This window comes from Aphis gossypii, chromosome X (genome assembly GCF_020184175.1).
Source record: "Aphis gossypii isolate Hap1 chromosome X, ASM2018417v2, whole genome shotgun sequence".
Classification (NCBI taxonomy): Eukaryota; Metazoa; Arthropoda; class Insecta; order Hemiptera; family Aphididae; genus Aphis; species Aphis gossypii.
Window position 1 is genome coordinate 62,245,609 of NC_065533.1, and position 72,089 is coordinate 62,317,697.

General features: G+C 26.5%; 4 protein-coding genes and 3 long non-coding RNA genes across 12 annotated transcripts; 3 read left to right on the top strand and 4 right to left on the bottom strand.

Moving 5' to 3' along the window:
* Positions 1 to 13,087: 13,087 nt before the first annotated feature.
* LOC114119009 (eukaryotic initiation factor 4A-III-like) lies at positions 13,088 to 17,373 on the top strand. Its single transcript, XM_027980462.2, has 10 exons — positions 13,088 to 13,491; positions 13,579 to 13,781; positions 14,981 to 15,113; positions 15,204 to 15,337; positions 15,397 to 15,485; positions 15,549 to 15,687; positions 15,757 to 15,872; positions 16,691 to 16,798; positions 17,003 to 17,130; positions 17,231 to 17,373. Exons 1-10 carry the CDS (start codon positions 13,362 to 13,364, stop codon positions 17,245 to 17,247), a joined length of 1,197 nt encoding a protein of 398 aa, XP_027836263.1. The 5' UTR covers positions 13,088 to 13,361; the 3' UTR covers positions 17,248 to 17,373.
* A 471-nt stretch (positions 17,374 to 17,844) lies between these two features.
* LOC114119011 (vacuolar protein sorting-associated protein 26C) lies at positions 17,845 to 21,736 on the bottom strand. Of its 2 annotated transcripts, XM_027980464.2 has the most exons (7): positions 21,502 to 21,736; positions 21,295 to 21,438; positions 21,006 to 21,236; positions 20,778 to 20,933; positions 20,614 to 20,710; positions 19,794 to 19,919; positions 17,845 to 17,987 (listed from the first exon to the last, which is right to left on the bottom strand). In XM_027980464.2, exons 1-7 carry the CDS (start codon positions 21,556 to 21,558, stop codon positions 17,908 to 17,910), a joined length of 891 nt encoding a protein of 296 aa, XP_027836265.1. In that variant the 5' UTR covers positions 21,559 to 21,736; the 3' UTR covers positions 17,845 to 17,907. The 2 variants fall into 2 exon arrangements, with proteins under 2 accessions (XP_027836265.1, XP_050062403.1); XM_050206446.1 differs by lacking the exon at positions 19,794 to 19,919.
* Positions 21,737 to 21,898: 162 nt separating this feature from the next.
* Positions 21,899 to 23,178, top strand: LOC126552001 (uncharacterized). The gene is made up of 2 exons (XR_007605859.1): positions 21,899 to 22,148; positions 22,992 to 23,178. It is a non-coding gene; the product is annotated as an uncharacterized LOC126552001 (long non-coding RNA).
* A 746-nt stretch (positions 23,179 to 23,924) lies between these two features.
* On the bottom strand, positions 23,925 to 25,438 carry LOC126552000 (uncharacterized). Its single transcript, XR_007605858.1, has 4 exons — positions 25,112 to 25,438; positions 24,772 to 24,893; positions 24,322 to 24,375; positions 23,925 to 24,243 (listed from the first exon to the last, which is right to left on the bottom strand). It is a non-coding gene; the product is annotated as an uncharacterized LOC126552000 (long non-coding RNA).
* Positions 25,439 to 28,027: 2,589 nt separating this feature from the next.
* LOC126552797 (uncharacterized) lies at positions 28,028 to 40,398 on the top strand. 3 transcript variants are annotated; one of them, XR_007606242.1, is made up of 4 exons: positions 28,028 to 28,424; positions 28,547 to 28,740; positions 38,222 to 38,347; positions 40,151 to 40,378. It is a non-coding gene; the product is annotated as an uncharacterized LOC126552797 (long non-coding RNA). The 3 variants fall into 3 exon arrangements; XR_007606241.1 differs by having other exon boundaries at positions 28,028 to 28,740; positions 40,151 to 40,398; XR_007606243.1 differs by having other exon boundaries at positions 28,028 to 28,740; positions 39,719 to 40,396.
* A 2,442-nt stretch (positions 40,399 to 42,840) lies between these two features.
* LOC114128057 (probable protein phosphatase CG10417) lies at positions 42,841 to 47,439 on the bottom strand. 2 transcript variants are annotated; one of them, XM_027992466.2, is made up of 8 exons: positions 47,199 to 47,439; positions 46,699 to 47,115; positions 46,316 to 46,574; positions 46,096 to 46,131; positions 45,019 to 45,062; positions 44,359 to 44,593; positions 44,075 to 44,295; positions 42,841 to 43,176 (listed from the first exon to the last, which is right to left on the bottom strand). In XM_027992466.2, exons 2-8 carry the CDS (start codon positions 46,807 to 46,809, stop codon positions 42,985 to 42,987), a joined length of 1,098 nt encoding a protein of 365 aa, XP_027848267.2. In that variant the 5' UTR covers positions 46,810 to 47,115; positions 47,199 to 47,439; the 3' UTR covers positions 42,841 to 42,984. The 2 variants fall into 2 exon arrangements, with proteins under 2 accessions (XP_027848267.2, XP_027848268.2); XM_027992467.2 differs by lacking the exon at positions 46,096 to 46,131 and having other exon boundaries at positions 47,199 to 47,437.
* An 8,179-nt stretch (positions 47,440 to 55,618) lies between these two features.
* Positions 55,619 to 68,513, bottom strand: LOC114128056 (zinc finger protein chinmo). Of its 2 annotated transcripts, none has more exons than XM_050205630.1 (7): positions 67,898 to 68,513; positions 66,975 to 67,054; positions 62,636 to 62,799; positions 61,846 to 62,063; positions 60,838 to 61,315; positions 60,507 to 60,689; positions 55,619 to 60,131 (listed from the first exon to the last, which is right to left on the bottom strand). In XM_050205630.1, the coding sequence occupies exons 3-7, from the start codon at positions 62,751 to 62,753 to the stop codon at positions 59,905 to 59,907; spliced, it is 1,224 nt and encodes a 407-aa protein (XP_050061587.1). In that variant the 5' UTR covers positions 62,754 to 62,799; positions 66,975 to 67,054; positions 67,898 to 68,513; the 3' UTR covers positions 55,619 to 59,904. The 2 variants fall into 2 exon arrangements, with proteins under 2 accessions (XP_050061587.1, XP_027848266.1); XM_027992465.2 differs by having other exon boundaries at positions 67,144 to 68,513.
* Between the last annotated feature and the right edge of the window lie 3,576 nt (positions 68,514 to 72,089).

Consider the following 72,089-nt stretch of genomic DNA (forward strand, 5'->3'; position numbering starts at 1 on the left):
TGGTGTGGAGAGAAGGGAAGCGCAGATATAGTATAGCAGTTAGCTGCTGTATAGGTGGAGGGAAAGGACGGGAACCGTAGTATTGGTCGGGGGAATGGAGTGGTAGCCGCGCTTGATGACTCGTTGGGTTTGTTTGAAGTGGCTGGATAGGGGTCCCAGATCCGGCTGTGTTGTACTACTCGTACACTAGTGTATTACGTCGTACTGGTAAAAATTGCAGAATGATTTAAAATTTTAAACTTTATAACATATAAAGAGATTCAATTATCCTACGACTAGTACGACTTATACTTTTTGAATAATAAAAAATATTTAAAATCGTTTAAGGATAAATCATGTTATGGTTATAACTTACAGGATTTCGTAAGAAATTCAAATTCAAACGCTCATAACATTTTTTTTTTCATTAATGACTCTCGAGTTTTCTTTAAAGTTATTTAAAGGAAAACTTATGGAAAACTCTGTGTTGAATTTTATAATCTTTGATATAAATATTAAACATTTTATGAATTTTCAATTATAAAATTACTTGCAAATTTAGGTGACACCTATAATTGACATATTTCATAAAAAAAACTTGTGACTAATGATTTTTTATTTTATTTTTTTTTTTTAACTACAATAAAAATAACTTATGTAGGTACTGATAATTGATATTACAACATAATATAATTAATAAAAGAATAAGTAAAACTAAATAATAGATATAGGTAAGCATAACCAAATCCTATTCTAAAAATGTTTTCAATAACTGTTAACCCTTTGGCATTAATAACTAGCATTATACTACTATATTCAAAGGACGCAACACTCGCATGTGTTGTTTTCGTCTTACAAGTACGTAACATAGCAAATTTACGCTCAGTAGATCACTTTTAGCTCGGTTAGTTTAAGAATTAGAGTAAATCGACCTATTATGAAACTTTATAGTTTGAACATTATTTGTGTTTGTATGTTGGTTTTTCACGATTATTCAGCTTTTTAAGCGAGTTATGAGCATTTTTAATTTACGCTTCATCATACACGCATAACTTGCTAAAAAATTGTACTATCGTAAAAAAACCAACATACAAATACAGTAATGTTCTAATTATCAAGTTTCTAAGTATCTGCTGAGCATAAATTTGTTGTGTTACGCACTTGTAAGACGGAGACAACATACGCGGGTGTTGCGTCCTCTTAATTAGTAATTATTAATAAAATGATGTTTGTAATATTAAATTAAATTTTATATAGATAATTGAGAATTATTTGTAATCTACTCGATTAATATAGCAAAAAGCGATTAAATGAATAGTCAATATTATAACAAAAACCAGATTTTCCTCTGTCTGACCTTTCTAGCCGTATTTTCGGTAGATATCGAATACAAATACGCGTTATTGTGTAATTACTATATACATTTATACATGATGGGTGTAATTAATTACTATTTACTAAGAATTATAAAACCAATTAAATTGACTATCGATAGTATACTATGCATTTCTATATGTAGTGTCGTAAACGCATAGCACACACAAATATAATATAAATATAGGTACATTATATTAATAATTGAGAGTTAAATTTAAAACCGTGTGCGCATGACGTGCAGTGCTCTGTATCGAATATAATATATTATATTCACTGACATAAAATATTCTAGTAAACTATATTTATTTAAAATAACGACAGATGAGAATAGTTTACCTGCTTTTATTTATAAAATGTATGTTATAATAATTAATAATTAATAGAGGTATATGTGACATAAGTTTTGAGAACATGAAAAAAGTTATAATAATCATTTATCACATAGATATAGTTATAACTTTTAAGTTTACAACGTATGCGTATGCTTGCATGCCTAATAAGTAATAACATTTAAGAAAACTAATAGGTTTAGGTACTGATATATAATATTATTATACTCAAATATAATATATTTGTAAGTCTTAACAGATTATATTATATGGCTCAGTGTACCGCGTGATATATACATTATACCATATATTATATGAGTAAGAATATAGGTAACTATTTGATATAATTTCTTTAATACCAAGTGGCATTTTATAATTGTGTCGAACTGTCGACGCTCTTTTTCTGTAGAATTCTATGGGACAAAAACGATCACTCACACCGGACCGCAATCGCACACACACACACACACGCGCAGACATACATATTACATATTATACACACACGTACATGGGTACAGTATGTCAGTATATAAAAACATATTACAAACGCATCAACGATAATTTTATTGTAATATATAGGTATATAATATGTTATAATAGTTTATAATCATTTGTCGTTTTTTTTTATCATTTAATCCTTCAATTACAGCTGGAAATGTATTTACCTAATCTATACAACTCAATATAGATATATTGTATCTCTATTAGGATGTTTGAGAAATATATGTAATCTACTCGATTAATAAAGCAAAAAGCGATTAAATGAACATTCAATATTATAACAAAAACCGATTTATCCTCTGTCTGACCTTTCTAGCCGTATTTTCGGTAGATATCGAATACAAATACGCGTTATTGTGTAATTACTATATATACATTTATACATGATGGGTATAATTAATTACTATTTACTAAGAATTATCAAACCAATTAAATTGACTATCGATAGTATACTATGCATTTCTATATGTAGTGTCGTAAACGCATAGCACACACAAATATAATACAAATATAGGTACATAATTATACTAATTGAGAGTTAAATTTAAAATCGTGTGCGCATGACGTGTGCTATGCATCGAATATAATATAATATGATGATGAAAATTCTCCCGACGTTGTTTTTCCGGAGAATTCAATATTTCTATGGGACAAATAACGACTATAGAATATGATAGATACACCCACACACACACACACACACACACACAACACACACACACACACACACACACACACACACATACACACATACAAACAAACATTCAGTATATGAACATTGAACATATATTATTAGTAAATTACAAAGACAAACGCATCAACAATTTAGTTTTTTATTGTAATACCTATATATTATAACATAATCATTTGAAATTCATTTTGATAAATTAATCCTTTAATGACTGCAATTCGATTGCGCACATCTATTTTAGCTACACGTGACGAAAATTCTTAGTATCAAAAATTTAGAACTCGTTTGCGTACACATTTTCCTTCTTACTTTGACAGACTTAGGACTGCCTGTCTGCTTACTTCAAATAGCCGTCAGAACTTTCTACGTCCATATTAAAGAGTTTAAGTCGTCAACACACTGTGACACTAGACACCACTGTACTGAACCATAGCTACTAAAACTTTACTAAAAGTACCTATAGTTAAATAAAATGTTTAGTTCAATGCATAGGGTGCTATTGTATACATTATTATATAAAATCATTTAAATTCTAGTTGCACTAATGCACTTAATCGTATAAACAGTCGTAACAATATATTATGATGTTACATTTCAAATAGGAATATGGTATGCCAATAATGCGGTCAATATTATGATATTCATAAATAATCATAATACATCTTGATGATATAAAATGGGTGTATCTATGTATACAATGATAAATTAGCTTAAATGAGTATTAACGAAAAGCCCGAAAACCGTAAGTATTTTTAGATTTATATACTGCAGCACAGTGCACAACCATATATTTTAAAGTATTTCGTTGAATTTAGAATATCGTGAAAATATTCAAAACAGATTTATTTTACTGTGGCGATTTCTTTTTTTTTCTCGGAGACATTCAATTCTACATTTTACAGTGTATTTTTTTTTACATTATTCTGTGTGTGTCGGCAGCTGGTGCCAATAAGGACACGTACCCGTTTATAACATAAAAGAATAAATAAGCCAAGTACTCGATAGAATGCACATTATTTTCAAAACCATCATTCGGCATTTTAGCCCGTTATCCTCGTGTCTAATCTTAACAAAAAATCCCTTTTGAATTTCAAGGATTTTCATTGTGTCAAGTGCAGCTGAAACGACAGTATATTAGAACAAAACCGGTCCTATTTGACACTGTACTGTATTATGCGTTAAGATTGTGTTAGAATGTTTTTCGTATAGGTACCTACGCTCCACTACCGATCGTTTTTACAATATTCGTATAATATAGTAGTGTTATGTTAAAAGTAGTCAATAATAATATAAATTATTAAATACCTTTAGAATTAAGTATGTATTGTAGATATTCGTATAGTTGAATTCAATTTTAGACGTCTTATAAATCGAATATAAACGCTAAATTAATTAAGGTATTTAATAATTTGTTAACAACGCTATCGCGTGCAGGGAATAAAATAAACTCTATAGAAAATATGTATTTCTAAGCGTAATTTAAATTTCTATTAATTTCCATATTACTCCTACGGTTTGTAATTTAAAAGCGATTGCATTGAGAGTATGTGAATAATCTTTTACTTTAAATGTTATAGTTCCTGCTTTGGTATAAGTAGGTATTAATATTTTTAAAATTGAACAATATAATACAATTTCTTGTCATGATTTTAAATCATAATATGGTACATACTATATAATGATTCGATTGGATATACATGCAGGTCACAAGACACCTATAAATTATGGAACTACAACCTGTAACCAGCCTATCTATTCTATATTAATATACATAACACATAAATCTACAAGTGTATACATTCTTTTTATAGACTTATTTTTATACATATTATAAAATATAAAGGTACATGCATATTTTATAAAAGTAAAAAAATATATTTATTAATATACTTATTTAGTTCGTTTAATACTTTTTGTGTGAAATATTTACCTACGTATTATGGATTTAAATAACTTAAATTATTTAAAGTAAAATGCTATATGTAACGAGTACGATGTATAGTTAATAATTTTAATATTCTATTACATAAGTGTAATACATTTTTATATAGCAGTATTTTTTATTAAATTACAAAAACTATTTATATATGAATATAAAGTATACGAACGTTTTTTTTTTTTTTTTTTACTTTTAGATAGATGTCACAAAAATAACAGGTACTAAAATCAATTACAACTAATGTTGTATCATGCATAATATTTAAACATAAACATTATTGATATAAAAACTACTTATTAACTAGGTTAAGTAAATATTAAAATATGTATGAAATATTAAGGCTTAGTCATTAAGTTTTTGTAGATGTAGCATAATTTAAACTAAGTTAAATAATAATATTATATAAGTTATAGGAATAGACAAATTATATTGTGGTTCTTGATTCGGTCACCTGTGACGCTGTTGTACAAAACAGTGAATAAAGTGTTAACCTTTAATTATTATTGTTTGTTTTAAGTAGTTTATACTTAATACGTTTGAAGCGATCGGCGTATTCAACACTATATAATATAGATATATTTTCAATGCAATTTCACTAAAAAACATTTATTATTAAATTCGGAAAGTACCGTTTTGGATATTTGATTTTATTTTGACCACATTTAAATAATTCAACCACTTCAGCTACTTGAAAATTTAATGTCATTTATCATGATTCATTATTAACCAATTGTTTCGAATTACTGAATATTTATTTTAATTTTCAAAGCATTCAATAACTATCCAATAAATAATAATAAATAATTTTATTGAATTTTAATTCGTGATTATTAATATATTTTATTCAAATGCGAAGAAACAAAAAATATTATTTAAATCAGCGTATTTCCGACTGACCTGACTTATATGTTTGATACCCGAAGTTGGATCTAAAAATGTTTTTCATTGATCACTGTTTGTTATAAACTAATAATAATAAGATAAATTAAAACAAATTTAAATTTAAAAATAATCTTGTTTAACGTAATTAAGTAATTATTTGTATCATTATTCAGTAGATATTATATATTATATAAAAAATGAATGATAAAATTGATTATTTATTACTGTCGGTACTGTATTATATTGTAGCATACTTAATTTTTTTTTTGATTGTCGTCTACCTAACAAAATAAATTTGTGGAGCACTGGTTGAGAAACAGTATTTTAAATTACATGTAATACCTGCCTGACTGATATCTGAATGATTATTTTTAAGTCTTTTATTAGAGTTATAGTAATGAAATGTTTATCATAATATATTGTCAATACACGGAGTAGCAGAGTCGGTGGGCGACTATATATATTTAATATCTCCATAGTTAATGATCATTATTTATTACTCATGAGCCATTTGAATATTCAATATTTTCGTTATTACATATTCATTGTTTAAAATCGTACCCCTCAAATATAGCTGTCGTTATTATTATTTTTTATATATATATTGAAGACTAAAGGATTATATTAAAAAAAAGCGGGTAAGTGGATAACGCTCTGCTAGCTGTACATTACAGGTGCTGAGTAAATCACTATTATATGTATATTATAAGAGTGTTAAATTTGAATCCAATGATAGTTATAATTGTATACGAAAAATGATTCTGAACGAAGATGATTTGTTAGCCTAGGGTATAATTTCCAGTGGTTGGTGAAAAAGGTGGTTTATGTTTAATGGCCTGAATACACCAAAATTTAAGTTTTTTTATAATTATTGTAAGCTAAACTTATGAAAAATCTTGTATTAAATTTTCAACCTTTAGCTACTTATGCAAACATTTTTATGAATTATACTTACAAAATAATTTGCAAACATTTATGATTTTGATGAATTTTTTTAAAAAAAAAATTAATAAAAAATAATAAAAAAAAATTGTGCCTATGTATTCTTATAATTTTATAATCACTATAAGAGTAACTTATGAGAAACTTTGTATTAAATTTTCAAGTATTTTTATTTGGCCAAAAAAATTTTATCGACCCTTCAAAAAAAATTTTTCAGAAAAATTGAAAATTTCAGTTGTCTATAAAAAGCTCAAAAAAGTCAAAGTATATCGAAAATTATAAATCATGTTTAGAAAATACAAATCTAAATAACTGGTGAAATTTTCAAGTATCTATGACTTATACTTTTTGAATAATAACAAATATTTAAAATCATTTGAGGATAAATCGTTATCGTTACGATATTTCGTAAAAAATTTTAATTCAAACGCACTTAACATTTTTTCTATAATGATGCTTCGAGTTTTCTCTATAAATACTTGAAGGAAAATTTATGAAAAACTTAATGTTGTATTTTTAATCCTTAGTTATTAATTAACACAACAAATTTTATGATTTTTCAACTTCAAAATTAGTTACAAATTTTCGAGATTTCGTAAAAATTTGAACTATAAACGCTTATAAAAAAAAATTGTGACTAACGATTTTTAATTTTTTTTTAGTTACAATAAAAACAACTTGTAAGGAACCTTGTATTAAATTTTCAAGTTTTTTTGGTCATCCACGATTTTTTTATACTTACAAAATAATTTGCAAACATTCATAATTTTGACGAATTTTTGTCAAAATTTGAACTTCAAATGCTAATAAAAAAAAATTGTGCCTATGTTTTCTTATAATGTTTTAATCACTATACGAATAACATATGAAAAACTTTGTATACAATTTTCAAGTATTTTGATTGGGCCAAAAAATTTTATCGACACTTCAAAAAAATTTTTTTAGAAAAATTGAAAATTTCAGTTTCTATAAATAGCTCAAAAAAACTCAAAATATTTTGAAAATTAAATCATGTAAAGAAAATGCCAATCTAAATAGCTGGTAAAAATTTTAAGTATCTACGACTTATACTTTTTGAATAATAACAAATATTTAAAATTGTTTGAGGATAAATCGTTATTTAACGTATGGTTTTGTAAAAATTTAAATTTCAAACACTCATAAAATTTTTTTGTCTGAATCCGGTAGAGTTTTTTTTTACAGATATTTGAAGAAAAATTTATGGAGAACCTTGTACCAAATTTTCAAAACTTAGTTATAAAAGAAAAAAATTTTATGATTTTCCAACCACAAAATTACTTGCAAATTTTCGCAATTTTGACATATTTCGTATAAATTCGAACTTAAAGAACTTATAAAAAAAAATTATGACTAACGATTTCGGATTTTTTTTTATCACTTTAAGAACAACTTATAAGAAACCTGGTATTAAATTTTCAAAATTTTTTGGTCAGCCAAAAAATTGTTATCGTTATTTAAAAAAAAAATACTTAGAAAAATTGAAAATTTCAATTGTCTATAAATAGTTCAAAAAAAGTCAAAATTCTTTGAAAATTTAACTGTGTACGGAGAGCGCTAATATAAACATTTGGTGAAAATTTCAAGTATTTACATTGATTAGTTTTTGAGTTATAGCAAAATAAAAAATTCGATTTTGACGTAAACTGGTTTTGCGTAAAAAATCCCGTTTTTCCCTCATTTTTTTTGGGTGTTTCTCGATTCATTTCAAAAATATTGAAAATTTTTAACTTTTGACCCCCCAAAGTACCAACTAGATTCAATTTCTTTTTCAAAGAAGGGCTGAATAACTCAAAAAAAGTCAAAATTTTTTTAAAATTTTACTGTATATAGATAACATTAACACAAACATTTGGTGAAAATTTCAAGTATAGTGATTAGTTTTTGAATTATAACCGTATAAAAAAATCGGTTTGGTCGAAAACTAGTTTTGCGTTAAAATTCCCGTTTTTCTGTCACTTTTTTTTGTTTTCTCGAGTTTTTTGAAAACTGTTGGAAAATGTTTGCTTTTGACCTCTATAATGCAATAATGATATTCACTTTTCCATCGGAAACCCTCCCCCCCACCCCCGAAGTTTGAAATTGAAGCATTATTTCGACTAGTTATGTTGTACACAGACACAAAAAAAAAAGCATATATCATCGTAAAATCAATACATTCATCACTTCGTTCAGAATATAAAAAAAGTGACACGTATTATATTTATTTATATTTTTTTTATTATAAGAAAGATATTGTGATTGTTATATTATACGGCATTTGTACGCAATGATTGAAAAGAGACTTCGTCTTGGAAATACAATTCATTATGAGAGTATGACACACTTAAAACTATTATACCATTAGTTTTAAAATGTAATTCCTTCTTACTATAATATTACTAAATGCATGAATGCATGATAAGTTTATTCGAGATTTAAAAAAATTATATAACCTTATTGTATAATATAATAACAGTGAATAAAACAATTTATTTTTATTATTTGGCTAATGAAACACTCAATATTATTGATCTCACACACTTATAAGTTATAAGTATTTATAACTATTACCATCATACGTTTTAAAATTTAATTCTCCCTTATTATATTATTACTTGATACATGATAAGTTTATTTGATATAATTATACTAAATATTAAATTATTATATATATATATGTATACACGTAGACACTAGGTGGTCACTGGTCAGCTTTAACATCTGGCTTCTGGCTTTGCAATTCGCAGAGATTGCAATAAATTCCGATCTCCGTTTCTATAACGATTTCATACTTAAATATTTAATCATTATATGCCAAAATTGTTAATACCTTGCAGCACACAGGTATATAACCGTATATAAGTAAAATACATGTGCTCGAAATGGAAAATTTTACGAACTGGAACGCTTATAAAATTATTATGCGGATTATAATATTAATTTTTAATTTATGTTTACTTTACAGTACAATATAATTAGTTAAATAGATAATAATAATATAAAATATAATAATAATAAATAATATAAGTAATCTTAAGCTTAAAAAATTTACAATTTTTAGCAAAACACATACTAAATATATTGTAACATTGTCACTTGTCAAGTATTGTCAAATTACAACTAAAATATAATTAGGTAGGTATACACAATGCATACATATATACAGTTTACAGAAAGACGATTAATAGAGTTCGTTACAATTTGTGACAGAATACGTTATCGATAGTAAATTGGGTATTTTTACTTTTTATTGCCTTTTATTGCGATCACGGCTTTAACTGTAGCGTAGCCTGTGGGATAACTTTTTGATCATTAAATCGTTTTAATTAAATTATTGCGAATAATTGCGATAATACAAAAAACGATACGCGTGATGTCAAGTGAAGCCTCTTGGAGTTCTATAAAAATTGAAGTTCTCTCTATATTAAGTATATTATATTAATATTATATTTTGTCAAAAGGAAATTTTATAATTTTAATCTTCTAAATTGTGATACTGTCGATTTTTACGAAACGGAACTCTTAAATTTTAATTTTAACCAACCGGAACGGACGCAAAGTTTATATTACGAACCGGAACGCCGTTCCGGTGCGTTCCGGTCCATTTCGAGCAATGAATACATTATTTAATATAAGAATATTATATATTATACATAAATATATTGTAAACTCAATAAAAATGTATGAATATTTTCAATATTTTGTAAATCTTCTAACTTTGAGTCTTGAACGCTATATACTGCTCTACATCAGTGGTCTCCAAAGTCCAAAGTCAAAACTACGACTCACAGGTCGTGCTCGGTCCGTCAACAGCTCTTAACCGATACTCCAAAGCCCCAAAGGACAATGACAAATGTATTTAAACATAATATGTATGTATATCACAAATCGCGCTATCGTTCGCACCTATACCTATATACCTATCAATATAATATGCGTACGTATGTATACATTATACAATATACATATTAATATTTAATATTCTTATATTATAAAATATTATGTACAGATAACTACTACAAGGTATTAATAATTTGGTAGTACAATGTTAAACGGACCATTTGAAATCGTTGTAAAACATGTGTCAGTTTAACATTGTAGGTACTGTCAAATAATTTATATCTTGCGGTAGTTATCTGTACATATAATATCATAATATTTTATAATATAAGAATATTAAATATTAATATATATAATTACGTAAATATATATATATATATAAAATAAATAAATATAAAAATAAATTTTTATTTATATATATATATATAGAAGAGAGAGAGAGAGAGAGAGAGAAAGGGAGAACTTAGTTAGCACTAAAACTTACCGTATATTTACTTCCAAATAACACGGAATAAATTATTATATATCTATTTGATAATATACTGTGTAAGTAACTATGTAAGACATAAACCTATAAAAAAACTTATGCTTGTTTATTTTATTTTTGTCTAATTATAATTATTTTGTTGTTGTGAGTAATATAATATGTTAATTACGTAACGACGCGATTTCATCAGTGGTCTGTATAATATGATTATTATTATAATTTAAGTTTTTTTTTATACGTCTGAACAATCTCAACGTCGTTATATTAGCATAATATTGTTTCGGCATAAATAGTAAAGACACAATTTAACAATAGATAATAAGGACTAATAAAACTAGCGAACCTAACCTACGGACTATACAGTACCTACCGAGTTTAAAAGTAGCTGCGTACGGTATACATGACGTGTTCGTATTTGCAGATATTATATATTGTGTTGTACACGCGTATGGCACAAAACGCTATGGCAATACAATATCTGTTAAAACGATGTTGTAATGTCGATAATTATAAATTTAGTGATGAATATCGTGTTTAAAAAATTATAATTTCGAAGTTTAAATGTACTAGTAAAAAATGTATTTTTCAAACGAGTTCAAATACAAGGAATTATTGTCACAGGTAGCTAAATAATGTGTGGGCAAACGAATTTTTGCATTAAGCAAAATGTTTGTTATTAAGATAATAAGATATCTTTCTTATGAAGGCATTAAATAGAAGAAACATAAACATTAGAGAAAGGAATTAATAGAGACAAGCTTGACAGTAACTACCTATCTAATAACGACTGTGTATTAATAAAATACAGAGTATAAATCTTATGACTCGTGAGATGTAAAAATAAACCATGTAATATTTACTATTTAGGTATACTAAAAACCTATTTGAAATAATTTTCCAACTCTCTCCTCCCCCCTTCAAAGTAAAATATTATCGTGTATTTATTTTCACAAAAAAAAAAAAAAAAATTAAAATTAAAAACTTTCTTAACAAAACGGTCTACCTACACCTTTATACTTATATTTATACGACTCAGAGTGTAAGCAAATTTTTATATGTGGGCAAAGATAAAAATTGTCGCCTACTGCGGCCTAATCTTGTTTTATAATTTTTTTCTTATAGATATGCCGCGATTTATATATATAGATATAAATTTTGCCGCCGTAGGCTTGGGCCTCCGTCGCCTACGCCTATAACCGGCCCTGAATTACGATTTACCGGAGCACTTCAGTGTGCAATTGTTACAAAAATTTGTAATTTTTATAAGTAATTTTGGCTATTTTGAATTATTTCCATCCGCCATTGAGTCTGATTCTAGTATTGTACACAACTAAAAGATTGAAATGCTAATTTAATCAAACAATATAATAAATCGAATTCGACGATTCACGATCACCAAGAGACATAGAGTACCGTGTTAATATTCTATAAATACATAGGTTATGATATTATTGAGTCTTTGAAATTGGCCAACATTACACCTGAGATTTTGTACTTACAGCGCAAAAATTTCGAATCGAACTGTTCGATATCTTCGTTTAATAATAGGTTTTTTAAATTCAGTTTTTATTTTATTAATTATTACTACCCTTAAACTCTATGAATGTTCATCTATGTGACTATGTATATTTATAAAACATGTAAAAGTATTTTATTAAAAATTAAAATGTATAAATCAGTGGCGGTTTTGAGGGTGAGGAAAGTGAGGCAGTGCCTCACCTAAAATTTTGTAGTAAATAATACCCTAAAAGTATCATTCATAGCTCACCGATAGCACACATTTCGCTAACAATTTTTGACGTATTTATGGTTTTGTTTGAAAAAAATAATCTTGTTTACGATGTTTAATAATATGTAATTATCATTTATTTTACTATTGTATAATATTATTCCGCGTTTATTACCAAAAATAGTGATAAATCGATAAGAAATGTACGAAATAATTAAGTATGAAATGAATGAGAGAGACAGAGAGTCAACTAGCGGAAGCGTGAGCGTCGACACTCCACACGTATTTCATTCTCCTTGGTAAACCACCGTCGTTTTTTTCTCCATGTCCACGACCAGATTAGGTGCATTGGTACTGTGCACGGTTAAAGATTTTATCGTAGACAATTCGTAGTACGGTGTAAATCGGTTATCGCTGTTTGCCGTGTGCTGTCTAGGTTTCGAATTTCCGATATTAATTAATTCAAACCAGGTTTAAGAATAATAAAAACAAGTATTAAGAAATATTAAAATATTTGAAATCGCATTATCATAATCATTTGTTAGTCGTGTGTTGTGACGCCACGGGCATAATCGTCCCCGTCATTGCTCGTTTATGAGAAATTGATTTATCGTACGGTTTTCGTTTAATATCGTCGTATTCACATAATACATACCGCTCGCACAATGGCCGTTCAATGTCAAGTAGTCGATTTATCACATGTAGATTTTAATACCAGTGATGGTGTTGAGGTACTGTCTTCATTTGAAGACATGAACCTCCGGGAAGATCTCATTCGCGGCATGTACGCATACGGTAAGTCTCATTGAACACCGCTGTCATGGGTCCAGACGGTCCAGTTAGGATGCACCACACATACATATCTGTATTTTTTTTATTTAGGCTTTGAACAGCCTTCGGCCATCCAACAGCGTGCCATAATGCCAATGATCAAAGGACGCGACGTTATAGCCCAAGCCCAGTCGGGTACTGGCAAGACGGCCACAATTTCAATTGCTATGTTACAATCCATTGACTTTGAGCTTAGAGACACGCAAGTGTTATGTCTTTCGCCAACTCGAGAGCTAGCCATACAAATTCAAAAGGTATGTAATTTTTAAATGTATAATGTTTTCCTCCCTAGTCCCTATTGTACTGTATTACCTACAATTATATGAAATGTAATAAAGCTGCTTTGAATCATTTTACAACAATAGGTAATTGAATTGGTTGAGAAATGTTGGTACTACTATGTGTACTGATATGCTGCTTAATAAATTTAGTATTTACTAAAATAAGTAACATATATTAACATAATATATTCTAATAAACTTAAGTATTGTACTCGGTGGTTGATGTTTTTATGCAGAGACATACTATTTATGGTAGACTTGCACATGATTGACTCAATGGTTGGTAATAAATGGGTATTGCTTGATGTTTGCTAGTCTAAGTCACTAGTAAGTATTTTTCTCAAAGTTGAATAGAGTATTAATTAAGTTATAATATAAACATATAAACTTATGTATGACATATGTATGTTCATACATACGTATAAAGTATAAAAGTATAACATATTATTGGTTGCTTGAATTCCTGTTACTGTCTTAAAAATTATAAATTAATATAATTTATATTATAAAACTATTATAACTTTAAGTGTCCCAGTATTGTTATTGATTTTAAATTTAACTATTGAAATTCATATCAAAAAATTTAATAATAAAAAAATAATTCAGTCTTAGAAAGGATAAAATTATGTTATACACATGAATAATATAGAAAGTAAATACTTCTCCATATTTCACACATTGTGATTAAGACTTATTATTATATACTTTGTATATTATTGAAATTAAGTTATCATTATTTACTATCTATCTATTATAACAATAATAACATATCCCACTTGTGGACAGTCATTGTATGTTAAGAAATTGTTTAGTATCTATTGTAAAAAATTAAAGTACCTATTAAAATAGAGTTTTAATAATAATTTATTGGAATAGTATAAATATTTATAAGTTTGCTACGAAAAAAACTGATGGATTACACAAATGATCACCAAATGCTTAGAAATTAATGGTAACATTTCTACTAGGTATAATGTTTTCTTATGTTTAAAAATTATTATTATTATTAATAACATCCAAATATGTTATAGGTACTTAGTTTTTAAATAATTAAAACCAATTTAAATGCCATTGATCATTAAATTAAAACATTAATAATTAATTTTAGTTTCTTATAATGATAGTTTAGTTTAGAACTTAATAATTTATTAATCCAATAAATTATTATCTAGGTAATCTTAGCATTAGGAGATTATTTAAATGTTCAGTGTCATGCTTGTATTGGTGGTGTCAAAATTGGCGAAGACGTGAGAAAATTAAATTTTGGCCAACACATTGTTTCTGGAACTCCTGGACGTGTGTTTGGTATGTATAGTATTATACATTTATTATATAAAAAAAATAAAAACATATTGATAAAATAAATATAAAAACTTTACATATTTTTTTGTATAGATATGATAAGAAGAAAATTATTGCATACACGTAACATAAAAACTTTAGTGTTAGATGAAGCAGATGAAATGTTAAACCAAGGATTCAAGAAACAAATATATAACATATATCGTTTCTTGCCACCTGCTACTCAGGTATAATTAAATTTGACATTATTTTAATTTTAATTGTTTAATTTTATTTATTTCCTTAGGTTATCTTAGTATCTGCTACACTGCCCCATGAAATATTAGAAATGACCAATAAGTTCATGACCAATCCTTTTAGGATAATAGTTAAACGGTTTGTGTAAACTTATTTTTTTAGAATTAAAAAGTCGAATATTAATATTCATTTTATTTTTAGTGATGAACTAACTCTTGAAGAAATAAAACAGTTCTTTGTAGCAGTTGAACAAGAGGAATGGAAATTTGACACATTGTGTGATCTGTATGATACTCTAACAATAACTAAAGCAATAATTTTTTGTTGCACAAGAAAGAAGGTTTGTGATTAGATTTAAAACAAATGAAAATTATTACTAACTTATATCACATTAAAATTGTCTATTTAGGTGGACTGGCTCACTGAGAAGATGCGAGAAGCTAATTTCACAGTCAGTTCAATGCATGGAGATATGCCACAAAAAGAGAGAGACGTAATAATGAAAGAATTTCATACTGGACAAACGTAAGTATTTCCTAGCAATTAGTATATCAGACTTATAAGAGAATGTGAACTTAAAAGTCCATACAAAATAATGCTTGATAATAAGAGTAATTTTAGTGGTCTAAAAATTGTTGTACAATATCATTTTGATTTAAATATAATATGTCATGTTATACACAAAACATCATAAATCACAAAAATAGAAATAGTATTAATGTTATTAACAAAAAAATTAAGGAGTTGTATTCAAAAATAATAATGATTAATTAATATAAATACTGATGTACCTTCTAATTACTTTAATGTGACAATTTTATTCCTTACCAGTCTGCAGTATAATATCTATATGGACTATACGTCTTGTTTATATTTTATATGAAATAATAGCTATGTTTAATAGCTAATGTTTCTAATAATGAAAACCAAATAACAAATTTTAATCTTTACCAGATATTATTGTATTGAAAAATTTATTATTTTGTGGAAATTCTCTATTCATAGAATTAAAATATTTTAAAAATGTATGAGTAAAGCCCCCCACAGGGTTCCTTTGGTATAATATTGAGGTGTGGCTATATCCCTTTAAGATTTAGTGTTATGTGCCCCACTGGTCAGCACACTTCATAGTAATAAGAGGTCCTTTTTGTTATAAATAAAAACAATTAGTTTCTATCATTCATTTCTAATTAGGGTTTTGCCTACTTTTATTAAATAAATTTTATTGCTTTATATATTATTAACTTAGGTTTGTAAGACCGTCTATTATGTTTAAGATAAATCTTATATCAAGTTTTTAGATTAGATTTCTACTATATATTATATTTTTTGAACATTTGCAGAAGAGTTTTAATTACTACGGACATTTTGGCTCGTGGTATTGATGTTCAACAAGTTTCATTGGTCATAAATTATGATTTACCTAACAGTCGTGAATTGTATATACACAGGTAAATTATTTTTATCGGGTACGATAGGACATATGGATTATGTCTTGTTGTTGTCAGATTAGTTAACAGTAAAATGATTAATGATTGGTGAAAAAGCAAATACATTTGTAACAAAATTCATATCCTACTTATTGTTCAACATTTCTTTTTCTTACTCTAGACCATCCTTATTTGTTTATATTCAATATAATTTTATATATACAGGATTGGCCGTTCTGGAAGATTTGGTCGCAAAGGTGTGGCAATTAATTTTGTAAAAATGGAAGATATTAAGATTTTACGCGATATCGAACAGTATTATTCGACACAGATCGATGAAATGCCTATGAATGGTGAGCATAATAAATGCAATCAATATTAATGGTTTTGCACGTGTCTATTTTGAACTGCATAATATAAAATTTTTAATAACACCAATATTATTATTTTCAGTTGCGGACTTGATTTGAATGACCAGAATCCAGATTTTTACACCTTTACCGTATTTTTTAAATCATTATTTATTACCAATGCCTATACCCAGGATGGAGTATATTTAAAAATTTTATCAGTATAATATGTAAACAATACATTTATTAATTACTTTTTTTAATAATATGGAGATAAAAATAGTGTATGTATAATAAAATACACACTAATTTTAATCCATATTTTAGAGTTATAAGAAGCCTTTCTTTTTTTTATAATTATACAGTTTAAGTTAATAACAGTAGAATATAAGCTCGTTGTCAAAGTGTATGTACTATATTATATTCTCTATATTGTTTACTTACAATTATGTTTATTAATAAAAATATCCTAAATAATGTATCAATATAAGAAAATATATCTTAAGAAAACCAAAATAATTTTTAGAATTTTGTAATTTAACTATAACAACATTAATCATATTATCATACATAATGAATATATTCAATATCACCATTGTATCAATAAAAAATTATGATTATAATTTTATAAGAGTAAAAAATGGCTTATAGGATTAGATTTTAGTCATTTTTACCATTTATACTCTACAGGCTATTGTTTATTGTGTATAAACAAAATTATTTGATAACATATATTTAAAATTTTATTTTTAAAAAACTGTATAAATAACAATTTTTAGTTTATCTGTAGAGAGTGATTGGAAAATTTTCAGTCACCAAGTGATCGTCAACAAAAATTACTGAAATGTTGACTTCAAACTCTGAAAAAAAAATCATATTTAATCATAAATAGATATTTTACTAGAAACAAGATGCAATGTTTGAAATCAAATGGTAAATAGAGTAAAAATTACCTAGATCAAGGGTGGCCTAACGGTTTTTGGTCACAATCTACCTAAAATATACTTCACCTTTAAGGATTGACTTCCATAGAAAATTATACAGTTAAAAGTTAAAACTTATCGACAATTTGTTCACTACAACCTCGATTAATATTTGTGCACAAAGTTTAGTTGCATTAAACAAAATTCTAACATGATCGACTTTGAAGTTATCAGTGATTGGTCTCTGACCTATACCATCTCATTAAAGTACAGATAATTATTTACAGTATGTACCTTATATGTAGAATTTTAAAAATATTATAAGAAGCTACAAAATATGTATTTAATTTTTTGATATGTGCACTTAAAATTTGAATATGTGCATAAAAATCTATTAAATATTATAAACATACAGTTTATATTAGTTGTAGTTCATTTGAATCTTATTTATGACCTTAGTAATAAATTAAATAACAATTGATAGTTGAAAAAGCGTGGTCAAGTGGATACCGCTCTGCTGTACAGTTGATCATTATTATTTGTGTTAAATTTGAATCCAATGAAAGGTATTATTGTATACAAAAAACGATTCTGAACAGAGATGATTTGTCAGCCTATGATATATTTTCCAGTGGGTGGTGAAAAAGGTGGATTATGTTTTAATGGCCTGAATACCCCAAAATTTAAGTTCTTTTATAACTATTGTAACATTTGTAAGCCAAGCTTATAGAAAATCTTGTATAAAATGTTCAACTCTTAGATACTTATACAATTTTTTTTATAAATTATGATTTAAAAATAATTTGTCAATATTTGAACTTCAAATGCTATTAAAAAAAAATTGTGCCTATGCCCTATAGCCTATGTTTTCTTATAATTTTTAAATCATTGTAAGACTAACTCTAAAATACTCATTTAGAACTTTTAATTTAAATTGTAATGCATTAATGCATATGTTTAATATATATATATATTTTTTTAAGGTATAGGACTAGACTGTGACGTGTATTATTGACTTATTACTATAATTGTGTATTATTAAATATATTATCGTCTTACATTTGTATTCATTTATGGATACCTATGTTTTACCTATTAGGTAGACTTATAGAAACATGCGTGGTAGACTACAAGTGTGAAGTAGACTGCATATGATAGGTAGAAATGGGCGGTAGACAGCATACAACAAAAATACCGGAATTTTAAATTAAAACAGACATAATAGATTTTTTGTTCCAAAATTATAATTTTTTAATTTAAACAAAATGTTTGGTACTTTTTATCATATTTTTAATATCATATTAACAGTAACATAACTCTGTTAATAGAGTTGCATATTAAATTGATTTATTGAATTATTATTATTATTCACTAAAATATAAATAATAATTTTCAATGAAGAATCGTTAATACTTAATAATTATTATTATAATCATAGTGAACAATGATTTTTTATTATTTCTACCGAGAAATATAGGCTTACAGATTTCTACAATAAATATATTCATCTAATAATAAAGTATATGGAATTCATTGAACATATTTACTACAAAATTCTGGTTTTTTCATTGTAAGGTATTATAAAAAAAAAAAAATTATGATTAAATTTCTAATAAAAACATGTTAGCCGTTCTACAGCCTGTAACACTTAGATTATCTCTCTCTGTAAATATGCTTATGAGTATATTAACAGCAGTAAATAATTTAAATTCATATGATAATCGTTATTTGATGAAGATTTACCTATTTTGAAATTTGCTGTTTTTGTGGTGGAACAAGAAAACAGCCTTGGAAATATCATATAAATTGGAATTGAGATACCCGTTGATACATTTCCTTCAGCAATTTGAATGTTTTGAATTTCAGTGGCTATAAAATTTTTACAAAATGTAATTAATACAATTTTAATTTTTTTGAAATCATTTACTCGCATATGTTATTATCATTTTACTAATCACTTATTACCAGTAATATAATATACTGGTAAATGGACAATTTCTCCCTACTATTTTTAGTGTGGTAGGATAATTACCCCCTCTATAATGTATTTTAGTTATGAAAAAAAAAAAAATTATCATTTCATATTAAATAAAAAAAAAATGGAAGGAAAATGTCCTAATACACCGAAAATAGTGGGGAGTAAATTTCTACGATTCATACATACCATACCTAAATATATGTTCAGCAGTTTTAATTTTGTATGTTTAGCTAAACATTAAAGTGAAATAATCTATTATTATATATAAAAGTAAGAACATTATCCCCGTTCTCTTATCAGTTTTTATACAATACTTTAATTTTTAACTTTTTAAGTATTATTCGAAATAATCAAAATTAATATTTTACATATCCATAACTCGCTTAAAAACTAAAATTCCATAAAAACTGACGAGAGAACATAAATAATGTTCCTATCCTTAATTTTATTACAATGGTAGATCAATAAACTCTCTAATAAAATTAAAAACACAAAATCGGTTTTACTTAACGAAAAATTGCTTATAGATATAAGACAGACAACACATGTGGGTATTGCGTACACTAGTGAAAAAAGAAAATTTACCATCTTTTGAGAAACCTTCGGCACAACCACAAGTCTCAACGCGCACCAATTGTACATCTATTGATTTAATGGGGATATCGGAATGTTCAATTTTAACCTAGAAATTGTAAAACAAATATTTCAATTAATTATTAAGTAATGAAATGCAGAACACATCATCTCACTTCTCCTGTAAATGGCTGCATAATTGAACAAAGAACTGAGTCAATTGAACCAACAATGTGAAACTTTGGTATAATGGAACTATCATTAACATTAGCCAAAGTATTTTGATTTATCACAAACTTGTCTACCTTAGATGACAACACATTTAAACATGGCTATAAAACCGTAAAAAATAAAACACTTGTTTATTGTGATATAGTTTTCAGAATTCGCCAATGTTTACCTACAGTGTTTTCGACAACAAACTCAAGTGTTTTGTGAATGTCCTTGTTCAGGAAATTCCTTTTAATAACAGCTTTCAGCAAATACTGTACATTAATGAACACGCCATGATAGGACTCGTATAGCACTTTGTTTAAGAGCGGAATGACAGGCGCTTCAAATGGTATCTCAGTGGTACCGCTTGGAAACCGGCCGGCGCGGGCTATTTCCAAAGAGCACATCATCAATTGCACCGGCTGAAAATTTGCAAACAATCTTCAGTAATATCAATGTGATATGATCATGAGTACGTACCTTGACAGAATTGTAAAAAGCGTCGAAAGCGCCTACATTTTGAGTGCTGATCTGCAGATCGACTGTGCCCTCAATGGTCATGAAAACGCCTTCGTGTTTGATGTCCGTTGGCGTGTCGATGATCACCACCCCGGCAATCGTGTCCTGCGAATAGTTATAATAGTTACGATATTATTGACAGCCACCGATGAGTTAGAGCGTACTTACGCCTTCGCGATACACCTTGTTCGACCGCTTCAGTTGTATATCCAAGTTTAACGCCATTGCTGTTACGAGAATTTCCGTGAAGCAACACCGTAGGCAACGGTGGTGAGAAATGTCGTATAGTAACGCAATGTGATTCGGATGACACGAATGTTAAATGCGTAAAATATAATTACATTTAAATAATTATCTACTATTCAATACGGACGAGTGTACGCGGTATGGCTATACATTAAATTGTTAATATATTAACAAGTGTAAATAACAATGAACATTATCATTCGTTATTATGTATGATAATTTTTTGAAAAATGATATGGTGTTTAATGATTACGTCTGTTTGATACTGATAGCAGTGTGATAACCATAGAGTGATAACGAAGCCTTTGGCCCATCATGGTTGTTTTAAAACGTAGACCGTAGACCGTAGACTTGTAAAATAGGCATAAATAGGTCTATATTTTAAAATGTACAAAAGATTTCAAGAGATCAGTATTCAGTATATTATTGTAAAACTAATATTGTATAAGTTTTTGACTATTGTTAACAAAACTTCCCATAAAAAATGTAATAAAGAAAAAAATCTACAACTGTAATAAGCATACAATATTGTGTACCTACTTTGATGAATGATGATAATATTTAAACAGGTAGGTACAGGAAATCGTTATTAATTATTATAATACATTAATGTAATGTGTAACCGTGTAAACATGTCAGAGAAAAATAATGTACGTAATTTTTTTTTTTGTCAAGTACCTACCTACAGTATAGGACAATAAATATTGGAGTACAGTAAGAAATATTAAACATGCAGTTGCCTTAACAAATTTAGGTTCACTTCATTTTGTTAAAATATATATTAGATAATATATCATATAATATAATAATAACAATAATACTAATCAAATTTATGATTTATCATATCCGTGTATGTTTAAAGTACTCATTATTTCTACATTAGTCACTAGTTTGTTTTCGTCATTCAAAACTGAAGGTGTGCATTTCTTGTTTCCAAAAATTAATAAATTAAATTTTAATTATTAAAATGTCCTAAAATAAAAACCGCAAAATTGAAACTGAATGAGATGGTTAATTCATGAAAAACAAGCCCAAATTTCACATTAATTATTTACTCACATTTTTTTTCTTTAAAATTAAAAATTGTAGGATATTTGGTAATTATAATTTGTGTTATTTTTTTTTATACCTATAAAAATTTCTTGTTTTATAAAAAGGTCTCGAGTTTGTTTGAATACTTCCACAGTTTAGGCACGCATTTACACCATATACTAGTACCGTGGAAATAGACCTCGAGGGAGAGTGTAGTTTAAAAGAAATCAGTATCAAATATGTATGGTGCAACATGAATAATAATTAGTCACCCAAAACTAATTGTTAGATAAAATTATGGGCACTTGTAATTAGCTATTACTATTAAAATAAATGTTAAAAGTAAATAAAATATTTATATTATTTTTATATTTTTTTAGGGCATTAAACTATTTTTTGGGTCATTTTTGATACCTACTTTAAGCTCTGAAGTTGTCTACATCTCACTATACTACTTGACTATTCATAACCATTGTATGGTATAAGTTGTTGGGCCAACTACACATTAGAGCTTGACTATGTATATAATAATCTAATATGTATATTAAAAGTTTAAATAATATTTAATTGATCAGTTTAATAAATTATTTACTTCAGACCATAATACTAAAGTTCATAGAAATCATACAACTGATATAGAAGTATCAAAGAATTCAGTATCTTTAAGGCTATATAACCTTTATTTATTAATATACCTAAGTATAATATACTTTTATATTACAATAAATTTAAAATATAATGTTATTTGGCAAAAACTACTCGTACATATTGAGCAACCTAACTTTTATAATCCACAAACGACAAGGAACATAAATAAAAATTATCTGGAAATATAAATGATAAACCATACTAATTACATACTAATTTGAACGCCAATAGAATCTCCAGTATTGGATTTTTTCGTTTTGTTTCGTCTAGTATTTAAAGCTAAAACTTTGTTATTTTTAAACCATGGTGCCTAATTATTATTTATTATATAGTTTGGTTTTATAGACTAAAATTTTATCTTTGATTTTCTTGTTATTTTTACTTTTATTATTATCACTTGTCTTTTAGTTTTCATATTGTGCCAATTCATATTATGTAATGTTTTTTTGTTAAAAGGCTTTGGCCCATTGATTGTATATAAATAATTAAACAAATAAGATCTTATTAGTTCTTAAATATTAAAAATTATTCATACATTAAATAATTCTAATATACAATGCAATTGAATTATATATATTATTTAGATTATCACCTATACATATTTAGGTAAAATATACAATTACACTTTGTGGTAGATTTTACAACTATGTTGTGTAAGATTAGAAATAAAACAAGAAAAGTAATTATGTGACAAACAATACTTTATAATTAATTTATATAATATTATAATATACAACTACTGAATTACTACTATAAGTAGTTAATAATAGTTGTGATAGTTTAAGTCTTCTCTTTTCTTGAGATTAATTAATAAATAATAAAATAATCACTTCTGTAGCCTAATGTTGTTAGTTCTACATAATGAACAACATGTTGCTCCCTCTCGCATTCACCTTTCAATACATCCTCTACAAAAATTATGCTGGCAGGGTATTACAGTTACAGTAGAAATTTCATTGTAGCAAATTAAACACACCTCAAGAACTAAAAAAATGTTATAAGTCAACAAATATTTACAAAAAAATATCATAACGGAGTGAAAATTAATTTAATTTTACTTACTTTCTTCTTCTCTATGTTGTTGCTGCTCGTGAATTGTAACACCTTGCTCCATATCTAAATTATGATGTATAAAGTATTAGTTTTTAAATCAAAAACAACATGATATATGTGGGATTTTAGCTGTGTGAATCTAGATATCACCCTTGTATGTTTGCATGTGTAGGTAATAATAGATAAGTAAGTCTTCCAAGTTGGCGTATTACGAGTGTGAAGTTCACTGTGAACCATGCTAATAGTGCTGTGTTGTATACTTGTATAATTTTATTCAGTAAGCCCATGTAACGATGTGTATTATAATTTATAGTATGATAAAAAATCATTGATATTAAAGCCATTACTAAATTGTTATACACATCTAAATCTCACACATTATATACTGATTAATTGTATAATTTTGTAAATTAATCATAAGATTATATTAGGAGTCACATAAAATATATACTTTAGTACCATTAGAATTGCTATTGTCAGTTTCTTCAAAAAATTGTTCCCATGCTTGGGCTTCATTAAACTGTGTCGTCTATCTCCTAATGCTTCTACTCTAAGCCTCCTCTGACGATGTCTCCCATTTTCTACAAATAATACATAACATTTATTTATTATACTTGATTTTTATGAATTGGAATATTTCTTAATTAAATAAAGTTTGATAAGTAATAAAACAATAATACTAAGTATTATAAACAAAGATTTCATACAGATTTAGTAAACATTTTTATTAATTTTAGAATATCTATTGATACAATAATTTTTTTAATAATATTGATTATTTTTCAGTTATGTTAACTACCTTGTATGAGGTGTGGGTGATCATGTTCTATTAGCCTCTCATTTCAGGTAATTCAACAGGAGGTCTCTGTGTACTACCTAATACTGGATGACGTAGCTGAAGTGGTGATAGAATTACTTGCAGCAACAGCAGCTACTGGTTGAAAAACTAATGGCAGCTTGTTGTCCACATGCAATATCCATTTTCATTGCTGTTATTCGTAGGTGGTTGTAGTATGAGAAATTCTTTGCAAAAACTGCCACATAGATATCAACTCTAAAGAGTATTGTTGACAAGTATGTAGTATCCTATTTAAATTTTTATGAGTAACTGCAGTTTATTGTTGGACGTAAATTATTATTCAGCTGCACCGCAATATCATGGAAACTCATACTAAGATGACAAGGTCATAAAGGTGATCTGTAATATGAACATTAACAAATAATATCATTATTGTAAATTATACTGATATCATAGGGAAATTTATGAATAAACTATAATAACAAATTTCTGTGACCTATAGTGTTTTACTGATAAATTAAAATTTTTAATCATTAAGACGCTAAGGTCCTATTCTAAAATATATTTTCGAATATTTTGTTATATAAATATAAAATTAAACAGTCGGGAGTGTACTTTTGTTAACTGTATGCGCTCTCAATATTCCTCTGTACTTACGTCATTAACTTGTTGATAATTATTTAAAAAAAAGATTTACAACAAATACGTAATGGTCATACGTAGTTGGAAGAATAATTTGAATTTTTAATATTTAAGGTTTGTTATTTTTATAGTTAATACTTTAGTTACACAATATTAATATATAGCTACACGATTTAAAAGTAATTCATTATGTATTATTATTATTTATTAATAATATAAATGTTAATTTATTTACATGTGTTATAATCGGTAATACTAAAAACGCAAATCGTCTATTTTTATTGGTAACCCCAAGGTTCAAAAATAAATTTTATTGTACTCGTTGCTCTATAGTCTATACGTTTCAATTGAAAATTTGACTCTCTTTATATTTCTTTCTCATATAGGTAAATAGTATTTTATATTTCAAAAATAATAATGATCGAGTTCAATATTGAACTCAAGTATTAATTTATTATTGTGTCGTATTTTATCATAACAAATTACGACGAATTATACGACACTAATCATTTAAAATAATTGTTACACACTATAAACTTTACTAATATAATATAATAACATTAAATGAGATTTTAGATAACTGTAGCTTTAAAATAAATAGATTATGATATGAATTTATCATTAGTCTTTTTTATTTTTAAATGAAGAATGTTTGAAAATCGATTTAAAATATTTTAAATCGTAGTTATACCAGAGGTTATTTACATCTATATCAGTTGGTAATTTGTTTATATACTACGATCGTGAAAGGTATGCATATGCGTCAGCTTAGTAATACCCGACGACTATTATTATAATAAAATATATTTGCACTTGTAGGTTGTTAAAAAATAAACTGTTTAAATGTATAATAATAATTATAAAATTTAAAACAAATCATACTCTTTAAATTATTCCTATAATAAAGCAAGATTGCTTAATTTAGAAATACATGTATATACAGTATGTCAATATGTATGTTAGCCATGATATTGCGATAGGTTATTCATAATATTACATACTATACTGAATGTCTGGTGTGTGGGTGTGTCGCATTTGTTATTCTCAATTTCAATTTCCAACGTAGATACCAGAACTTGGTGATACATTCATCACTCGATTTAATTTACTTGCTTTGCAGTATGATATAATATAAATGTCTATAAATGGAAAAAATGTTGAGAACAATAACAGAAAAAAAAATATTTTTCCAAGCTATTTATTCGTGAGTAAAAATAAAATTTCTGGGCTCAAAACGATTGCTAATCAGTAATTAAATGCGCGGATTGATATTACACCAATAATCAGTACCTACTTATAGCTGTTCTAAAACGAACTACGAAGTAATTTTAATAATAGTTATAAGATTTTTACTTATAATAATATATTATTATTATTTTATATTTTATATTTTATACATGTCTACCTACCTGTTGAATGTTGGCTATTGTTAAATTCATTTTTTTTTCAAATTTTCAAATGATCTGCTTATAATATAGGTTTATTTTACTTTAAGTTATCGATTACATTTTTTTCAATTTCATTATAAATTTCGAATATTATTATTTTTTAACAAACATTTTGGATTTTGATGTAACTTGATTTATAAAAGATTTTTACGATTTTTATCGATATTTAAAATCGATTTCAAGCTTTGATTTAAAGTATAATATAGGTAGGTAGTAGGTACTAAGTATATATTATTTAACTTTTTGATTTTTATGATTAGGTAAATGCCATGTCTCAAAATTAGTATGATTTTGTGAAATTCTTTAATTGGTTTGGACTAAACAATGGGATATTTGCTACTTGTAAATTGTTAAAAGAATTAATTAGGTATATGAAGTCCACCTGGTAAACAATTATGTGTTGAAACTTGAAATGAGTTCTTATGATTATGAACTGTTTATGAGTTCCGTCAACAAAATTCATATCAGTAAATTACACAACAAAAGAGATTAAGTTATAACCATTAGTTTCATAATATATTATAACCGATATAGGTAAATTCACTTTAATAATATAACTATACCTAACTAAACTTCGTATAATTATTACTTATAATTAATGTTATTAACTGTTAATTGGTGATTACCAGATTACCCTATGTCCCGATCTACCCGAGAAAAATAAATTCTAATGCTAAATTGCTAAGCAATAACGTCGTAACTAAGTAACTTGTGTATAGTTAATATTTTTTTTTTTAATTTATGAGATTGCGTTGTATTTATAATACATATGTATTATAATGTACAATACATGGTATACGTTTATTTTATATGTTTGTACTTGTACATAACTTATTATATTTCATGATATAGGTAGGTACCTATAGTTTTTAAATTTTTAGAGTGTAGCGATACAATGATAATATGATAATATGTAAGTATTACATATTTATACTTACTAACATTAAAAATCGTATATTATATGGGAGATAAAGTCGTTTGAAATATGCCGTACGAATAAAAACGGGAAAATTTATTATAAAAATAAAAATTCACGCGAAATTCCGATATGAGATTACACTTTATCTTAATCTACCGATTGGGTACAAATAGATTTCAGATATGTAATTATTTCACGACACGATCAATAACACAATATTATAGTTCAGTGTTCAGACCAGACGTTCAGTCTTCAGTGTATCAGTGTATCCTGTGTATCTACATTCTGCAGACAGCGCACTTGTGTAAGTCAAAAAGTTTAATGTGACATATTATCATGTACATCGATTTTAAAAGTTCAAAAATTGAAAACATACAGTTACCTACCGTAATAATGTAATAATATAACTCTCGATGATTTATATAGAGAAAATATTGTATATTCAATTTGAAAAGTTGACAATACTATACTAATAAGTAATAACAAACAACACTTGTGCCTTGTGAGTTGTGGTAGTGGATAAGAAAAAAACGGTGAAAATATAGCTTACAGAAACGACGAAAAATATGGAACGGAATTGCAATAAAAGTTTTAGAATTTAGAACAAGAGAAGACTATAGGTAAGATTAATAATAATATTTATTATTTTTGTATTATATTCGTATTGATCGATTTTCATAGATCGCACACCGAAAAAAAATCCACGAGTTATCAAATGTTGTAAGTGCCGCTGTACCGTTTAGCCAATGTAATATTATAACATTATAAAGGTTTCTCAATTTATAAATAATTAATTTATAATTTAAATATGTTATCGGCGTGTGTACAATAGGTATAATTTGCTTGATTTATAAACGAACAATAATAATAATAATAATAAATATTTTCACAGATTTTCGAAAGTTGTTTTTCTAAAAATTCAATACCTTATTATAGGTATTAGGTAATACAATAAATAAATAACAGTAGTTATTAAGTAATAATAATAATCATAGCTGATGAAAGTGATACCTATGCATTTATATTTATTTATTTTTTATTATTAGATAAACAGGTCATGACACCACTGTCCTTTTTTGACAATTTTGAATAATTTGACGATAAAAATTATTGTAAACGAAAAACGTTTCGGAGCAAAAGACCACCTGTTAATGTATTTCACGATGTTTTAGATTCTGAACGAAGTGATGAATGTATTGATTTTACAATGGTGTGTGTTTTTTTTTTTTTTTCTTTTTGTTTTTGTGTCTGTGTACAGCATAACTAGTCGAAATAATGCTCTAATTTCAAACTATGGGGGTGGTTTCCGAAATAAAAGTGAATATCCTTGGTGCATTATAGAGGTAAAAAGTTAACATTTTCCAACAGTTTTCAAAAAAATCGAGAAAAACAAAAAAAAAATGACGGAAAAACGGCAATTTTTACGCAAAACCAATTTTCGACCAAATCGATTTTTTTTTATGGTTGTAATTCAAAAACTAATCACTGAAAATACTTGAAATTTTCACCAAATGTTAATGTCAGTGGTATCTGTATATAATTAAATTTTCAAAAATTTTGACTTTTTTTGAGTTATTTATAGACCACTGAAATTTTCGATTTTTTTGAGAAATTTTTTTTAAAGTGTCGATAAAAAATTTTTGGATGACCAAAAAGTTTTGAAAATTTAATACAAGGTTCCTTATGAGTTGTTTTTATTGTAGCTAAAAAAAATTAAAAATCGTTAGTCACAATTTTTTTTTATAAGAGTTTATAGTTCAAATTTTTACGAAATCTGTCGAAAACGCGAAAATTTGCAAGTAATTTTGAAGTTGAAAAATCATAAAATTTTTTTTCTTTTATAACTAAGTTTTGAAAATTTGGTACAAGGTTCTCCATACATTTTTCTTCAAATATCTGTAAAAAAAACTCTACCGGATTCAGACAAAAAATTTTTATGAGTGTTTGAAATTTAAATTTTTACAAAACCGCGTTAAATAACGGTTTAGCCTCAAACGATTTTTGATATTTGTTATAATTAAAAAAGTATAAGTCGTAGATACTTGAAAATTTTACCAGTTATTTAGATTGGCATTTTATTTACTTGATTTAATTTTCAAAATATTTTGAGTTTTTTTGAGCTATTTATAGACAACTGAAATTTTCAATTTTTCTGAAAATTTTTTTTTGAAGGGTCGATAAAATTTTTTTGGCCCTATCAAAATACTTGAAAATTTAATACAAAGTTCCTCATATGTTATTCTTATAGTGATTAAAAAATTATAAGAATACATAGGCACAATTTTTTTTTATTAGCATTTGAAGTTCAAATATTTACAAAAATTCGTCAAAAGCATGAATATTTGCAAATTATTTGAAGTTGAAAAATCATAAAATTTTTTGTGTTTATAACTAAGGATTAAAAATACAACACTAAGTTTTCCATAAGTTTACCTTCAAGTATCTATAGAGAAAACTCGAAGCATCATTATAGGAACAATTTTAAGTGCGTTTGAATTTTAAATTTTAACGAAATAGCGTAACGATAACGATTTATCCTCAAACGATTTTAAATATTTGTTATTATTCAAAAAGTATAAGTCGTAGATACTTGAAAATTTTACCAGTTATTAAGATTCTCGTTTTCTTTACGTGATTTAATTTTCAAAATATTTTTTAATATAAGCTGGTTTTTTTAAACCACCTTTTTCACCAACCACTAGAAATTATATCCTAGGCTGACAAATCATCTTCGTTCAGAATCGTTTTTCGTATACAATGATAACTATCATTGGATTCAAATTTAACACTCCTATAATATATAATAATGATCCATACGGCACCTAATGTACAGCAGAGCGGTACTCACTTGCCCACTTTTTTTGTTCTAGCTTTTAAAATATTTTTTACTATTAAATTGTAATAATTAATAATAACGGTAGATTGATTTAGTTTTTTACGAAAACATTGCATTTATCATATTATTGTCAGTATTAAATTATTATGGTTAATAATAAATAATAATATATTTGTAAATAATTAAATTGGTTAAATAATATATAAGTATTTTGTTATTAACTTTTGACCGTACTGTAAAACAATGTGAATAGGATAAATAGGTAATATCTCAAAGTAATTCATCATTTTCTGTAAAAATTTAAAGTACCAAGTTTATTGCTCAGTTTATTCATTTTTAATCGTAGACTAAAAACTGTGATACTTGGAATGAATAGTCTATACTCTATAGAATAGTTGTTTATAAGTATATATTATTTTTATAATAGATTATAAATAATATAATATTATACCTTACCTAATATTATAATATTTTATATTGCCAGCAGTAGATTTTCAACAATTTTTTTTTTTTTTTGGCGAGGGGGGTCCTAAAATAATCTTACCTTTAAATTATATAATAGGTCAATTCACTCTAATATCAAAACTAACAGCATACTTTTGAAACTGGTGAACGAAAATTTGCTATGTCGTATATGTGTGTACTGTGTAAGATGGGTCACAGCTCATGCGGTTACGACATCCTCTCTGAATAAAAAATATAAAGTGTGTAGTACGATATTAATCATTACGTCCATTATGAAAAACAGATTCTTTCTTTGAAAAATGTTATTGCTTCTTGAGGACTTCTTTTATACACTTCTTCTGAATTCACTAAATCAGTTTCCTCTGAGTTTTTCCATTTCATCAAGAACCTCATCTTTCCATGTTTTTTTTTTAATTCATTAATGAAGTCTGATTCTAGTCCTTTCTTTTAGTACCACTATAAAAAAAAAAATTGTAATTTGTAACTACTTGAAAATATTTAATATTTATGGATTTTATTTTGTAAATCTAAATTACGATAAATTCTTTTTTATTTTTTTAAATATTTTTACCTATTATACTGGGAGTAAAAATTAAACTTTTCAATCATAAACAGGACTATGTATAGGTACCTAAATTATTTTAAAAACAAAACTATAAGAATCATACTGCATACGAGTCTGCAATGAAGTACCACATTTTATGTCTTTGCTGTCCTTGCTATCATATATAATTTGTGTATAATAAATTGTATAGGGTAATACAGCCAAAAACGTATAAATGATTCAATGTTTCCAGGTAACCAGGGCGTAACGTGGCGCTTTTCGATTCTGTGTGCCAAAGCAAAGATATAAAATGTCAAAAATCACACTTGGGAAGTTGGGAATGCACAAATACCTCATTTCTAAGGTTAAAAAATTCAATACTAAGTTGTCCATAAATTTTTCTTCAAATAGCTATAGAGAAAACTCGAATCATCTTTATAGAAAAATTTTTATGAGTGTTTGAATTTTGAATTTTTTTCGAAATCCCGCAATGATAACGATTTAATCTCAAACGATTTTAAATATTTGTTATTTTTCAAAAAGTATAAGTCGTAGATACTTAAAAATTCCATCAGTTATTTATATTGGCATTTTCTTTACATGATTTAATTTTCAAAATATTTCGCTTATTTAAATGCTATTTATAGGCATTTATAATTGTTATAACTAATATTTAATTTATTACACTAAGCATTAAGATTACAGGGGGTGTGAGGGGGACAGAACTCCCCCACTCAAGTATTTTAGTAAATTTTCAAATCCCTTCCCATTGAAAAGTCCCGAGAACGCCACTGATATGCACAATACTATGTATAGGTAATATAGTATCCTCTATTCATAATATCAACTATTGTTTATATTTTTTTGTATTTCGTCAAAGGTCTAAGTCCCAGAATCTAAAATTGGTAATTCTTTAACAAGATGTGAAATCATATACAAGTAGTAAATAACTATATTTAAATGTTTTTATTATTTTTCTTTTTATATTTAGCTTGTACTAATAATTATAGCTCAACAATTACATAACATTGAAATATTAACAAGCCAATAGGTACAAAAAACAACCAGAATAATAGCAATAATAATAATAGTAAATTATATAAATTAAAAATATAAAAACATAAACCAAAAAATTCAAATGACAAAACCAGCCTCCTAAATAAAAGAAATAATAAGAATAAAAGTTTAATTAAATCTATATTTTTATTTTATTTTAAAACTATAAATTAAGGCTTTTAGAAGTTAATATCACACTTGTCATAAAATCATTAGTTAGCTACATATTACAGACATAATTTTTACCATAGCAATTTGATGTACATTTGTATTGTTATTTTAAATGTATAAAAGCCTAATTTATTTTATTTTTATTAGTTTTTATATTTACTTATAATATTATTAATGTTTATAAATTTTAAGTCTTGATTTAATACTACACGGTTACTAATACATAAGTTCGACTTTATGTATAAAATAAAAAAAAACACTAAGTTATTAGGTAGTAGTAGTTAATACATCAATAAACTCAATAGATTATAATTATTATATATAAATAATATAATTTAATAATAATGATATACTTAATATAAAATAATATATTATTTTATTATTAAATTTTAATTTAAACAATAACTTATAAATACAAAAATGTATCTGTACTAAGTATGAAGGTCTTTTATATTGGCAAAAAAAAAAAATAATAATAACCATAAAAAGGCAATGATAAATTGTTATATAAGTACACTAAACTTATGTACGATGTGTATACATAATACATTTACACGTACGGATAATTTATCTTTATGAACATATTGGTAAAAAAAAAATTGTAATTTGTTTATATATTGGTCAGTTAACAATTTTAATAAATAATAATATTATAAATTTGACTGTATACATGATTTATTATTCAATTGAAAATGTTTTGAACCTGTGGAATGATCAATGTTCTCTAAGTTTACATTGTCAAGTGTAGATGTGTTTGGCATATATTTGAAACAATCTGAAAATCCAATATTTTTTAGTTTGTATGTGTAAGACCATTGGAAGACATGGCATCCTGCAAGCTTGTATGACGAATATAAATTTGAATAATATCGATTAATACCATGTTATACAGCCAACGAATGCGAGTACATACTTACACACATGGCTTGGCGTAGCGCAGTGCTTGCGGTTATAATTACACAACGTGATTGAGAACAAGTACCGGCCTCTGCCACTAGTTACCGGATGGGTGACCACCTGGGAATTGTAGTGGTAAAAACCTTGCCACGCACACACGTGTCTTAACCAACCGTATACCTTCCCACATGGTAAAAACATACTAATAGCTAATAGCCATAGTTTCCAGGCTTAAAAATTGATCAATAAAAAAAAAAAAAAGAATGTATAGTTTTAGATGAATAATATGAATATGTTAACTACAATATATATATATATATATTAATGTAAAGATGTTTAAAAAATACATCATGAAAACTGCTTGGACGGTAGACATGTTGTAATGTCCCGGAAGATGGTACAACCAATCAGCTGGATTTTTAGTACGAAAGTCTTATCATACGTACAATAATTAATGTTTTGCACATTTAAATATGCGTTATTGCCAAAGACGAAGTTAAGAAAATAATAAGTTATAAGTTAAGCTCATAGGTTTTGTTGTTGATGTTTTAACTAAAAAAATAAAAATTAAAGAAAATCATAAAAATCCGAAATTACCGGTATTAAATTTAAGACTTAAATTTTATAAACATTATTTATTTATTTATAATAAATATAAATAATATAAATAATATTTATTTATTATAAATTATTGTTAAAAGAAATCAAACATTTTGAAATTGAAATAAAAATATAATAGACGTATTAATTATTGTTTATATTATAATTAACTAATTTGTATATATAATTATATATATATATACGTATAAAACGTTATAAGCATTTAATTTTGAAAAATTATTTACTTCATAAAAATATTTATTATCACTTTTTTGGTTTATCTATCAAAAACTATAAATTAATTTTTAAATTTAATTTGAACCTTGTAAATTTTTATCTGATAATAATATTTACTGTCGTCTTTTAAATATACCATATTGTAATGAGGATTGTAATTGAGTAGGGGCTTACCTTTAATACTTTGAAAAGATGTAAGCCAATCGTAGAATGCGTAACTCGATGACTACCAAAAAAATACTCGAAGCCCATTTAAGTGATGTATTTTATTATTTATTTAAATTTATTATTTTATAAGATTATAAATATTATAATAGTTATTATTATTACACGCCTCTAAATTCCTTTCTGTGAGCTTCTTTTATATTCACAAGCATGTTCACTAACAAATTGACTTACCTTGTTTACTCAAATACCTACTTGTTTGGTTTGTTTTATTCTCTGAATTTAAAGCCAAATCCCAATTTTTAAGTTTATTGAGATTTATTATATCAAATTTATATGGGATTTAGTAGACACGTTTTTAGACCAAAAATCCTCATAAGTCGTTTCCCGTGGATAATATTTCTTTAAATCATTGAGGCTGATTACAGTGCAATAATCCTTATCATATAAATTATCATAGATGTCCATAACTTTGAAACAAAATTTATGATAAGCCAAATTCCAATTTTTAAGTTCTACAGCTCCTGTTAATAGGTCATCGGTAGTCCCTTCAAAATAAAAAATGGGAAGGTATTTTTGACACTCTTTATTATAGTATGAAATATAATATAACGTTATATATATATGTATGTAAAATCAGTTTTCGATAAAATTGACTTTTTTATATAGTTGTAACTCTAAAACGAATCAATGTGAATATTTGAAATTTTCACCAAATGTTTATATTGGCGTTTTACGAGTACATACATGATTAAATTTTCAAAATATTCTTGTATCCTTAATGGACTTTGAAAATTTAAAACCAACATAAATTTTTTAATAATGCCATACTTTTTCGAAATCCAGCCAATGATAATTTTCCGAATTTCGTTGATATATTATCATTTATCAACTACGCACATGAATGTACCTATTGATTTTACAATGATGTGTGGTTTTTTTTGCTTGTTTTTTTTTTGTGTGTGTACAGCATAATTATTCGAATTAATGCTTCCATTTCAAACTTCGGAGGTGATTTCCGATGGCAAAGTGAATATTCTTGGTGCATTATAGAGGTCAAAAGTAAACATTTTCCAAGAGTTTTCAAAAAAATCAAGAAAAACCATTGGCAAACTAGTGAGCCCGAATAACGAAATTGTTTTCATTTAGTTGACCATTAACAGTAGCAATAAGGGCAGTAAATCTGCTTTAGGAATAGAACATTTAAAAAAATTTAATTTTGCTTTTTATTAATGTCATTTTTTCTTAAATTTAACATTTAATTTGTGGAATTATCAATTTTGTTCGTGTTTTTGCCGTGCATCAAGAACGACAACGATAATATTATTCTTTAATCTTGATATTATTATTTTTAGTATTATTATCCAATGATCAATGCGTTAATAAAATAATAATAATATAAATAATATTATGTTGTTTGAAAACTAAGATTTTTAGATTGTTGCAAATATATTTATTTATTTATTTTTTTTTTTATGCGACATTGCACATAAATAAATATTTAACATTTCCGCATAGATAAATGAATGGAATCATTAAGTAGGAAACCTGATTTAATGAACTTAAATTACCTATCTATTTTATCCATCAAGTTATAATAATAATTATTTATTATCATCTATTGTTGGTGTACTTAACTAATAGATATCAACATTACTATAATATTGTTTTAAATATTTACGTTCAGCTCCGTTAGTTAAGTTACTTTTAATGTATTAAAATAAAAATATGTTAAATACAATTGGGTTAATAAAAAGTATTACCTTTTAAATTATGTATAGTAAAAATGTTTTTAATAATAATTTTATCTAATGTTATGTTCTTAATGGTAGATTAGTAGGTTGTAGGTATATGTCAAATAGACGAGTTATACCCTGTATATTAAATAATATAATATACAGGGTATAAATAGGTACCTATAAAGCACGATAATCAGACCCATACAAAAACTTATAATAATTCCAAAATCGATATTGTATTGTTATACGTCTACAAAACATAATTGTATTATGAACATTTTGATTTTTATAGTTCTTACATTTAGAAGTAGGTGTTTTGATGAATCACTATTAGAAATGTATATAATTTGACAATACAATAGGGTATAAATATTAAATGTTTTTAAGAACTACAGATATAAACTACATTAAAATTTTACTTGTAAAAAATAATAGTTCAAAATAATTAATTGAAATTACAAAGTCTTATATTTTTTATATTTAATATAGGAATAAATACCTAGCCTTACAATGCTTGTAAATTAATAGTCACATTGTATACTATAGGTTTTAATGTCCTTACCAATTAGGTTATGACACATGGGAGGAGAATAATGGATGTAAGTATTAATAACTTGTATTTTGTTATATCTACTTATATATCATAATTTCACCATTTTAACTACTTTTAGATTCTGAGCGGAGCGAGGAATGTATTGGTTTTACAGTGATGTTTATTTATTTTTTATTCTGTAAACACTTTTTCTCCCCCTAAACGTGCTCAAAAGTACAAGTGTAGTACCTATATTTTCTGAAAGATAATGTTCTTGATCTGGTACTTTAAACAAGTCATTTTTCGATTTTCGAAATGATACTCGAAATAAAAGCGGCTAAAGGAGAAAAACTGTATAACTTCACGATTATGTTATTATGTTATTTTATAAATATTTATTATGTATAGTAAATGCTAAATATAACTTTTATAAAATTTCTAAAGATAAGTATGACGAAGATGATGATGAATTTATGAAGATAGTAATAGTCTTGAATGTGAATTTATTCCTGGTATTCCTGAAAACGAATATTCAGAAGCTATAAGAAAAATCCGAGAAACTGATTCTATTGAAAATATTAAACGAGTTAATTCCAGTGACTTAGACATGAGTTAATGAATAAGAATTTTAATAATATGTAGTGGCATAGCCAGAAAAATATTTTTGGGGAAGGGGGGATTACATTTTTATTACAAATAAATAGGTAAATAAATAAATATACGATTACTAGGTATATGTTTTACTAAATACGAGACATTTTGAGGGAGTTTTAATCCGTTACCACCCCCAGCTATGCCACAGATAATATATTTATTAAATAAAAATTAACTAACATAAGTATTAATAATTATTTTTTAGGTGATGAGTTAAAAATTGACAGTGGTGCTGACGATGATTTTTAAGAAATAGTTGACAGTTTACACAATGAAAGATATATTTCTCCAATCACCTCACGACAACAAACTTTGCCAGATAACCCAATAAGTACCTACTATTGAATATAAATACATAATTTCATAAAATAATTATTATAATTAAATATGGAGCACAACAATATTTTTTAACAACTTATAAAAAACCTTATATCATTTTAAGTGTTTTAATTAAGGAAAAAATGTTATGGGTAGATATAGAAAGAGAAAGTAATTCTACAAATATTTTTTATGATTATTTGTTAAAATTTATGTATAGTAACAATTGTTCATCAAACTATTTTATAATTTTATTATAATTAAAAATAAAAATAAATGAGTAATTGTAGATAATTGAAATGTTACCATATATATAAATAATAAATATATAATATGTTTCCATATTCTATAGGTACAAGGTACATTATATACTTTCCTTAATATTTTGACCAATGATGTTTAACAAACTTTTATATATTCAACTAATTTTGAAAAATGTTAAACTTAAAAATTATTTTAAATTTTAATTAATTAATTAATTTTTTTTTAAATTTATTATTATAGTTACTATCAAATAACTATTATGTACACGTTAGTTCAATTTTAAATTTTTGTAATTTTTTCTTTCTTTATTATAATATTCCTATAACATATTTAAGTCTAAGTTTCATATTTTTATTAACTGATTGGAATATTATTATAATTTTAATTAAATAATACATTTGTTAATGTTAGTAAATGATAATAAATCTAGTTTACTATTTATATTTACATAATTTGTAAATAATAGTATAACACTACCCAAATCAGGATATAATTTATAAGTCACAACACTCATAACTATATGGATGATAAACATTTACTTTAAAATGTTTTATACACATGATACATAAACATTGTACACAATTGAGACAAATGAGACATTTAAAACTTAAATTAAAAAAAAATATATTATAATTAAAACTAAAAAATAACATTAAAATGAATCTAGGTATTTGACATATGTATAACTGAATAAATTCAAATAGACAAAAAAAAAAAAAACAAAAAAAATGATCAAAACAGTCAAAGTTATAACTACTTATTTAATATTATATGATAATTACTTACTTGTATGTATATTATTTTTTATATTATACCTAGGTACATGATTCATGTAGTATAAATTAATTTCCTATGAACTCTGTAGTGGATAAATCTTTCACATTTTTAATCCTCGTAAATTTGCATAAGACCAATAAAAATATGTAAAAATCTATTGATCCGCTCTCTAATTATTGGCCTATTATAGTAGTATTGCTCTTATAATATTAACCTACATGGACGTGGATGGCACCATGTCTTATCTTAACTCAGTAACTCATTATGTTTAATTTCTTCCTTATTATTATTTATTTTTTTTTAGGCTTAACATTTTTAATACCCAAATGTGTTGTATTTATAGGATATTAGAGCACGTAGCAATATTGGCAATATTGTGGTATACTCGGAGGATCATGTCTTATTTAATGACATGGTATTATAGTGGACACATAATATACAGCAGATCGGTCAGATAGTTTCTAATAAATATTAGTAATCTATTTTTTTATAATAACAATTTATTTTGGTTTTCATTACTTCTTTTATCTTATTTATTCAATTATTTTATAAATATTCACAAAACGGCTTTTTAAAAAAGTATAGCAATATCATTAATAACACATTTTAGAAAACCAGTTTTAGTAAATTTAATTAAATGGTTCAAGCTAATATGTACTTATTTATATAGTGGTTGTAATAAACTATCAAAAAATGAATCTGAAGTTCAGGATTAATAAATTTTAGTTTCAACCTAAAAGAGGACGATTATGATAAAAAGAGAAATATTTTACAGAGGTTAAAACAAATAAAATGAAGAAAAGCATGCAGATACAAAGCTGGGGAACAAGAGATAAATTTGATTGAAAATTTAGTGAAACACAATAAAAAGAATGGAAAGATAAATGAAATATTATATAATTTATTTTAGCTATATTTTTAAATTGTCTATACATTTTCTATGTCAAAAATGTAATAACATTTAACAATAACATATGATGAAGATATTTAATAATTTACTGAGATATGTTTAGCTTATAATTAATTATTTGACAAATTCTATGTGTTGAAATAATAATAAATTTGACATATTTCTATAATATTTGTTTATTATTCTTAATTTAATTTCAAACCATGCTAATATAATAATAAATATAACATTAATCATTAATAGGGCTCATAATTTGATGATAAGGAATACTTAAAAAAATGTTAAAGCAATTTGTATTCATGTAATTTTTATCAAATAAATAATAATTATTTTAATTAATTTTAAACACATGTTTTTTTAAAAATCAAATGTTTACACAAAACAATAAAATTAACATTATTATAATTTTATTTTTATGAAAGTTAATCAATATTTATTTGTTAAAAGGATTTATAAAAAAAAAATGGAAATTGTTTGTCTATATTATTAATATAATAAGAAAATAATTTTTTTTTTTTTAATCGTGCAATTTAATATAAACTGTTTACAAACAAAACATGGTAATTTAACTTTTAATAGAAATCAGTTATATAAAATAATTGAAATTAAAAAAACTATCTTAAATGCCAAAAAATACTTAATAAAAATAAGTTTATTAGATTTGTATGTTATTGAAACATATCTTTAGCTAGGAAATCACTGTTTAAGATGTTTAAAAATAAATAAATTAAGTCCAGCCTTATAATTAATCATAATGTGTTCAAATTAAAATAATTGCCATACTTTAATTTGAAGTTTGCACTGTATTTAATAGATGTTTATAAGTTTATAGAAGAATAATTTTCAGAAAATCATATCAAATTTAATAATTAATTTAGTTTTTCTTTATAGAGATCAGAATTATAAATACCAAAAATATTGCAAAGCAAAAGGTCAAAATATGCTTTATATGCACAAAATTGAAAAATATCCTTAAATATGCATATCTATATTACTTTAAACAACTATAAACATTAGAACAAATAAAAATAATTAAATATAACAAAATTAGGAGTGTTGGACTTTTCAAAACCTAAGTCAATCAACAAAATATTTAAACATATAAAAAAACATCATAATACATTTTATAAAAAAATTTGTTAAAAAAAAATTTTAAATCAAGTAATTTGATCATTTACTAAAATTGTAAAATATATATATATTATATGCACTAATGAAAAAATATGCCTCAACCCTCCATATATGCCATTATATGCAAAAGTAAATTTAGTCAATAGAATCACTTGGTCTGAATTGCCCACATTTCAAACCCTTCATAAGTGCATACACTCAGTATAATGGATAAAATTCTGGTATCTAGCTATAAGGCTTAAAACATATTATTAATGTTTCTATACAATTAAAAATGAGTGTATAATTACGATTTAAATATAAATAATATTTCTAATGCATATGTTGTAACTTGTAGTGGTTTAAACCATACATATTCTTATTATAAAGTATATTTTATTTTTTAAAAAGAACCTTTGTTTCAGAAACAATAATGTTTAAAATTAAATGTTTTTTAATATTTTCAAAATATATATGTTTAGTTATAAAATACTAAAAAAATGTACATGTGTATATGAAAAATAGTGTATTTAATAAAGCATAATATCATATTGTGTGCGTTTGTATATTTGTAAGATATTACTATGCCATATTATATGAACTAATTATAATAAAAAAAATACATTGGATCAATTCAAGACAGCAAGTCATACTTTGAAAAAAAAATACTCAACAGATCTGGGTTATACTAACAACCAGATAAATAAAACTTATGGCCAAAATCCTTTAATAATTATGTAACTACATTACTGTAAAAAAAGGTCTATTATAAATAATTAATTTATAAACTTACTAAGTACTATTTAATTATCTATCATTTTATTTTGTAAATACTGTTATATTAGTTTATCAAACCCATGATGGTTGCAAAAGACATTTAACCTTAACATTAATATAGTACTTGAAATAGATCACCCTGTATATAATATACAATTAACTTAATAATAAATTAATTTTAAATCAAGGAAGAAATACTAATCAAACTTAAACATAACTTAATATTAAATCTTATGAATAATCAGATCAAAAGAACGCTGTAAACTGAAAATGTTATATTGATTCAGTTTTTTTTTTTATTTTTAATACTAAAGTAAATTTGTCAATTATTACATTTTTCAAATAAGAATTTTTTTTTTTTAATATCTGTGGATCACTCCATATTTTATCTCAAACAAGTACATGCTTTAAAAGAAACAACTACAACTTCTCTTTTTAAAATGATTATGTATGTATAAAAGTAAAAATAGAACAAATAACTAATCGAAAGATAATAACCTCTTAGTAAATAATTGCAAGTGTTATCTCTACAAATGTACTACAACATAATACATTTTATAGAAAATATGTAATATTAGTGTCAGAAACAATTAATGTATAATAGCGTCCTCATGATATAAGTATAATTAAATGTAAATTTAGTTAAATAAATACAATTAATTCTAATATAAATGTAATATTTTTTGAAATTTTAATAATGAAAAATACAATATAATTTGTCTACATTAATATTATAACAAATTATGAAAAAAAAGTATTTAAATTTGTCACATATGTTTGTAACACATAAAAGTCATAGGTGAAATTCAATATTATTCTACAGATTCAGGTGCTATCACATCCAATTTAGGTTTCTTACATTCGATAACGAGATCAGATTCATCTTCCGTACTATCCGTGAGTGAACGTTTTTGATGATGTTTGAATTTCACAATGATACAAGTCATATTATCACAGCCAACTCCAGCATTTGGTGTATCAGGAGCCAAACAAACTTCAAACAACTAAAACGAAGAATTATTATTATTATTATGACATAAAAAAAAAAGTATTTTAGGTAATTAACCTTAAATCTTATACAAAGAATAGAATCTAATTTATAATATCTAAATATTTTAAGACGTTAACTAAACGATCTTGTGACAATTGGAAATAAAATTGAAATATTAATATTAAGGTAAAAAAAAATTATGAAAATTAAGAAAATATGTTTATATAATTTGAAAAATATTTAAACTTGTCATAAAAGATAAATTAATTTATGTATATATTTTTTAATTATTGTAGGTAGCTATGCAATACATAAATATTATGAATAAGAATCTGAATAACTATTAACTAAATGAAATGAAAACTCCGGGGAACATATTACAGTAAATTATTGGACAGATACATGATACATATATAACAAGTACAGATAAGTATATACAATAGAAATCAGTCACCAAGAAACTTGAAACTAATGTTGTTCTTTAAATCTGCAGTATGCACATTAGTGCCATGGCTATTTTAATACGGACGATTAGTGCTTATGTCATACACATTCTTATCACACGTACAAATCTTATCAATGGATCCGTTGGATCCATACAAAGAATATTACAATGTAATAATAATGCTTAAATTGAAATTTTACACGATGTTTAAGCAGAATTGTTTAATTCTTAAGGTTTGTGTGTACTAATGCACTGTCCATAGTTAGTTAAATGAAAAATCGCGTAAACTGAAAATTTAAACTACAATTTTGTTCAAATTTTCTAAAACTTGATGCTTTTCATACAGCACAAAATATTTGTTTGGATCCAATTGGGACATTTGATAAAGATTTATAACATTTGTGATGTAATACTAATCGTCCGTTTTGTATTTGATCTAATTAATTAAGTGTAATGTAAGAATTACTTCTTCGCATATTGATGATAATTTGATGTCTGGACAATGGATACGATTTAATATAAAATCAACCGCTTTCTGACTGCACAATGAATTCCAAATTCCATCACATGCTAAAACTATGAAATCACCATTTTCTGGTTTCAAGTCAATGATTTGTACATCAGGTAGAGCAGTAATCATTTGCTTGGTATTTGGAAATAAACTATTTGTCTTGTACATATGATCACCTAAAAATAATTGAAAATTATTTCTATTTTTAATAAACTATAAAAGTACACAAACATTTTCACCTAAAGCTCGAGACATATTAAGACCATGGTTGATTCGTCCATCACTTGAAACTCTTCCACCAGCAGCAAGAATCCTTTTTAACTCGGATTTATCTCTAGGTTTATGATCTTTTGACATAGCATGGGCTTTTCCATCAATAGACACCACACATCTTGAATCCCCAGCATTAGCCACATAAAGCTTATTTTTTACTAACAAAGCTACAACTGCTGTACAGCCACTGTCTTTTCCAGCCTAAAAGTATTTATTTGTATTATAACTATTATAATGTTATTAACATCGTTAACATAGAATATTATTTTTTTACATGGGCTTTCTTGACAATATTTATGACTAAATAAATGATTTCTGCAATTACAGTAGTTAATATAAGAGCTCATCCACCATACAATATTATTTTTTCATTTATAATTATATAAACTGTAATATTCTACTTTAAATATTATTGCTTGTTTAGGTGTTGAATAATACAAATTACAACTAATGTACTATGTACCTACCTACATAATGAAACCAATCATTCTTAAATCTTAAACAAAATTTAAATTTAATGGTTTTGCTTGTGAAATCCTGTGTATGCTTAGTTAAATCTGACATTTTGATCATAAATAATATTGCTTGTATTAACGCAAAAAAATAAAAATATTATAGTATATTACCAATTCCGTTTCAACAAGTTTTTTTTCATCTACATCGCCATTATCTAAAAGAAATAAAAATAATAAACATCATTGATAAAAGTTAAAATTATAAAATAATAAGTACCTACCTATTTAAGCAAATAATTATTTAAAATGAGTATTATAAATGATCATTGATCAATATACGACAAATTATTAACTTAGAGATTCATCAACCCTGGTATTAAAATTAATTTTTGAAAATGTTTATTTTAATTTGATTCAGTTTTCAAAATGATCAATTAATTTTTTTTATAACAAAGTATAATAAATAAGATAAAAATATCATAGTTCAAAGGATCATGTATTTTCTTATTGTTTGTGTATTTGAATCCAATAAAAAACAAACAGTTAAATAATTATAAATTATAATTAATTAACCATATAGGCGGGTGTAGACCTCATTGACAGGGTACATAGAACAAAATATTGTACCCTTTTCCTCTAAAATAAAAAAGAGCAGTAATAAATTATTATCAATCAAATATAAAATGTGTTAGTAAATTTTTATAAAAAAAATTTAAAATTATTTTGAAATTGTCAATAACTTCCATAATACCTAAGTATTGATTTACTCGATAATTTTCAAAAACACAATTACAAATTTATATTTTTATTGAGTCCTTTAAGAAAAAAAAGAGGAAATATAATTTAGCTCTATTTTTTAAAATTTTAAAATATGCCATATGGTGTATTTTCTTGTCTACTATAATTAACCATTAGCTATTGAACTACTTATTAACCTATAAGAAGAATTTATTATAACTAATGTTCTATTTAAATATAACTAGAATCTTAAGGTTTCAAAAACCTATAAAGAAATTATGACAATTTGTTCTTTAAAAAAAGCTTATGACAATTTTCTTAAAAGTTAAAAGTCTAATAAATATTTTAAATTTCTACTTTATTAAAATATTAATAGTTTTATAGTTTATAAAATATTTTTGGTACTGGTTTGTTATAGCCCCGCCACTCAGGTTTAGATTGTACCTATCGGATAAACTTGTTGATTAATGACTATGAATCATAAATGTGTTGTGATCAAAATAAACGTACCAAAAAAATTTAGAATCCATGTTACAATTTTCTCCCCTGAATTAAAAAAAAATATACAATACATTGTATGATTAAGTATTTAATGTTTTACAACATATCAGAGTAAAATGCAATTTATTATTAAGCTGTTTTGTTTTAAATGATTTTGGTGGTGAATATCAATTAATAGTTTGTATTCACAAGTCATATTCAATAAACAATAATAACAGTAATAACTTACCACTTTCTTCTGTTTTGCCATTTTTCAATCGAAGAGTTCTCAACCTTTTCAATACAGGTGTATCAATTAGACTGTCGTCAAAATCCATGAAAGCTTTGACTAATGCTTTTTCATAATCGCCTTTTTCGAATAGTTCATTTTTAATTAGTGATGGCAACATCTCAACGGCATACTGTGCTACTTCAGCGCCACCATGTCCATCAAATACTCCAAAAAGCGACATGTCATCATCAAAGTCCACCAAACAGACGTGGGCGTCCTGGAAAACAATTATAAAATGACAATGAGCATATAATATGAAAGGTATGCATCCGAGACCCATTTCACCAGCCGTCTGACTTTTCGACCAACCTCAAAGCAGTCCTAAATAGATAGGTACTCACCTCTTGTTTCTCGCGCCAGCCCTGCATCGAACTGACACCACACATGAGTAGGTCGTTTTCCATGTCCTCCGATTCCTTGTCGGTTTTCGGTTTATTCAGATACGAACCCATGGCGGCGGCAGTCGTATCTCGTACCGCTGATATTTGAGTCTCAAGCGGAGCTCCTTTCTAGCGGTTCGATCACAAATCCACGACGACGATGCAAAACAATACGCAGGAAATATTTCTTTCGAGCGTCGCTACGTTTTGCGGGCGGCGTACGTGTGTGGCGCTGCGGCGAGTATTGATTGACGAGCCGTCAGCACGATTGAGGCGGCAGGCGACTGCGCGGCTTTCGGAGCGACGCCGACGACTAGAACGCGCGGATGGTGACCGGTCGGCACAGGAGACGGAGGCGATAGATATGGAACAATCGACCTAATGTTGTTTTGGCATAGTAGTGTTATGATTAAAAAATTATTATAGCAATTATTAAAATAAATGTATGGTTATAACATTACATTTTCGTGACTACATGGGTACAATTAATGAGTATTGTGATCAGTACAATATTCATAACAGTAATATTATGAGGTAATACCGCATATTGTTTGTTGTTGTTTCGTTCTGCTGTTGTTGGTATTGTCGAAATATTACGATAACACAATTTAATATTTTATTATGACAATTTAATGATTTATTTTGACATATTATTATACTTTTTTACATTTTTTATTGGCGTCAAATTATCTTTAGTAAATAGATTATAAAATGTTTGTTATGGATAATATTATTATTATTATTATCAAGCTTATCGTTTGATCGGACGAGCGTTTATCACATTTTACATTACGTCTTATTATCACGTCACAAACATTCGGAGAAACAATTAATAAAACATAGTTATAATTACTTATAATAGGTTACCGACAACCGTAGGGTTTTATTAGGTACTTTGAAAATTCAATATAACTTGTCGATAAACTTAATAATAATTTAAGGAGAAATATAATTTTGAGCCGCTGTGTAACTTTTGCAATGATGCCTTCTATGTAAAATATGACAAATTCTAATAATAATAATAATAATTTATTTTATATGCATTTTATTATGAACGTTATTATTATTTATTATTACGTTAGCATTCGCATGTTTGCGATATTTTAGAAAACTTTGCCACCGCCCCCTCTGCCCTCTCCCGAAAAATATGTGCATACATAGGTTATAGGTAAGTATAAACAAAAACAAATCTTTAACATACAATTACATTTTTATATGGAAATAAATTTAAAAAAATATATAATTATTGAAAACTGAAAAGTCTTTAGAATATTCAAAGAAACCCATGCATTTTATATTATATTAGGTACCATTGTACCAAGGTAGCTTAACTATCTAAAATTATAAATATATACTATTATTTATTTAACTTTGAATAATAATATTATAATTAATATAGGTAGGTATGAAATTCTATGCACAGTAAAACGAATTAAGTCTGCAGTATGGTTTAAAAATTAAAATATAAATTATTAAATTGCCATAGATATGTAAGAATAAAAGGGTACTGGTTTGTTATAAACTCTTTTATTTTAAAAATGAAATTTTTTTATACTACAACATTCGATATTTATTATTTACCCATATACCTGCTATTGTCTATTACTAATAATACATTATGTCATATTTGGTTTTGGTTGTTGAGCATTATAAACAAAAAAAAAAAAAAAAAAAATCAGCGTAAAAAATTGTTTGTAGACCAGTAGACCACAGTTCATACCATGACATTTTCCCAAGTTATCCTTGACAGAACGAAACACTTGAGAAGCCATCTTTTATTATGTGATAAATTATTACAATACTATGCATTTTTGTCGCCTTTAATACTTGATTTTATTAGGCATAAATTTCGTAATGTACCTACCTATATTGCTTATCGACTTCAAGCTATTTATCGTCGCGATTGAAATTCATAGAAAAAAAATATGCGATTATTATGCGATTTATGCCCGTTTATACAACAAACACACTACACCACTATACCTAACCTAGCGTGATTATTAACGACTGGATTCTCGTGAAATTGTATTTCTAAATCCTAGCAACAAATCCAAATCAAGAGATAAAGATTAATTTAAAGAAAGTTTAATTTTGCATAAAATTGCAAATTTCGGTTATTTTTTTATATAAATGTACTAATTACTAATTAGTACTTTAATAACAAATTTACAAATATTTTTGCTCCATAATATTATATATTATAAATTTATAACTATGACATCCATCTACTTTATCATTGCTATAATGCTATATTATGTTTATTCAGTTTATTGTTGTATAAATTATTGGGCTTTTATATCTATTCTAATAATATAATTAAATGCATATAGATTATATATATATATATATATAAATATATAATATATTCGTATATCGATACAAATTATAATAAAACGTAGTTAAGAAAATGACAGTAGTACTACGATATCGTCGATTACATATACAATATACATATTATATATTATATAGTATCTACTATATACTACTACAGTTTATCCGCAGCAGCCGTAGTCAACTCGTGTTTTATACAAAATTTTTTTAGTTGTATATTACATACATGATACATATATGCAGATACATAATTTAACAGAAAAAACTTGGAAATGTAAATGATATAGGATAAAATACAAAAACATTTTGCATAGATACATATTTTATCAGTTAAAAATATTTAGATGTATTAGTATTAAACATTTCAAATATTCAAATATTCTAAATATACCAATTTTTATCTTAGTGGTTATAGTGACTAGGTTAGATGAAATTAGATCTGTATTAACTGAATTATTGTTTTTTTTTTTATACTTATAAGTACATAGAAAATTGAATAAATTATAATAATAAAATCAATTAAAATAAAGCGGGCAAGTGAGTACCGCTCTGCTGTACATTAGGTGCCGTATGAATCATTATTATATATTATAGCCTATAGGAGTGTTAAATTTGAATCCAATGATCGGTATCATTGTATACGAAAAACGATTTTGAACGAAGATGATTTGTCAGCCTAGGATATAATTTCTAGTGGTTGGTGAAAAAGGTGGTTTATGTTTTAATGGCCTGAATACAACAAAATTTAAGTTCTTTTATAATAATTGTAAGCTAAACTTATGAAAAACCTTGTATTACATTTTCAACTCTTAGCTACTTATACAAAAATATTTATGAAATATACCTACAAAATAATTTGCAAATATTCATAGTTTTGACGAATTTTTGTCAATATTTGAACTTCAAATGCTAATAAAAAAAAATTGTGCCTATGTATTCTTTAAATTTTTTAATCACTATAATAATAACTTATGAGAAACTTTGCATTAAATTTTCAAGTATTTTGATAGGGCCAAAAAGATTTTATCGACACATAAAAAACAATTTTCAGAAAAATTGAAAATTTCAGTTGTCTATAAATAGCTCAAAAAAAGTCAAAATATTTTGAAATTTAAATCACGTAAAGAAAACGCGAATCTTAATAACTGGTAAAATTTTCAAGTATCTACGACTTATAATTTTTGAATAATAACAAATATCAAAAATTGTTTAGCTAAACTAGGCTAAACTGTTATTTAACGCGGTTTTGTAAAAATTTAAATTTCAAACACTCATAAAAATTTTTTGTCTGAATCCGGTAGAGTTTTTTTTACAGATATTTGAAGAAAAATTTATGGAGAACCTTGCACCAAATTTTCAAAACTTAGTTATAAAAGAAAAAATTTTTATGATTTTTCAACTTCAAAATTACTTGCAAATTTTCGCAATTTTGACATATTTCGTATAAATTCTAACTTTAAGCACTTATAAAAAAAAATTGTGACTAACGATTTCGGATTTTTTTTTATCACTTTAAGAATAACTTATAAGAAACCTTGTATTAAATTTTCAAGATTTTCTGGTCAGCCAAAAAATTTATATCGTTATTTAAAAAAAAAATACTTAGAAAAATTGAAAATTTCAGTGGTCTATAAATAACTCAAAAAAAGTCAAAATTTTTTGAAAATTTAACTATATACGGATACCACTGACATTAAAATTTGGTGAAAATTTCAAGTATTTTCATTGATTAGTTTTTGAATTACAACCATAAAAAAAAATCGATTTGGTCGAAAACTGGTTTTGCGTAAAAATTGCCGTTTTTCCGTCATTTTTTTTTTTGTTTTTCTCGATCTTTTTGAAAACTGTTGGAAAATGTTAACTTTTTACCTCTATAATGCACCAAGGATATTCACTTTTACATCGGAAACCACCCCCATAGTTTGAATTAGAGCATTATTTCGACTAGTTATGCTGTACACAGACACAAAAAAAAACAAAAAAAAAAAAACACACATCATTGTAAAATCAATACATTCTTCACTTCGTTCAGAATCTAAAATAAAATATTAAAAGAAAAAATGTAAATTTTTTAGTTTAATATGAGCGAGTAATTTATTTTTAATGCACATTTAAGTGATTTAAATGCATATTTTATAATTGTCGATGCATAGACATATCTGTTTTTTTTTAGATTCTGAACGAAGTGATGAATGTATTGATTTTACAATGATGTGTGTTTTTTTTTTTTTTTTTTTGTTTTTTTTTGTGTCTGTGTACATGATGGACAGATGCTATGATGTAGTTTAGTGATACGAGTTTGAGGTAATAAACTTATAACTAAAAACAATGGATTACGTTTAACTTACCGTACAATCTATATAATGCTATAACAGTGTTACTGTGTTAGTGTATAGGTTATTTTAGTGTAATACACTTTGTATACTATTTTACTAGGCATGATGGCTAATGATATAAATAACAAACAAAGAGTTAAATATGCTTTTTATATAAGTGTTGACGATACAACAATTTCTGGGACCAACACACAAAAAAAAATTCTACATGCCACTAAGTACATCTAACCGATAGTTCAACTTTTGACTTTTTAACTATATATATATATAATATGTATATAGTAATAATTACTATTAAACATATTTTTTATATAGTTATATTGCGGCAGGTTTCGGCTCAGCTTCACGGTCACGTCTTCTACAGTCAGGCGTGTCCTGCCCCGGTCGTTTCAAAAAAAAAAAAAAAAATATATTTTGACCGGCCTTCCGGATTTAACCTCCCGCCCAATCCTAACGCTTTACAATATTACTACTTCTGCGGCTTCGACTACTACTACTAATAATAATATATCATCATCGTCGTCGTTCCGTGCGCGTATCACACCTGCATATGACGCGAAGGTACCTACCTACGATGAATAATAATCATCGTCATCATCATCATCATCGTTGTCGTTTTTATCGGCGAGATCGTTAATGCCAGTATACAGTCTTTATAGTGTTTGATTTAGGCCTATGCGGCGAGATCGTTCACCGCGGACCCGGTGACCGCACGTGGCAATTTTAAGGTGCAATAACCCGATGCGGATAAAACTATATAAACCGACCGGTGCGCGGCTGAACGAGCATGGCTCGTGCATCAGTGCAATCGCTGCAACGCAACCGCGATTGTAAGCGGGCTGGAATATACGTAAATTGAATATATATGTCGAAATAACGTTTATTATGTTTTACCGTTTCCGTTATTCATTCACTAATTATTATTCGGTTTTTTTTTTTTTTGTTTTTTTTATTTTACTTTACAACTGCAATGTAACGATAAAAATATTATACGATAGGTGAACTGCGGTAACGAAACAATAACAATAATATTAATAAACGAACTCGCGTGCCGATGGCAGATATCTAAATAGTGTTTTTGTTAGCGTTTCTCGGTCTGGCGAGACGGCAATATTTTAATAAATAATATTGCATGTTGTTGTTGTGTCGTCGATTTTTTAAAAATGTTTAAAAAAAAACACAGCTATACTCGTAGAAAAAAAAGTAAAAGTCTAGGAGACTTTTTACAGTGATCGCGACGATGGAAGCGACAGCAGCGGCGACCCTTCTCAATCGTCGGTTGCTGCCACGACCGTTTCAAAATAGAGGTACTTACCTACATTACCTACAATAATTATGCAGCGTTGGTGGATTTAATCATAGATAATATGCATATTATATAATCTATGGTTTTGACATCCTTTAACAGCATGCGAGTCTAAAGCTGGCTTGAGAGTATATATTATATATTATATATATATATAAAGCGATCCAGCACCCAGCAGATTACCTGAGACTCCAATTGCCCAGGGCTGTCGAAATGACTGTTTTTATTGATATAAAATTTAAATGTGTATATTTAATGAAAGTAAGTTTAGAAACCGTTGTTAAATAGTGCACGTTATAGACTGTGATATAGCTAGTGGTGATTGAAGTATATAATATGTTTCTGAATTCAGAAGTTACGTTGAGGATATTAAGTATTAACAATTATAATTTATAAATATAGTAACGGTATAGTATAGTTATATTAGGCAATAAATAGTAGTGGACAAAGTTTCTCAAAATTAAACTGGTTAAAATATACTCATATCTATACTATATGACCACTGACTTGTTCGATTTTCCTATCACTTCATAGGTCTCTCTATTGAAAATGAAATAGCTGCTACTATAATTTTGTTCGATAATTATCGACAGTTTTGTTTGAAAAAATCTAGAAAAATTGAATTTGAATTATTTTTAATTAGTTATATGAAACCACAATGGTTCCACTATGTTAGAAAATATAAAAAATAATTAATTTTATTTTGACTTGCATCGTAAACCTATACATGTATTTACATAAACTATTTCATATTTTAGTTATTTTTTCAAAAATGTATTACGCTTTTTTATTATTATAGATATATAATAAAAGATATATAATATTTTATAATAAATAGACCTAACCTAAGGGCCCTATATAACTACGGTTAGCCGAGGGCGTCTTTATAACTCACGCTGGCCCTGCATGCAATGATCGGTGATGGGTTTTCGTATCGTTTCAACAAATGCTTTATATTATTTTACTATTTGAAAGTCACTCGATGATGACAAAATTACTTGCCCCTTTTGGTGACAAAAATGTATATTTTCATATCAATACGGATTCGACGTACCTACTTAGTGCTATATGCCTATAGCTTATATTATGTATGAACGAAAAAGTTTGCTAGGAGAATTTTTATCTTATTAAATTGAACGTTTATACTGCAATTTCTGATTCAATATGCACGTAGGTACAAACTGGGACGGGAAAGATAATAGTTGAAAAATAGTATCTATATAAAAAATGTTATACCTAGATAGATATAGGTACAAAATGATACAAAAATATGCTTACAAGATATCTACTGTAATTAAGATACAACTGGTAGAACTGTAGAAGACAGCTAGGTACATTGTACAAAAAAATTTATTTTCACGAGACAAAAATGAACCAATGCAATAGTAAGATTTGTCCAAATTTATAATTTTTCAGGAGACACTAAAAATAATTTTTTTTTATGTACATAGTCACATAGATATCATGTATACTTAAAAATATTTAAGTATTATTATTATGTAGGTTGATGCATAAATAAATACATTATGAGGTGATGAGGTGCGGGGATAGGTACCTACCTCGAATAATGTTAGTCTACTACTCCATTTATTTAAGCTTTTAATACTAATAACTCATAAACTACTCGATTTTTATGCATCGAAATACTCAGAATATATTCTACTTTAGAATATGAATATTAAAAATATGTTGTTAATTTGTTATTTAAAAAAGTAAAAACTTAAAAAAAATATTTTAAAAATGTTGACTGGTAATTATGTAAAAAAATTTCAAAAACATTAATAGATTTTGAAATAATGATTGCAGATTGATAAAAGAATCACTTAGTAGGTATAGACTATATATACCTAATACCTAATTTATTATAATTATTACATAATAATTAAATTTTTATTTATTCAATATAGCTAAAAAACACAAATATAACTGTCATAGTGCTTAATTATATAATATATTTAGGAGCATATAACAGAATAGTTCTAAACTAATTTAGTTATTGCAGTAGGTATTGTACTAAATATATCATAGCCCATAGAGATCAAAATTGAATATAAAATTGATTATTTTTTAGGAATGCTTATGCTTTTTAAGTACAAGCTCCGTTTTATTTATCAGAGTAGAAAACTTTCACTTTTAATTTATATATTTTAAATTTTTAATAGTTTTGGAGTTTTAAGAGCATTTTAATAATTCTTAATGATATTATATAGGTACCATTTTTTATAAATTTATTTTATAGTTAATTGATACAACACAATTATTAAATCAAAGAATATTATTTATTAGTTTTTTAAAAAAAAGTTTCTTTTTAAAACTAGCTATAAGTGTGTCTTAATGCAATAAATTGAAAAATAAATTATAATAATAGTTTACATGGTTAATATAATATTTACAATTTTGATGAGATCTCATATAGTTTACCCATAAAAAAAATCCATGAATTAATTATAAATAAAGACAGTTCCTTTTATTAAGTTTTTTATGGAAGACGGTTGATGATTACACAGCATATCAAAATGTACATCCAACAGTTCTATTTTTGTGTTAACTTAAATATTAATGTGAATAGTAACCTATTTACAATCTTAAAGTTAAGAATATTCTTTTGTTGAAAATTTAACAATATTTTAATTTTTAAGCAAATTATGAACATTTAATACTAATATTTTACATTTATACTCATTACTCACTTAAAAATTAAAACATCATGAAAATCCACAGAGAACACAAATTATGTTCTGACATTTTAGTTCAATAATAAGTGAATTTAGTATTTACTATAATATTTAAGTTAAATACACAATTAAAACAGAATAAAATATTATGTTAAGTATTAGAAATGTACTATTCATTAACTATTAGGTACAATTTATGGTAATGCCTATTTAGCACAAAAAATTCAACAATATATAATATAGTTAAAATTTATTTTTCTCACATTAAATAATGAAACTGGTATGATATATTAATAATTTAATTTAGCGTTTCCTCAATAAAAAACGATATATTTTTTTTTTATCATCATGCTTTAAAATAAAATGGGTTACATATCAACTGTATAAGCCTAACACTATTAGGTATTTGACCATAAATTACCCGCCGCTTTGGACAAAAAATAAATTTAAGTATTACCTACTAATAATGTTATTACTTTACTAAAATATTATTAAACTATTAATTTATTATTTTACAAATACCATAATATTATCATAAAATACTCTTGTATGAGAGCTAGTATTACATATTTTAATCTTCATATGTAACCATATGCTAAGTGGATATTAATTTTTATTTCTATTAATTTGTAACTATTCATCACATTAATACATCCATATTATAAGCAAGTATGCAAAGATAATCTTGCAAACATTGTACATTTGTACAGTTGAAAGTTTTTTTCAACCATTTTTATGATATATAAATAATTAATAAAACATCACATATTATGTTTTGATCAGAACATATTATTATATTCAAATTCAATATAATTTTTAGTATTTAATTAAAGAATGGTAATATATGTTTTACCTAATATTTATAATATCAGATCATTGACAATGCATAATTTTTAATTAAATACATTTTTCTAATCGATATAGGTCTATCATATAATATATTTATACGTAATAACTGTCTTAGAAAAACAAACTAAAATTAAAAACATAATTTTTTTTGAATACAAAATAAAAAGTCAACACATTATATTATTAATTAAACAAAAACAGCAAATTATAATTATTTTGCAAAATTATTCATGAAATATTCCTTTATAATTTATAGCTATAATTTGTTAATACATCTTTAAAATATTTGTCTTTTTGAATGACATAATTTAAAAATTGTTTTAGACACATTTCAATTAATTTAATATTATTTTATTTAAAGCAATTTACTATGAAGATTTTAATAAAATATTAGATTCAAACAACTAATTGGCACTGTCAAAAAAAAAAAAAGAAAAAAAAATTATTTTATAATTTATAATCAATTAATTTATAAATCAGCCAGTCATGTGAGAAATTTGTTAATTTATGATTTCTACCAGAGAAAAAATAATACAATCAAAACATACCCTGACAATTTAACAAGTTCCTTTGTAGCTCACAAAAATTATATACAAAAGTCTTGAAAAATGTACCTGCAAATTATAACATACTTAAGCAACAGATTTTTCTTTTTAAAAATATTTTCTTGTGTTTAATTGTGTAACATTGATTTGCAAGCAATTGTAATGTAAACAATAAAATAATAAATACATTTAAAAAAGAATATAAATGGCTGATTCAGTGAAACTATACAAATGGTATAAACAGAATAATCACAGCAAAACTTACATACTAGATTAAATATTTACTCAAAATGGTGACACATGGAATAAATTCAAACACTAACAAAATACCTACAAATCAGCAACATTAACATAACAACACAATTTATTATAATCCTATATTACTTAAACTATTAATTTTAACTTTGTACATTTAGAAAATGAAAGAAAGAAAAATAAACAGAGGAATTCTTTGCACTGTTTTGTACTATATCTTTACAAAATCATATAATTAATATTCAATATTTTAAAAAAAAAAAAAATAAAAGAGGTAGATGGATTAGGAAACAATGATATACATTGGTTACAATAATAATGATAATTAAAATAATATTAAAACTTACTTAAACAAAAATCTATAGATATGAATTAGATAATATTAGCCTAATTTTATAATTTAATTACTCTAAACCTTATCAGAAGTGGAGGTAGTCAATTTGTACTATAGGTCATCATTAAAAATATTACTATATAATTTCTTAAAGTGATGTTTACCTAACAACAATAAAGAATTAACACTTAACGTCACTCTAAATGTGGAATGTCATAATTTATAACAGAATACTGAACAAACTTATTACAGATTGTCTGCACCTTAATTTTAGTGCAAAAAATTCCCCAAATAATATTATATATTTCTTTACTAATAAACTTTACTTAAGACACCAAATTGTACTCTGAGTTATGTACCAAACACGGTAATCATTTTGTTTCAATTATCACTAAACGAAAAAAAAAAGATTAATAAATCATATAATAAAATGCTTGTAACAATAATAATAATAATAATAATAATAATAAAATAAAAATAAAAATAATATTATGTTATGAATGGCATATCTTACACAAAATAAAGAAGAAAATGGTTAAGTGCAACTTAACAGTTGGAAATTATGCAATGAAACATAAAAAAAAAAAAAAATAATATTTAACTTAACTACCAATTAATTTACCTGTGTAAGACAAACCAAAATAACAAATAAATATGTAAACATTTTTGAATCTTACAGTTTGTTTAGTGTGTAAAGTGACTGCGAAAATAATAAAAGTATACGTTTTTAGTAATGAAACAGGCAAAAACATATAATAAAATTCTTAACGGTTTAAATAACAAAATAAATAATAAAACAGCTTAACCTAATAAAAACTATAACATGTGGTATTAAAAATACTTGTACTATCGTTACATTAAAACTACACGAGGCGAAATGGTAAGTATATATTATTGACTTATGTCTCCGCCGCAGTTCGCCTCATTTTATACTTTATCAATAATATTATTGTTAATATATTTTTTTTTAATTTTTAATTTTTTAATTTTTTTTTTTTTTAAACATAAAATATTTACTTAATTTAAAATTTGTACATTAAGCCGAAACAAGTTATTTAATTAAAGTAGCGATGACATCTTAATTGAATTATTAAATGTGTCATTGACTACACAAAAATGTAATCAAGAAAAAATATATGCCTAAAACAAATTTTTTAATATAAAGATGTATGCGAACAACAAGCGCTTTAATATTGATTCCAAATATAAAAATAAATTTCTATTTGGATTTATAATCAAGGTATACATATTATATAATACACAATTATTTTAAGTATGCATAATAACACAATAAAAACAAATTCTGGCTTCGATTATATTGTGACTAGTGGAGCAGTATTATATGACTAGTATTAAAAGAAAAAAAATAATAACGGTTAAATTTTGGAAAATGAATGGTACATTTTTGTTATTAAAATGTTTGAATGAAATTAAAATTTTTCATCAGGTACAATATATTATGCAATAATAATTTTCAAAATGTTCACTATGTGTAATGCATTTTAAATACATATTACAACAGTGTATAAATAAGCATACTGATAATACAAATAGTGTATTACACTAAAAATTTGATATTTTGTTAATAGATTGTTCTAGGCTTTGTCTTTATTTTCTAATAATAATAATAATATTTCCTTACTATTTTTTATGTTTGGAAATTATTCTGACTATAAATGAAATTACACGCTGTAAATATATTAATTATAAATTAAAATTTTATATAATGTTAATCCACGTGTATAGTTTTCAATTCAGATGTACTTGAAATCAATTTTTTTTAAAAAATGCAATAAATTTATAATTCAATACTTTAACAATCAAATTCATAAAAACATTTCAAATACTAGATGAGAAGTTATTAATACCTCAATGTTAAATATGCATAATTTTGAGTTTTTAACCCAATTTAGTCCATTTCAATATTTAACAATAAAGCTAATAATCCCCCCTTCCCCTCAAGGCTATATTATAAACCCCCTTTTTTTTAAACAAGGGCTCGAATTTTCTAAAATACAAGACTAACAATTAACAACAAAAACCGAATTCAATTACTTAAAAAAATGAATACAAATTATATTAAAATGTACCATTCAAAGCCACTTTTTTTTATCAATACACAATAAATGATAAGAGAGCTGCTTAATGACTTAACTAACAGCGTATTACTATAACTTATGGAGACATAAGCAATCCACAGAATCAACATTAACATTTTTAATATTATAAATAATATATTATAAGTTATATTTGAATATATAACGTGTAAAAATCATTGAGGTAAGTTTCACATTGAAGGCGGTGTCATAAAAATGTATTTTCACCTAAAAACTAACACCGCCTTCATCAGTCTTAATAGTTGCAGAAGTGTTTATGGTTTACATTTGTACTTTAAAGGCAGTTAGTCTGCAGTTTGCTTATGTACCAGACTATTTTATATTCAACTGGTGGTATGATTAATGCTTAAGGAGAGGTAGATATACATATAGTGTTAGGGAGGGTAAAATATTTGGGAAAGAGGTAGATTTGTTAACAGTTATTGATTGTGATTTGCAGTTTGTGGAAATGTTGGATTTGATTTCACTGCAATTTCTGTTTTGTGTTCTCTGGCGATGTGCCGTCTCACTGTATTATTCCGTGTAAATGTTCGAGCACAAAAAGGACACGGTACTCGAATTCCTTGATGCCTCTGTCTTATATGAGCTCTAAGATTCGTTTCATAACCATATAATCGTTCACAATAAGGACACTGTAATTTTTTACCTATAGAAAAAAAATAGGTTATAGTTAAATAGATTTTAAATAAAATTAATAAAAAGTAGTTTTATTCAAAACTGTAAAATATTTAAAAACATTGATCAATAAATTGTACTAGATATTCTTACTAATACTGGTATACTGGTTAAACTGAGTTATCAGCTTATTGTATACTATATTTTAATATTCAAAACAGTGAGCAAACTATAAGTTATCCATTAATATTGAAATTTTAACAATAATAATAATAAACACGCCTTCCTCATAATTGAATAAAAAATGTAATACAAAATACAAAATTGCATTTTTTATAATTATATTTATTGTTGAAGTTAAGATAATTTTGTAGAAAAGTAATTGTTGTAAAGTATTATACATTACCGTCAGGAGTTAGAGTTGAAACAACATTTTTATGAGATGTATCTATTTTCCAAGAGTGATTTGATGGAGATGGCGGTGTAGTCCCATTATCTGGTGTTTTCCATTCATTAGTCGTATTTGTATTTTGTGGAAATTCTCCAGAATTTGGAGCTGTTGTTGCAGGTTCAGATTTAATTCGCAGATCTATTTTAACATGAAATAATAATACAGTGATAGAATCTAAAGTATGTTTAGTACTATTAAAGTAAAAAAATTTTATTTAAGAAAATTGAGTTTTGGTACAATAAAATAATATATTGTATGAGAAATAAAATTAATACAAATAATATACCTTCTCCACAATTATTAGTAGTCACATTACGATAATGATGTGATGAAGTAGTAGCGTCTACAGGACCAGAATTATTTGTTTGAGGCTGATGAGAGTTTTCCAAATGCGCTGATGAATGTGAAGAGTAGGTCAAAGAAAGAGGAGATTCACGCTCCGGTCTGGAACCATCTCTTAAGACAGATGCTCGAACACCTAATGTATCGGAAACTGGTGTTGTATTGGGATTGTTATGGTGCGCTCGTTTATTATTTCTTTGGGGATCAGGTGATGATGGATGCTGTTCCGAATGTACAGTTGTTTGACGATAATGACATGTTATATATGGGAGTGGACTAAATGAGGTAGAGGGAATTTGAGCTTCTGCGGATCCATTTTGTTTTGGTCTTGGAGAATCATTTGCTGTTTTGTTTTCACTATTACCTTGTTCACGCTGACTCGTGAGTGACAATTTGTCATACTCAAATGAAAGGCCTTTGACCTAATTAACATTTAAAAATATAATATAGTTATATTATATTACACAATTTAAATACCAATATTATCAAACAAGTTGTCAATAATCGGTTTTTCGGTTTTTCTTTGTACTCTCATATACATATATGTATATATTACAAACAGAATATATAAAATAAAAAAAATCATGTATACAAATTCCATGATATTTATCATAAGTCAATAAAAAAAAATACATGCTATATTTATATGACTTGATAATGAAAAACATAAACAGTCAAATAGATAAGATTATTTCAAACAACAACTGTTATTCTTTATAAAAAAATATTTGTGTGAATGTGATATTTAAATAAAAATATTCAACTGTTGTTTATTTGATAAAGATAATAAACTATTAAGAATGTTGAACATTACTTATTTGGTAGAAATAAGTTTTTAATAATTATATGAACCACTTTGATTCATAAAAATTTATCAGTTTTAATATACCATTATAATAACAATAATAACTGAAAATCTTATGGAATTTTAAAATAAAATAATTAATTTAACCTGTAAATTGTCTGCTGTCTTTAAAAAACTAGAGAGCCTTTCTTGAGATATCTGTACTTCGCCACGGTACATGAACTCAAGTAACGATGCCATATTTGTTGACGATGTTCCATCAAGTATGACAATTAAACTTGATCCTAGTGGAGTAGCTTCAAATATTTCTTGAAAATGTTTACTGCATGCTGCCAGAATTAGTTTGTGAGCTTTGAAAGTTTTACCTAACAAAAAAAATAGACATTTAGTTAAAAATGACTTCGTTATATATTTTAATAAGAAGTATAGGTATTAAATATTTCAATCACACTACAGCAGAATTTTTATAATTAGATCAAAGGTAGATTCATGATTGAAAATGTTTGTCGTTTTTACTAAAGATGCTTAACATACAAAAATATAATTTCAGCAGTTCCAATTTTGTATTGTTAGCTTTAATATTGGATTCTTAATTCTTATGATATTTTAGTTTTTAAACAGGATAATATGAGTATGTAAAAATAAGTAAAATGTAAAAATGTTAACAACTTGATTAAAAGTTAAAATATTGTAATAAACCAATGACAGAATATAGATAAAGTTGCATAATAGATTAATTACTCCAATATGAAAACTAAAAACATAAAATTGAAAGTGGGGAATGTCTATTTTTGTATGTTAAAATGTTAGTAAGACAGAGAAAACTTGTGTAGGTATAATGTGCTCTTAATAAATTTACGTGCTGTCCAGCTACAGCAATCGCAAGTTTATCGAGGTTTTACTATAATTGTATAATACACAATATATTTTACATTACCTTCACAAAACAATGATACATCTGTTAAACTTTCTGATTTGAAAAGGTTATCAAATGCAGTTACAAGGTTGCTACTAAAACTATTCCACTTAAGACAGAACTGTTGCTGAGGGTCCATTCCAGATTGTTGTTGTAACAATATTTAAAAAGACATAACAGTGACCCTATAAAAATAAAAATTACATATATTTATAACAACATATTGGCAATAACTTTCATTTCAATAATAAACAAAATATATATATATATATTTTTTTTTTGAATGATAAAATTATATAGATATTATATGATGAATTCCCAGCAGTAGAACTTTTTAATGACTAAATATATACCTGTAATAATTAAATTTCTATCAAAGTATTTAAAAAATATAAAATTAATATCCGTTAATATCATATCCTATGTAAGAACTAAGAAAATTTGATTTTAAAATAAAAAAATTGTCAATGAACTTGTCAAAAATAAAATAATCAAAGATTAGGTTATTTTAAGTTTTAATACATTAGTTTTAATTTAATTGGTACCTAAATACTATGTACATTAATATTGATTCAACAATTTGTCTTATAGGTACTTAAAAAAAATAAATAATAATAACAACAATAACAATAATGTATAATAAAGAATCTTTAATAACACTAATTTGTCCTTTGGTCGATACAAACAAAAAAGTAATTAAAGAAAAGTTAGCATTTTATATCTATAATTGGAAGAGAACTTCAAAAATATAGTTAAGCATTTGTTTTAAAATATTATATTACATTTAATGTACCTAATATGTTGAGAACTAAGATAACAAAAATTAACAGAATAAACACTCATTTCACTTCAGTATAAATACAAAATGCTCGACAAAATGAATGTAGGTAGTATTCTAATTATGAAATTGAAAAAATCTATACATATTGTGTTCTTTGATGTACTTACTCTAAAAATAATTTATTCACTAAATTTCAATGGATTATAGCATATTATAAATAGGTAGGTACAGAAAAATCAAATATTTTAAATGTAGGCACCTACAAGGCTACAAGTGACTATGAATCATATAAAAAAATGTAATAAAATTACAGGACTTTTAATAACCAATTGAGTAGATTAATGGTGCCTATGTCAATTTCAAATGGTATTAGATAAAAATTGAGATAAAAATAAAATCTGAGATGAGAGAAACCAGTTAATTGTAAATTTGTTATACTAAAACACAGGACTAGGTTAGGTTAATCTAACCTAACCTAATCAGGACTTCTATATACTTAGATCCCAAAATTAAGTACTTGTAGATATATATCTTTTATTATTTTTTTATAATTATTATATTTATGTTTCAGTTGGTTTATTTGCTAAATAAATAAATATTAATATTATTATAATTATTATATACTACTATCATCCACCATGGCACTATCCACCTAAATTAAGTATTACATTCACAATACTTATATTTATAGTGATTGGTGCACAAGCGTCATACAATGAGATCATTGAAACAACATTTTTTATTAATTTTCAATTTTAGGTATGTCAAATTTTCAATTAAAAGTTTTACAAAACTCGTGAGGCATTTATTGTAACTTAAATGATGATAACATTAATAACAGAAAAGTAATAACGATATACAAAAACCAAAATATTTAATAAATACCTACTTAACAGTCATGACATTGTTTACAAAAATAGGTACCTACAATAATTTGCTTAAATAACTTAATCTATTTTTCTTTGAAATCAAATAAAAATTAAAAAATATGTTATTTTATAAATATGTATATTATGTTGCTATATAATAATGAGCAAGAAATTCAAGTTATTAAATTATGAATTAAAAATTATAAAAAAAAACATTTGCTTGTATCTACTCTAACCTACACTTTAAAACAATATGTAAAATTTTAAAAACTGCCATATAGATTAATCTTAAATAAATGTATTGAGAAAATATATTTAAACTTGAATAAATATATATATATATATATTATAAGTATCTATTAGTAAATTTATGCATACGAGCAAAAAAAAATTTACAGACGTATATTTCTGTCCGTGATTTATTATATCAGATTACGCCTGGTTTGATTATTACAATAGCATAGAAACAAATTTAATAATGTTTATGTGTGACATTTTGATGGAAATGTTTTAATATTTTCTGTAACATTAAATATTATAAGCTATACCTAGTAAATTATACAATTTCAGTAAACGATAGAAAAATGTCAAAAATGTATAGATTTTAAACAATATTGACCAATACATACAGATATTGACTCTGCTTTAATTTATAAGCAGTAAAGAAGATTATGCTCGAGATTATGTTATGTTAAGTTTAACATTGTTTTATTGTTCTTTTGAATGTTATACTAAGATCAAAAATAGGAGTACAAAAATTAATAAGAAAAATTTTAACTTTTTAATTAATGGTTGGATAAATAAAAAAATAATAATATATTTGTAGAAATTGTGGTAGGTGTTTAATAATTTGTAGACCTATTCATCATACTGAGTGAACTATTTACATTTAATATACTTATTTATAAGTACTATGTATAATCATACAAACTGTATAACTAGGACAAGCAATTAACTCTTTATAAATAAAATAAGATCTAATTATGCTACTAATATGATGAATACAGAACCAATACTGAGACTAATATTCAATACAGAACATTTTATTTTATATATGACAAAACATTGAACAATAACAAGCACAAAACAAGTTAAATAAATTGGGAACATATTTACATATACCTAAATATATTTTAACAGATAGGTAGAAGTAGTAGCCGATTAAAATCATAGTTGAAATGTATTATTGAATGCAAGATGTAAATTATCATATTTGTGAATAACATTGACCTGTTTTGGCTATATTTACCAAATGTATGTTTATAATTCTATTAGTTAGGTGCCAATAGAATAAAGATATTATGGAGATGAGATCTGCTACCTATACATATTTTTATTCACTAAAAAGTTTTTTGACTATTGTTGTCTATATGATAGAAGTTTAACAAAGCATAAAGGAAACATTTTTTTTTTAATACTTACATCATTGCAAAAATGTGTAGGATTTTTGTGACAATAAAGATTTAATGAAAATTTAAAAGTGTATTGCCCCTTGTATCGCCCGTTATCAAATCAATGTAGATATATGATAATCAAAAATTAATGTAGGTACTTACAAAAAATGTATAGATAATTGTTAATTACTGACATTATAATTAGTCATAACTGAATATCAATAACGCAACAAACAATTTAAAACCATCAAATTTTTATTATTAATGAATTAGTATAGGTACCTGAGACATAATGTATTATTGATAAAAATAATTAATTGTTATTTTATTGACAACTTAACTAAGATCAATAACCATATTACTATATTAGTCAACTAGCAACTTATAAATTAATATTATATAGTTTGAAAAACCTAATGCATAAAATTAATGTTGAATTTAACTAATTATTGATAAGTTAAGAGTATGTATCGGTCAATGATAATATGAATATATCCGATACAAATAGTAAACATTAACTGTCAATATTAAATACTAACAGATTACCTAGACCACTATAGAAATTGAACAATTAATTACCTATTCATTACGTATATTATTATTTATAAAATTAATTTTTATAGGTAAAGCATATTTAGGTATGCATAAAAAGAAAAAATAAGTAGTACAACTCTATTATAATCTCGATTATTATAGAATTCCTATGCTACCTTAGTGAATCAGTTGATAAATTGGAGTAAATTTACAGAAGAACATAAAATGTACCCCAATGGCTTGGCTTGACTGATTTTTTTATTTAGAAAATCATATTTTATTAAATAGTCACTTTGGTGATAAAATAATTTTTAAATTAACTTTGTTGTACCTGATTAAATAAAATATATTGTACACACAATTTACCTACAAATGTAAAACCGAACTATACTGATTATAATAGGTATATTATTATAAACACTATTGTATACATGCTCAAAACTTTTTTAAAATTATTGTATTCTTTACTCTTCTTTTATTGAATTAAATACCTACCTAGATATTTTTACAGTAAAAATGAGAACTTTTTTTAGGTCAAACCTCCGGGGGTGTTTAATATAATTTTCCAGACTTAAAAATCAGCTCAGTCCGCACCTGAACGTGTCTGGGTATTTACAACCTACTTAACTGAAGGAACGTTTAAAATCTTATGGCAAACATACAATATTAGACAGGTAGCTAGGTAATTTCTAGAACTGGAAAAACAGTCTATAACACTGTTGAGGTAAAAAAAATTATAAGCTACCCACCCCTATTATCAATGAACAAAAGTGCAGACTTACCGATCAGCAGGCTGTGGCACAGACGATTCCGTCATACATTCATGGCATCGAGTTGGCCCCCAGTTTTTGCGTTTTCAGGTCTGCGCAAACACATAAATAAACAATACAAAATATTTTATATTCAGAGTCAGAGAACATTGAGATTATTGAGAGTGAGTTAAATGTTCACCTCGCGGCGATGGTCTGATAAGACAGCGGGGGTGGCGTTCGAGGGAGGGTTTTCGACTCGAATTTCAATTTGAACGGCGTATGTCGCAGTGATCGCGCGAAATGACATCAGTCACGGACGACGACATCAGCTGCTAGTCGTAATGTTCGGAACAGTGCAATTGCAAACATTTGCATAGCGCACAGATGACCGTGAAACCGTTGTCGTCGTCGTGAGCGCGAGAGAGTGCGTGTGTGTGCAAGTGTGCAGCAACCACCTACTACCACAGCGGTCGAGCGGTGCGAGTTATCTGGTCGTAATCGCGAGCCCAATGTGCCAGTGAGGGGCGCCAGCGTCTGCGAACGGAAGCGAATTGAAACGGCGGCGGCGAGCGATTTGCACGCGGTTGACGGCTCGTCGTCCGTCGACAACGACGACGTCGTCGGCGCGCGGCGGCGGCGTCGGCGACCAGTGGGTGGGTGGGTGGTAATTTTCGAAGACCGGGGTGAGAAATGTCCGATTTCCAAACGTTTCGTTTATTATAGACCTGTCTTGTCAGGAGTCGTAGAAGTGATAAAAAAAATATTTTGCATACACACACACACACACACACGCGCAAAGTGCTAACGCGTCGAAGATTAAAAAAAAAAAATTGATAAAACAATAATAAAAAACAAGTTAAAAAAATAAAATTGATAAAAAAAAATTCGCGAATAGCTCGGAAACGGACGTGGTAAAAGTTATCTACGGAGAGTATGATGTTGTTGTTTATTACCTTGGAGCAGAGTTACTCTCCCCGCGAGTGTCGTTCGCGAAAATTTTGTTACAAGTTAATTATAACACGATGGACGTGAACGGTGAAAAAAAATTGCAAAGTTGTAATTGGGGGAGAAAAAAAAAACGCACTCGCTTTACACACACACACACATACACACACATACGGATAAACATGCGCGCACACACGTTCATTCACACACACACACGCGCGACGCACACTCGCAGAACGGCAGCAGCGGACCGGAAGGCGAAAATGGCATAATGCAGTAGGTCAAACTGACGAGTCGCGAAGTTTTGCGCTGACGTTTTTGCATCGGGAGAAATCGCACTAACCGCGAGCGTGCGCACTGTGCGAATACTGCGGCGCCGCTGCCACAGCCGCTTCCCCGCCGCGCGCGACCGTCCACCACCGCCGCCGCCGCTCGGTTGCGTTCGCGGGTCTGGCCATTCCGCACCGCCACCCGTCCTCCGCCGTTCGCAGTGACGCAAGGGTCGCGGCCGCCGCCGCCGGGACGTGATTTTCGCTCTCCGTTTTGTTACCCCTTGCGCGTATCGACCACGGTCGACAGTGTGCGCGGCGCGCGCAGTCGGGTCGGCCGACCTCGGCCGCCGTCGACGCACTGAGTATCTGACGGCCGCCGACCGTCGTCACGCCGGCGGGGATGGGCCGGGCGGGGCTGCGGGGAACGTGCACGGTGTTGCAGCGCCCATACACGTTGCAACACTGCGTTCGACCTTATATGCTGTTGTAGTGCTATGCGTCGTATTGCGGTGGCGGCGGCGGCGGCGGCGACCGGTGGCCTTCGGCGGCCCGCCGCCGCTCGAGAGAGATCGGAATCGCGCGCGCGAAGGTTTTTTTCGTTGTACATATATATATATGCGTTATTACTTTTTCGACAATATTTCGCTATACTACGCGCGCGCCGCTTTTTTTTTTTTTTTTTGTTTTACGGCTGTGCCCCTCTACCCACCCGACCGCCGAGCACGCTCGCACGCACTTATTGTGTTCCGTCCGTTTTCCCTCTCGCTCGCTCGTTTTGCAGCACGCGTTATGCTGTTTTTTTCGATTCCAAATTTTTTTTTCCTGCTTTTTTTTTTTTTCTACATGACACACGCATACGATTGTAATAATAATATTATAATGTCGGCCGAGTCGTCTGCGTCGAAGGCCATCGTCGGCGGCGGCGAATCGCTCTCTCGCACGCACACGTCCCCGACCGGGCCGACCGATCTCGTTTTGCCGCGCAAAATCCGCACGCACTTTATTACAATAATAATAGTAATAAAAATACAGCGTACGATACAGGGTGATTGAAATAGAACACACCACGTTTTTGGAAATGTGTATATTTTATTATATAGGAACGTTAAAGAACGAACAATAATATTGTACTTATAGAAACTTTGGGTGGGTGTCTTATGTATTATAGAGCTGCAGGTGGGTTTAGCGTCAGCCCCGGGCCGGCAAATTTTTAGAGGCCCCTATTTCCGGTCGATGTTTTATCAAAATTACTAGTTTTTTTTTTTAATTTTTTAGATTTTAGATTTTGATAATTTGATATCTTATTTTCTCGTTTAGAACGATTTATGAATCTAAACAATTATAATTTAGCGTCAGTTTATTATACATTTTTTGTTTTAAGAGTTTGCAATTAAGTAACTAAAAACAAACAAAATACGTTTTCTAGTAGATAAGTTTACAGGACCAAAAAAAAAATGTCTGTGAGGGTAGGTAATTGAGTAAATCCGTCTCTAGTTAACTGCAGATTATGTTTAACGTGACCTGAGTAGTATAGTGTAAGATCCGGGATTCCAGAAGGTCAGCGATGAAAAGTTCTGTAACGAGCTGCCCGGCAACCAATTCATCGTTGTGTGTACCTTTGGTTCGAATAAATAAGCCACACGGGTAAATTCCAATGGGATGAACACCTCTTAGCAATCAAATAAAACTTTAGAAAAGTCGTCATTCAAATCGCGCGTAATAGCCATCATTACATTTTTCAGAGATCTCGATTTTCGAAAATGTATTTTTTTTGAATCACTCTGTATTAAGTATATTATAATAATAATATAGCTGTTAGGTTTCCCCGTCGTCCCGTCCCGCCGCCTCCGCACACAACGCAGCGATTATAATATTATTATTATATCTATACGATAATATCATATAACGTTTTATTAATTATATTATAATAAAATATTTAATATTATCAGGCCTTGCTTTTATATATATTTTTTTTCATAATATACTAATTGCCTACTTATTGCGATATTCGATTTATAAAAGAGCAAAGAATTTTTATTACGAATGTATGAGTATATTCTTTTCAACGCCTTTTTTTTTTTTTTTTTTACGAGCATACATGTTAAAATCGTTTGTTTTTTATATCTCGGGAAATATTTCCGTCGTAATGGTTATAATTAAAATCACATTGTTGATTTGTTTTGCAGTAGAGTCGCGATTGCATTTTAGTCAATATAGACTGTTTATTCTGGCGGTCATCGGTATATACATATTACATACCTCCGCCCAATACGTAGTGCGCATGAAAATGGGGACTGATTATTATATTATTGTGTGTGCGATTACAATGTGTACGAACGCATATTATATGTGTTACGTGTAGGTAGGTAGGTTGGTAGGTACATAATAATAATATAATGATATGTGCAATGTGCTGTTATTATAATACGCGTAGTACAACAAGTTTTGCGACGTTCAGCGCGGTCATTGTCGCGTAGGTTTTTTTTTTTTATTATATTTAAACTGTAATTATTATTATATTTTATACGCGGTGGCGCGAAAATTTCCATTGTCGCTGACAGTTACATTATTTTTGTATACGAGATAACATTAAAAATAATGTGCGGTCTAGAACAATGCATCATCCGCAACATTATATAATATAGACTGCACGCCTGCACATCATAGTTTTTGCAAAACCTAAAAGTCTAAAAATAACTTACTTATATAAATTGTATGACTGAGAAAATCTCAGAAGAAAAATGATAGAGTGATGTCTACTACTGTTGTCAGCTACCTATTATCTATATCCCTTTCTTTCCATCACACATAATAGTGTTTAAATCGTCTATATTTACTAAACAGATTTGAAAAATCAACATTTGTCTTGCTATTTATTTAATATAATTGAAGTATAAAAAGTGATACGAACTACTATTTTATGTGTCTAGGTCTCTATACATACAATATAATGTCCATTGTCCATAAGTTTGTATTTATTTAGGACAAACTGGTATCGCTTGGTACCGATAAGCACTAATGTAATATATTATTAATTGTATATTTGTATTCTATATTATTAAATGATAGAAAAAAGAGTAAATTTTTAAGACCAAAACGTTTACCATAAATTACTTATATAGTCATATGATGGGCGTGCTATAGGATTTAGTTGTTACAGAGGACTTAAGTGTTATAAAATCAAAGTTGAAAATAAGCTATAGATTTTACTCTCTTCCCCTTTTTATGCTTAAAATCATCTGATTGTAATAATTAACAAATACCTAAAGCCATAACTGCTAAAGCTCTTACACGAAACGTTAACAGACAACAGTAATATACTTATATTGGCTTGTAAATAATATAACGAATAGTGATAGGTATTATATAATTACTGTTATCATTACAAACATTAGCTGTGTATTCAGTACCCACCTATGTACATTATACAGCATAAATAGTATTACAACGTTACGAATAATATAATACGTATAATAAATAACTATAAATCAAGAATAATAGGTAAATAAGTTTAAAGTTTTTAGCCTTTTAGGTGGTCTTTTTCTAGTTTTACTGTGCCTTAATAAGACAAAATATAAATTGAAAATTTTTATATTATGCTATTTGACGGACCACATTGTACAACTATATTATAAATTACACATACGTCAAAAGTTTGAATAACTACGGCGAACGCAAAATATTATACAATTTATATCATGATCATATACATTAATATGTAGGTGTAATAAAACTATACTAATATTTAATAATATGTTTAGAGTTTAGGTTTTTAGATCGTTGTAATTTGGAAGTTATAGATACATCAGATATAAACGAATTTTTAATTCAAGTTAGGCTAATGTGCGTTAAATATTTAATACGATTGATGAAATCGAAGGTAACTTGAATACGTAATAACAATTGCATATAAACGTGGTATATTTAA

Excerpts from the sequence above, each read along its gene's own strand:
- LOC114128057 (XM_027992466.2), bottom strand. The coding sequence starts at position 46,809 with ATGGGTTCGTATCTGAATAAACCGAAAACCGACAAGGAATCGGAGGAC. Across the intron at positions 46,132-46,315 it reads TGGCAAAACAGAAGAAAGTG|GGGAGAAAATTGTAACATGG; the intron begins GTAAGTTATTAC and ends TTTTTAATTCAG. Across the intron at positions 45,063-46,095 it reads ATGGATTCTAAATTTTTTTG|ATAATGGCGATGTAGATGAA; the intron begins GTACGTTTATTT and ends TATTTCTTTTAG.
- LOC114128056 (XM_050205630.1), bottom strand. The coding sequence starts at position 62,753 with ATGGACCCTCAGCAACAGTTCTGTCTTAAGTGGAATAGTTTTAGTAGC. Across the intron at positions 60,690-60,837 it reads TACTAATAATTGTGGAGAAG|ATCTGCGAATTAAATCTGAA; the intron begins GTATATTATTTG and ends ATGTTAAAATAG. Across the intron at positions 60,132-60,506 it reads TTCAACTCTAACTCCTGACG|GTAAAAAATTACAGTGTCCT; the intron begins GTAATGTATAAT and ends TTTTTTCTATAG.
- LOC114119011 (XM_027980464.2), bottom strand. The coding sequence starts at position 21,558 with ATGGCGTTAAACTTGGATATACAACTGAAGCGGTCGAACAAGGTGTAT. Across the intron at positions 21,439-21,501 it reads ACAAGGTGTATCGCGAAGGC|GACACGATTGCCGGGGTGGT; the intron begins GTAAGTACGCTC and ends AACTATTCGCAG. Across the intron at positions 19,920-20,613 it reads CGAAGGTTTCTCAAAAGATG|CCACTGAAATTCAAAACATT; the intron begins GTAAATTTTCTT and ends AAAATTTTATAG.
- LOC114119009 (XM_027980462.2), top strand. The coding sequence starts at position 13,362 with ATGGCCGTTCAATGTCAAGTAGTCGATTTATCACATGTAGATTTTAAT. Across the intron at positions 15,114-15,203 it reads AACTCCTGGACGTGTGTTTG|ATATGATAAGAAGAAAATTA; the intron begins GTATGTATAGTA and ends TTTTTTGTATAG. Across the intron at positions 15,688-15,756 it reads TTTGTTGCACAAGAAAGAAG|GTGGACTGGCTCACTGAGAA; the intron begins GTTTGTGATTAG and ends TTGTCTATTTAG.